Below are 60,948 nucleotides of genomic sequence, written 5' to 3' on the forward strand. Positions count from 1 at the left end.
TAATACAACTGTTACAAAATGGAGACATGGGGGAATATGCTTGGCATCCAGCTTGCCCACTTGGGTGCCTCTTGGTAGTCCCTGCCCTATTTTGATGGTAAAAAGACAAGTGCAGGAGCATGGCTTGAGGAGAGCATGGATAGTGCGGCTCAGACCCCCCAGGGAGAAAGTTTGTATTACACCATCAGGTAAGCCACTGAAATCAGCAGAGATGCTCTCTAAGGGTGAAGGAAAGCTAAAATGAATAAAAGAGGAAAATGATGAGTATCAGTTGCTGTCCTGAGAGAGGCTTCAGAGAGCTATAATTCTTTCCACTATCTTTCTTCTAATTTCCACCATGAAGAGAGAGACTCATTAGTCATTAGTATGCTAGAGGAGCTATTCCAGACTTCTGTGAAATGAATCCAAGTGGCACAAGAGGTAGTCTGTGGTGGACACTGTGATGTGCCACCTGACCTGCCTTCAGGAACAAAGGGCTTATTCCCCCATGTAAACCAAAAATAAAATTCTAAGCTCCCCCAACCACCTGACAGAGTCCCCTCTCTCCCAAAGACATTCCAAACTAAACCAGAAAATCTAGTTCAGGCCATGATTGAAAGTGGGGATTGGACATGCCTCATCATACTCTTCTCTCTCAGAATTGGGAACAAGTGACCAGCATTAACATTTAAAAAGATCTGGCCGGGTGCAGTGGCTTACGCCTGTAATCCCAGCACTTTGGGAGGCCGAGGCAGGTGGATCACGAGGTCAGGAGTTCAAGACCAGCCTGGCCAACATGGTGAAACCCCATCTCTACTAAAAATACAAAAATTAGCTGGGCGTGGGGGCAGGTGCCTGCAATCCCAGCTATTTGGGAGGCTGAGGCAGAGAATTGCTTGAACCTGGGAGGCGAAGGTTGCAGTGAGCCGAGATCGCACCACTGCACTCCAGCCTGGGCGAGAGAGCAAGACTCCGTCTCAAACAATAAAAAATAAAATCATAAATAATAAATAAATAAAAGATCTTAATGGGGAAAACCTACATTCTGTAGACAATCCCTTTTTTTCTCCAGGTCTCTCCTCTGATCCAGGAGAAAATTAAGAGTCTGGCACCTGTTTAGGTCTGATAAGCACTCTGATGCCTGATACATGGAGGTTTCATCTGCATGATAAAATCTTGGTCTCCGGGTCAGGCTTGGTGGCTCACGCCTGTAATCCCAGAACTTTGGAAGGCCGAGGCGGGTGGATCACCTGAGGTCGGGGGTTTGAGACCGGCCTGGCCAACATGGCAAAACCCCATCTCTACTAAATATACAAAAATTAGCCACACATGGTGGCAGGCACCTGTAATCCCAGCTACAAGAGAATCGCTTGAACCCAGGAGGCGGAAGTTGCAGAATCACTTGAACCCGGGAGGCAGAGGTTGCAGTGAGCCAAGATCATGCCACTGCACTCCACCCTGGGTGACAGAGCAAGACGCTGTCTCAAAAAACAAAACAGAACAAAAACAAACTAACAACAAAAATCTTGGTCTCCACAACACCTTCTTATCTTAACCTAGACATTCTTTTTTTTTTTTTTTGAGACAGAGTTTCGCTTTTGCCGCCCAGGCTGGAGTGCAATGGACCCATCTTGGCTCACTGCAACCTCCACCTCCCGGGTTCAAGCGATTCTCCTGCCTCAGCCTCCCGAGTAGCTGGGATTACAGGCACCTGCCACCATGCCTGGCTAATTTTTTGTATTTTTAGTAGAGATGGGGTTTCACCATGTTGGCCAGGCTGGTCTCGAACTCTTGACCTCAGGTGATCCACCTGCCTCGGCCTCCCAAAGTGCTGGGATTACAGGCGTGAGCCACCACGCCCTGCCGACATTCCTTTCTATTGATTCCAGCTCTTTAGATAATAACTCTTTTCAACCAATTGCCAATCAGAAAATCTTTGAATCTATGACCTGGAGGCTCCTCTCCCCAACCCCCCACCCCAGCCTCCACTGCTTCCAGTTGTCTTGCCTTGCTGGACCAAACCAATGTACATTTTACATGTATTGATTGGCCTCTTATGTCTCCCTAAAAGATGTAAAACCAAGCTGTAACCTGACCACCTTGGGCACATGCTCTGCGTGTGCTCTCAGGGTCTCCTGGGGCTGTATCACAGGCCATTGGTCGCTCCTTTTGGGCTCAGAATAAATCTCTTCAAATATTTTACAAAGTTTGACTCTTTTCATCAATACCTAGCTGCAAAACCGCCTTTTCAAAAATTATAACAGGAAATTATGACAGCAAAAGAGATCTGACCTAACTGACTCCACCTTACTTCTAACCTCCAAGCTGTCCATGTTCATTCCTGGGCGTAAACCGAACTAACCTTGGGAAGGAATTTAGTTTACAGCTTAATTTTTTTTTTTTTAAACGGAGTTTTGCCCAGGCTGGAGTGCAATGGCATGATCTTGGCTCACTGCAACCTCCGCCTCCTGGGTTCAAGTGATTCTCCTGCCTCAGCCTCCCGAGTAGCTGGGATTACAGGCACCTGCCACCACGCCCAGCTAATTTTTGTATTTTTAGTAGAGACTGGGTTTCACCATGTTGGCCAGGCTAGTCTCGAACTCCTGACTTCAGGTGATCCAACCGCCTCCGCCTCCCATATAGTGCTGGGATTATAGGCATGAGCCACCGCACGAGGCTTTATAGCTTAACTTTTAAACAAAGATGATAATAGCCCTTTCCTGAAATAAGGCCCCTTCTTGCCTGAACCAGACTGCCTTTGTAGAACTAACAAATTAGCTACAAGATTAGAAATTACAGTTTAGGAGCCATGCAGCATTCAGCTGCAAGAGTCTGACCCTCCCCACCTTGCTCCTAGAAATAATATCACTGTTGTAAAACCTAAGATTAGTGCTTGAGATATTTTCCAGATCCTGCATTCTGATGCACCAGCTGATATCACCCAGGCCAGTAACCTGGCTCAACCAATTCTGCAATCCCAACTAGGAACAGAAGACAGCAAGAAAAACTCACTTTGACGCCCTATGATTTCATCTCCAACCTGACCAATCAGCACTTCCCACTTCATGAGCCCTACCCACCAAATTATCCTAAAAAACTCCGATCCCTGAGTTTTTGGGGAGACTGATTTGAGTAACAATAAAACTCCAGTTCCCGGTACAGCCGGCTCTGCGTGAATTACTCTCTCTATTGCAATTCTTATCTTGATAGGTTGGCTGTCTTGGCAGCAAGCAAGGAGAACCTGATGGACAATTATAGCTGCTCAGAATGGTCTCAACAGAAAGTCCTCAGCCCCCTACAGGGATTTTCCTAAATGAAACAAGCTCTCTCATCCCATTTCAGGACAACTCTGAAGGGTCATCACAGCTTCAGCGCTCCTATGGGGTCCAACGAGACCTCTGACGGCATCACAGATCAACTTGCTCATTTACCCAAGTCTGCTTTCTTCCCTTTCCTTTCACAAGTGTTCATTTCATGAGCACTTTCTAATACATTTCTCTCTCATTAGTCTCTGTCTTAGAACCTGATTCCTAGAGAACAGTGTCATTAATTTTGAGGGAAGAGGGGCTTTTGATCACCTATCCAGAAGGATAAGGGCGTGTGATATGGCAGCAAGTGACGGTTCTATCAAAAACAACATGTATGAAAACACTGCATAAAAGAGGACTCAGCGGGCCGGGCACGGTGGCTCACGCCTGTAATCCCAGCACTTTGGGAGGCCGAGGTGGGCAGATCACGAGGTCAGGAGATCAAGACCATCCTGGCTAACATGGTGAAACCCCATCTCTACTAAAAATACAAAAAATTAGCTGGACGTGGTGGCGGGCGCCTGTAGTCCCAGCTACTCGGGAGGCTGAGGCAGGAGAATGGCGTGAACCCAGGAGACGGAGGTTGCAGTGAGCCGAGATCGTGCCACTGCACTCCAGCCTGGGCGACACAGCGAGACTCCATCTCAAAAAAAAAAAAACAAAAAAAAAGAGGACTCAGCAAATGAGAAAAGAGGATGTGATCAGGAAAGATGTTGTTATTGGGTATGTGCTAAGGCCTTGAAGATCAATAAATTTGGACCCTGGGGTCATCAGTGTCCTCCATAAGGAAGGATAGAGTGAATCTCTGTCCTGAATCTACTGTCCTGAATGGACAGTAACAATTACGGAGAAATGAGGCAACTTGAAATCCCTGACAGGGAAATGGGAGATGACGTTTCATAGCAAATTTACCAGGCTCTTTCATGCCTTGTACTTTGTTCATGACATCCCTCCTCCCTCCTTTTCCTACTGCCAAAATTTGAATCCTTGAAGATTATAGATCCAAGCCTACAGTTACGAAAAAGAAGTAGCTATAAGGAAGGAAAAGCCTTTTCCTCTATCCTCTTAAGTTCAGTGGCTGAGGCCTGTAAATTAAACTGGCAAAAGACAAATTAACAGGAGAAAAGGGTTTATTCATATGCACAGGGAACCACAAAAGAAGTAGCTGGCTCATCAAATGGTTGAAATTAGCCAGGCGTAGTGGCTCACGCCTGTAATCCCAGCTACTCGGAAGGCTGAGGCAGGAGAATCGCTTCAACCCAGGAGGCAGAGGTTGCGGTGAGCTGAGATCACGCCATTGCACTCCAACCTGAACAACAGTGAAACTCTGTCTCAAAAAAAAGGAAGGAAGGAAGGAAAAGGCTTACACATCTAACTTAGTAGGAGAAAGGGAAAGGGGAGAAAAGTTCCAGGGGAGAAAGAGGTTTCTTAAGGAAAGACAAAAGGGTTTTCAAAAGAACAAACGTGAGGCCAGAAAGTGTGTGATGCTGTGGTCTATGCCAGCATGTGTGGTCTTTCTGTCTTCTTCAGAGCCATTAAACTTCCCTGAAAAGGGTATTTATGTTGAGTTTACTCTTGGTCTCCCTCCTCAGAGTGGAAGCCTTGCTGAAGAGGGTATGTATGGCAGTCTTCATTTCTGATAAAAGAAAAATAGCTCAGAGCACTCTGAACTATGTGAGGTACGCAAAATGTATCAGGTCCAGAGAGACATGAGTATGGGACTTCAGTCATACACTCCACCCCTCACCCCCACCCTTGCTCCCACAAAACCAAGAAGTGGGGTGCAATTGTTTGTTCCTAGTCAGACATGCCTCACCCTTTATCTTCACATTCCTGGGATTTATGATACAAAGAACAAGGCATAGCCAATCAATAGCTTATGTTATTTTTATGTAAATTCTTGGTGAGCAACTTAGTGTCTATGAAAAGAGTGAAACTCTGTAAAATATTTGAAGAGATTTATTTTGAGCCAAATGAGTGACCATGGCCCGTGACACAGCCCTCAGGAGGTCCTGAGAACATGTGCCCAAGGTGGTCAGGGTGCAGCTTGGTTTTATACATTTTAGGGATGTATGAGACATCAATCAAATAAATTTGAGAAATACATTGGTTTGGTCAAGAAAGGTGGGACAATCTGAAGCTGGGGGATGGGGAGCTTCCAGGCTATAGGGAAATTTAAACATTTTCTGGTTGACAATTGGTTGAGTTTGTCTAAAGACCTGGGATCAATAGAAAGAAAATGTTCAGGTTAAGATAAAAGATTGTGGAGGCCGGGCACAGTGGCTCACACCTGTAATCCCAGCACTTTGGGAGGCTAAGGCAGGCGGATCACAAGGTCAAGAGATGGAGACCATCCTGGCCAACATCGTGAAGCCCCGTCTCTATTAAAAATATGAAAATTAGCTGGGTGTGGTGGCAGACGCCTGTAGTCCCAGCTGCTCGGGAGGCTGGGGTAGGAGAATTGCTTGAACCCGGGAGGCGGAGGTTGCAGTGAGCCGAGATTACGCTATTGCACTCCAGCCTGGGCGACAGAGTGAGACGCCGTCTTAAAAAAAAAAAAAAAAAGATTGTGGAGACCAAGGTTCTTTGAAGTCTCTTAGTGGCTGCCCTTAGAGACAACAGTTGACAAATGTTTCCTATTCAGACCTTTAAAAGGTGCTAGACTCTCAGTTAATCTCTTCAGGATTAGAGGGCCCAGAAGAAAAAGATCTATCTGTGTTATTAGAGATTCTTTACAGATGTAAATTTTCCCCCATAAGGTACGACTTTGCAGGGCCATTTCAAAATATGGCAAAGTGGCCGGGTGCGGTGGCTTACTCCTGTAATCCCAGCACTTTGGGAGGGCAAGGCAGGAGGATCACCTGAGGTAAGAAGTTCGAGACCAGCCTGGCCAGCATGGCAAAACCCCATCTTTATTAACAATACAAAAATTAGCTGGGCATGGTGGTGGTGGGTGCCTGTAATCCCAGCTACTCGGGAGGCTGAGGCAGGAGAATCCCTTGAATCTGGGTGGGGGAGGTTGCAGTAAGCCAAGATCACCCCATTGCACTCCAGCCCGGGCAATAAGAGTGAAACTCTGTCCCGCTCCCCACCCCCGACCAAAAAACATATATATATATATGGCAAAGAAACATGTTTTGGGGTAAAATATTTTGACTTTCTTCTTTGTCACGTAATTTTATGCCAGAGTATGACTGAAAAGTCAGTCACAATATATAGTGTTAAATAAAACCCAACTGATAAGAATTTCTGGTTTGTAGGGCATGACTCCCCAGACCCTTTCGATAGGAATTTGGGCAAGATAAGAAAAAATCAGAGCTTAGTCCTCATTAGGAACTGCCTCTTCTTCTCCTTTAAAAACCCACTTGTGACTTCTGCTAATTGGGAGCATATACTCAGGGCAACTTCAATCTTCGCTTCACAGTCTTCAAACTTGGCCCAAATAAACTCTCTACTTATATCAAGTTTGCCTTAGATTTTTCCCTTTAGGTTGACATTTCCCAGAAGTTTTAATCAGATGAAGAAAGCTCCCAGAAGGTTTATTTCTGCATCTATTGAATCTGAAATGTCTTCGGCTTAAAATAATTGTTATACCAACTCTGGTGTTCTGAATGGGTCCCCACACAGCAAAGAATAGAGCCAGAATGTTGCATTTGTGAAAGGAAAATAAAAACTCAGGACTCCAGTTGACTATGCCAAAAGGAAAAAAAATAAACTGAAAACTGAGTCATGCAAGAAGCTGCCTTTCCTTTTGTTCCTAAGCAGATAGCTACAGACAAAAGGTTAAATATTTACAAAATTAGCCGGGTGTGGTGGCACATGCCTGTAATCCCAGCTACTCCGTAGGCTGAGGCAGGAGAATCACTTGAACCCGGGAGGCAGAGGTTGTGGTGAGCCGAGATTGCACCATTGCACTCCAGCCTGGTCAACAACAGCGAAAACTCTGTCTCGAAAAAAAAACACAAAAGGTTAAATATCTCCACAGGCATATTTACTTTATCTTATGTAAAGTGCCAGATGAACACATAATTGAGTATCTCCCTACCTGCTCCTTTTCTCTTGCGACATGTGGATTGCCATACCCTTCTTCTTTCCCTCCAGCTCACTTTTCCCCTTTAAATATTGAAGCCCTCAAAATGATCTTTGGAGAAAGCCACAGACCACAGACTGTTTCTGCGATTCCGTGTTTATTTCTTCCAGCCATGTCCTTAACCTTGGCAAAATAAACCTCTAAATCGATTGAGACCTGTCTCAGACATGTTTTGCTTGACACATCCAAATTCCAGTTCCAGCACTTACTAGCTAGCTGTGGGATCTTGAGCCACTTACTTAATCCTACTTTCCTTCTCCGTAAAATGGGGATAATTATAATACCGACTTCCAAATTTGTTGTGAGGATTAACTTAAGGCAGAGTCCTCAGAAAAGTACCTATAGAGGGTTATTCGGGCCAACGGCCAAGGTTGAGGACTGCGACCCAGGACACACTTGCAAGTTGTCTTGGGGGAGCACTCTGGACAACAAAAGAGAGGCTCATATTTTCAAAGAAAGAAAGATGAATTAGGAGAGGAAGTGAATACAAAAGTTGTTCATCAGGAATTCTCATTGTTTACAGAAGTAACACCGGTTATACATTGTTTAGCGCTTGGCTATACATTGTTGAACTATAAGGTGTATGGCATTTAATGGCTACTTGGCATAGCAAGTGGTTTCAAGAGATAATTACTTAGCTCAAAGAAGAGTGAGAGTGACTGTTGCTACATTTTAAATGCCTGTCTGGGCCTGATAATTTAAAGGGGCTCATCTTCCTTAGATAAAAAGGTTTTGTTTTGTTTTGTTTTTCATAGTACATAATCTTTAAAATGCATGCTAATTATTACTGTGAGTACTCTATCTGAGATGATGTCCCCAGAACTGGGGGAAAAAAACACTTGTAAAAAATTATCAAAGGAAAGAACTGACAGGACTTGATAGCTCTGAGGATCCCTCAGAAGCACTCGTCAAACAGCTTAGGGTTTAATTGCTATTCTGCCACTTAACTTCTTTGTGCCTCATCCTATCTGTAAAGGGGGGTAATAATAGTATTTGTAGGGACCAAGGGAAACTTTCCCTTCGCCCTCTGAAATTCTGCTGAAAAATCAACCCACAAAAAACAGATTAATTGAAGAAAAGGCATAGAAATTTTATTAATGTGTCCACGGGGAACCACAGAGTGACTACCCACTTCCCAAACGAGTTCAGAAGCTTATGTGTCATTCAGGCAAAGCGGGTTATGGGAGTGAGGGGAAGAGGAATTCTGCTGAGGGAGAAGGAATGGATCAGGGAACAGATTAACTAGTACATTATCATGTGAAAGGGTCTGTTCAGGTGTGATTATATTCTTGGTTTTATAGGGAGGGGAAGAAAAAAACAGTTGTTCCTTCTGATGGGTCTGGACGCTTGGTAACGGCTTTGGGAGAAAGGGGGCGGGAGTAGGAAGGTCAGACAGACCTTAAGGCTTAACTTAGTAAGTCAAACCACCATATTTTGGGTATGGATTTCTGAGCCCCAATATAATAGGTACTTCTTAGGGTTGTTGTGAGAATTGAAGATTATTAATTATAAAGTGCCTGGGTTGGTGCTTGGCACATCGTAAACAACTCCATAAATGCTCGCTTTTACTGTCGTGGATACACGGAGGTGGGAGACCCAATTGGGTTCCAGCCCATGTTATTGGCCCCCATGGCTATATGGTCTTTACGGCTTCCTAGTCTCTTCACCATCTCTAAGGTTTGTTTCCTCATCTGAATCACAGGTGAGTGATTCTCAGGGTGACTCAAGAGGGCTGGTGCCAGTGGCAGAGCAAGGGAAATCGAGGGAAGGCGCCTTCGTGTCAGAGGCAACACACCCAGTGGGAGGATCCTGCCGGCCCTGCTCTCTCCTACCTTCCCTTCCCGGGCTCAACGCTGGGGTCGGTCTGGCAGCTATTCCGGGAATCTGAGCGCAGATTCTGACAAAGGAGACGTCTTCCACCGACCACATCACGTGGAGCTCCAAAGCACGAGCACGGCCTCCCGCGGCTGTGACCTCAAGGCGGAGCCCCTGGTGACCTCAGGGAGAGTCCCCACCCCCGCAGCCCGTGCGCCCGGGGCAGGGCGGGGGCAGGGAGAGGGGGCGGAATCGGGGCGGTCCCGGGAGCGCCCCGCCCGCTCCGCCTCCGCAGCGTTGACAGCTGCCCGCCACCGAGAGATCAGCTGTTAGAGATCAGAGGAAGAGGAAGGGGCGGAGCTGCTTTGCGGCCGGCAGCGGAGCAGTCAGCCGACTACAGAGAAGGGTAATCGGGTGTCCCCAGCGCCGCCCGGGGCCCTGAGGGCTGGCTAGGGTCCAGGCCGGTGGGGACGGGACAGACGAACCAGCCCCGTGTAGGAAGCCCGACAATGCCCCGCTACGGAGCGTCACTCCGCCAGAGCTGCCCCAGGTCCGGCCGGGAACAGGGACAAGACGGGACCGCCAGAGCCCCCGGACTCCTTTGGATGGGCCTGGTACTGGCGCTGGCGCTGGCGCTGGCTCTGTCTGACTCTCGGGTTCTCTGGGCTCCGGCAGAGGCTCACCCTGTTTCTCCCCAAGGCCATCCTGCCAGGTTACATCGCATAGTGCCCCGGCTCCGAGATGTCTTTGGGTGGGGGAACCTCACCTGCCCAGTCTGCAAAGGTCTATTCACCGCCATCAACCTCGGGCTGAAGGTGAGCACTGAAGGGGCTGCAGTGGAGGAGGCCGAAAGGAGTGCTGGGGCTGGGGGCTGGGTCTGATGCTGGTGCGCTGGGCTCAGAACGCATCCCTGATGGAGAGGGTGGCATCTACAATCCATCACTGAGTTTGCTCCCCTTTGGGGACACCCATGGCTACATGCCACCATCACCCCATTGTGACCTTTGTGAAGTAAGAAAATAATGCAGACAGTGCCTGAGGAAGTCAGCTTGCCAAGCAAAGGCCTCATGCCACAGGCCGCTGAGCTAAAGAAGAAGCGATGGCCTGGCGCTGCCTGAGTTACAGGGCAATATCTGGAAGGCAAAGGTGTGCACTGAGCTTGGTGCACTGAGTCCTGCCCAGCCCCAGTTTGGAAATGGAGGCCCAAGGGGTGGTGGCCAGGGGTTGGCCTTGTTCCTCTGCTCTGCCTCTGATTTCTCACCATGCGCTCCTCCCACTGCAGAAGGAACCCAATGTGGCTCGCGTGGGCTCCGTGGCCATCAAGCTGTGCAATCTGCTGAAGATAGCACCACCTGCCGTGTGCCAATCCATTGTCCACCTCTTTGAGGATGACATGGTGGAGGTGTGGAGACGCTCAGTGCTGAGCCCATCTGAGGCCTGTGGCCTGCTCCTGGGCTCCACCTGTGGGCACTGGGACATTTTCTCATCTTGGAACATCTCTTTGCCTACTGTGCCGAAGCCGCCCCCCAAACCTCCTAGCCCCCCAGCCCCAGGCGCCCCTGTCAGCCGCATCCTCTTCCTCACTGACCTGCACTGGGATCATGACTACCTGGAGGGCATGGACCCTGACTGTGCAGACCCACTGTGTTGCCGCCGGGGTTCTGGCCTGCCGCCCGCGTCCCGGCCAGGTGCCGGATACTGGGGCGAATACAGCAAGTGTGACCTGCCCCTGAGGACCCTGGAGAGCCTGTTGAGTGGGCTGGGCCCAGCCGGCCCTTTTGATATGGTGTACTGGACAGGAGACATCCCCGCACATGATGTCTGGCACCAGACTCGTCAGGACCAACTGCGGGCCCTGACCACTGTCACAGCACTTGTGAGGAAGTTCCTGGGGCCAGTGCCAGTGTACCCTGCTGTGGGTAACCATGAAAGCACACCTGTCAATAGCTTCCCTCCCCCCTTCATTGAGGGCAACCACTCCTCCCGCTGGCTCTATGAAGCGATGGCCAAGGCTTGGGAGCCCTGGCTGCCTGCTGAAGCCCTGCGCACCCTCAGGTACTTATCGTCCATGGAAACCCAGGAAGGGAAAAGAAAGGTGAATGAAAGTGAAGGGAAAAGGGAACCTGGGGCATTGTCTCTGATTGCTCTAGCATGAGTCCTTAGTGCTCTTCATTTGGCTCCCCTAATCTGACTCCTCCTTCCCTTTCTACTCTTTTGCCACACCAGGCTATTTTTTTTTTTTTTTAATTTTAGTTTAGTTTTTGTAGAGAGAAGATCTTGCTATGTTGCCCAGGCTGGTCTCAAACACCTAACCTCAAGCAATCCTCCCGCCTCGGCCTCCCAAAATGCTGGGACCACAGGCATCAGCTACTGCTCCTGGCCCTCTTTTTTTTTTTTTTTTTTGAGATGGAATCTTGCTCTGTTGCCCAGGCTGGAGTGCAGTGGCACCATCTCAGCTCACTACAGCTTCCACCTCCTGGGTTCAAGCAATTCTGCCTCAGCCTCCCAAGTACCTGGGACTACAGGTGCACGCCACCACACCCAGCTAATTTTTGTATTTTTAGTAGAGATGGGGTTTCACCATGTTGGCCAAGATGGTCTTGATCTCCTGACCTCATGATCTGCCCACCTCGGCCTCCCAAAGTGCTGGGATCACAGGCATGAGCCACTGCACCCGGCTTTCCAGCCCTCCCTTTCTACTCTTATCTTCACCACCCTACTTCAAAGGTCTGGCAGCATAACCTCTCTATGCCCCAGCTGTGTCTTTGCTCATGTTGGCCCTCTGGAAATGATTTCCCCCTTTTTTTTAAGTGCTCCAGTTTTTCCCACCTTATCCATCCCATGTCATCTTCCCTCTGTGTGGTCCTTGCTTCCCATTCTAGCTAACTCTTATCCCTCCCATGTCATCTTCCCTCTGTGTGGTCCTTGCTTCCCATTCTAGCTAACTCTTATCCCTCCCCCATACTCCTGGAGCCCTCTGCCCTCGGAGTCTTTTGTGTCACACAGACCCAATAATTAGAACTGTTTGGTCTCTGGCTAGACTGTGAGCTCCTTGCAGGTGGGGAAGATGTCATGTATGCTTTTACCCTCCACCCAAATGCCCAGCACAGGAGGACCAGGATTGGAACAAGTGTTGACCTCTCCTGTTTACTTTGTTTCAGAATTGGGGGGTTCTATGCTCTCTCCCCATACCCCGGTCTCCGCCTCATCTCTCTCAATATGAATTTTTGTTCCCGTGAGAACTTCTGGCTCTTGATCAACTCCACGGATCCCGCAGGACAGCTCCAGTGGCTGGTGGGGGAGCTTCAGGCTGCTGAGGATCGAGGAGACAAAGTGAGGGCCAGTAGTGGGAACACGGTGGTGCTGGGGGACAAGCAGGCTTCTGTTGAGCTGGAGCACCTCTGGGCACAGAAGTTTGATTTTCCTGGCATTCCCAACAAGTGTTCCCTGGGGATTCAGCTCATGGTCACTGTTGAAAGCCTTCATTCAGTCCCCCTTTCTCTAGCCAGGGCTGCCTGGACCCCTGGATGCCCTGATTACCATCCTTAATTCTCCTTACTAGGTGCATATAATTGGCCACATTCCCCCAGGGCACTGTCTGAAGAGCTGGAGCTGGAATTATTACCGAATTGTAGCCAGGTAGGACGGAGATGAGGGTGGGAATAGGGACAGGGTGAGTGTCTGAAGGCTGAAAATTGCCTTGAGCATCTCACCATCCCTGTTGTCCCATGGAGTGGGGAGGCTCCTCACTAGAACAGGTTGGAGAAAGAGGGCATCCTATCTCCCCAGATGTCTTCCTACCCCTCCCTAGAATCTTCTGAATGTAGTACCTTCTGGCCAGGTATGAGAACACCCTGGCTGCTCAGTTCTTTGGCCACACTCATGTGGATGAATTTGAGGTCTTCTATGATGAAGAGACTCTGAGCCGGCCGCTGGCTGTAGCCTTCCTGGCACCCAGTGCAACTACCTACATCGGCCTTAATCCTGGTGAGTGAGGCAGAAGGGAGCCTCCCTTATCCTGGAGTTGGTGGGATAGAGGAAGGAGGTTGGAGCCAGAGCCTGCAAAGCATGGGCAGGATGTGTGGCCCCTCCCTGGAGTTACCCTTGCTCCTTTCCCCTCCAGTCAGCCCCACTTCCTTGCAGGTTACCGTGTGTACCACATAGACGGAAACTACTCTGGGAGCTCTCACGTGGTCCTGGACCATGAGACCTACATCCTGAATCTGACCCAGGCAAACACACCGGGAGCCATACCGCACTGGCAGCTTCTCTACAGGGCTCGAGAAACCTATGGGCTGCCCAACACACTGCCTACCGCCTGGCACAACCTGGTATATCGCATGCGGGGCGACATGCAACTTTTCCAGACCTTCTGGTTTCTCTACCATAAGGGCCACCCACCCTCGGAGCCCTGTGGCACGCCCTGCCGTCTGGCTACTCTTTGTGCCCAGCTCTCTGCCCGTGCTGACAGCCCTGCTCTGTGCCGCCACCTGATGCCAGATGGGAGCCTCCCAGAGGCCCAGAGCCTGTGGCCAAGGCCACTGTTTTGCTAGGGCCCCAGGGCCCACATTTGGGAAAGTTCTTGATGTAGGAAAGGATGAAAAAGCCCAAATGCTGCTGTGGTTCAACCAGGCAAGATCATCCGGTGAAAGAACCAGTCCCTGGGCCCCAAGGATGCCAGGGAAACAGGACCTTCTCCTTTCCTGGAGCTGGTTTAGCTGGATATGGGAGGGGGTTTGGCTGCCTATGCCCAGGAGCTAGACTGCCTTGAGGCTGCTGTCCTTTCACAGCCATGGAGTAGAGGCCTAAGTTGACACTGCCCTGGGCAGACAAGACAGGAGCTGTCGCCCCAGGCCTGTGCTGCCCAGCCAGGAACCCTGTACTGCTGCTGCGACCTGATGCCGCCAGTCTGTTAAAATAAAGATAAGAGACTTGGACTCCAGACCCCTGTGTGACTGTCCCAATTTCTTCTTTCCAAGCAAGCAGGGCAAGGAGATCTTTGGAGCAAGATCATAACTGAGGCACAGGGTAATGGGTCGATGGTGTGGTACAGGCATAAGAAGGCACACAGCAGTGCAGACAGACTTTATTAGTGATATCAATACAGCAGAGGTGCCCATGGAGCAGGGGGAAGGGACCCATGCCTGGACCAGTCCCTTCCTCCTTCTGCCCCTGCTGGGTCCAGGAGGATGAGGCCTGGCCTGGACCAGTTCCTCCTGTTCCACCTGAAACACATGGGGATGGAGAACCAGGGCTGGCCTTGCTTCCTGCTCCTCTTGTTACCACTCCAGTGTTATCACTTCCTTGAAGGGATTAGATCTCTCCCTCCCCAGCTCCTAGGCAGGGAACCGTAGCTACTGGGGAGGGGCATATTTGGGAGGCCTGAGGCCTAGGAATAGCCTCTAGACCCCTCCCTGACCCACACCCTTTAGTTCCCTGGGGCCCAACACAAGCAGGTGGAGGGAAGGTGGGGGCTTCTTCATGGGGTATGGGCCCCCAGCCGTTTGGGCTTCAGGGAGCCCCACAGCGACTGAACACCCCTGCGGACAGTCCACCCTACACGCCGTGCCACAGACTCAGCAGGGGGTGCTGGGAGGCAGGAGGTGGAGGCCTGGGAACGGGCATCCAGACACTTCTGGTAGCGAAGCTGCGGAGGCAAGCAGGGCAGTCACTCTCCAGCCTGCCTCACATGGGGCCACGCCACCACCACACCACCCTACTAGCTTACCATGCACGCAGCCTGCACAGCCTCTGAGAGGCTGGCAGCATTGGGCTCGCACCAGAACATGTGGCAGCAGAAGGAGGCTGGGCCGGCAGCCATGATGAATGCAAACGTGTGGACATCTCTGCCCACGGCCAGGAAGGAGAGGAAACGCACCCGACACTCTCCCAGCACTGCCTCTGTCTGCATGGAGGGAACTCAGTTAAAAAGGAACACCAACCCCACACTGTGTTCCACATCCATCTTAGCAGCTCTTCCCCTCACCCCCAGTCTCCCCTCTATGGCAAGGCACAGCCACGACTTCTACCCCAGCTCTTTACCTGTTGGTGCAAGATGGTGAGGGTAGCAGGGGCCACACTGACATGACTTGGGGTCCATTGTTCACGGCTGCTGGAGGACAGGACTGACTCGAGGGCCCCATTAATCACATCTACCCCTAGAACATATGGACACAAGATACCACTGAGGGTAGACAGAGGATACCCCAGCTCTACCCTGGACCTCTAGTTCCACCCAATCAAACCCAGAGCCTTTGCCCCATCCCCACTTTGCCAGCCTACATTTTGGACAATGCTGTCCAAGTATCCCTTCCCTGGGGCTCTCCTCCCCTGGCTTCAGTAACTGGACATTTTCCTACTTTTTAAAATCTTGGATCCTAGGCTCATTATTTTCACTGGCTCTGCCTATTCCTCCACACTTCTGAACTGACTGACCTCTCAAAGTTCTGATTTCCCCAAATCATGCTCTCTCAGCGCTCATCACACTCAGACACCACATTGCTTCACACCACAATAACTCCCAAATCAGGCCCTACAGGCCAGTCCTCTCCCAAGACCCAATTATTTTTTAAGATATCTATCTGAGGAGTGATTACTCTGTATCACATTGTGCTAAGTCATTACAGTGTATTACCTCATTTGTGCCCACACAACAACATCACAATAGATTACTTTATTTCCATTTTACAAATAAGGAAACGGAAGAGATAGGTAATATGCCTTAGGTCACATCGAGGAATGGGGACCTGAGCTCAGGCAGTCTGATTCCAGAGCCTGGGTTCTTAGCCATGCCTTTCTCCTACCTCTTCTCTATATTACTAGTTTTCAGAACTAGAAGGGCTTTCAAGATCTTAGTTCTACTCAAGAATGTCTATAATGTGCTCAAGAGCCAAGGAACCCAAGGTTCCTGACTTTCAGATCAATCAACTTTCCCTTATAACACATGGCCTCCTCCACCTCAAACTGCTGTTAAACATTTCCCCTCATGGATCCCACGTTTGCTTGCACTCAGCAGAGCACCAAGGCAGGAGCACATGTTGTGGCGAAGGCATCAGTTCTAGTCCCCACACTCATACGCTGGCCGTGTGATCTACTGTCTCTGCACAATGCCAGTGCAAAAGGCACATGCCTCTGTGGTCCACTCCCAGGCCCTCTGCCCCTTTTAGTGGCTCTCAGCTCCCACTAGGAGCAGACCACGTGGACTCTTTTGGGCAGAGGACAAATGTCTTCCTTGCATGTCTTCTCCCATCTTGGCCTTGCTCATCTGACTTCTAGCTGGATCAAGGCCAAACTGCTCCCAAAAGCATACAAGTCTTCCAAAAACTGGCCTCACCAGAGCTGTCAAGCTTCATATTTTACTGCTCCCTGAGCTTCAGATGATTTGTGTAGCATTATTATTAACAACTAATCTTGGCAAATGGCCTGTAAAGCAGATGGGGAATACAAAGCAAGAGAAGAGAATGCCCTTGAGAGACACAGACTGCAACTGAGGGAAAAGCCTCTGTCTTGAGTGCCCTTTCCCTGCTGGACTGAGAAACTCCAGACTGTCATCCTTCAGGGCTCCAACTAGGTGCTGTCTAGGAAGCCATGCCTGCTGCAGGGCAGGGAGAGGACAACTCTGAGACAACTCTTACCATAACGTCTTGTAACTGCTGGAAAACTTTTTTCCACACTGGGCCGTGGCCATCTCAAGAACAGAAATGGAATTTAATTCATCCCTCTGTCCCCAATTCTAACACAGGGCTTATCTGCTGAAGAAATTCCAGATGCATGAGCAAGTCACTCTCAAGGCAACAAGGGCAAATGCATCCGAACTGGTAAAACCAAGTGTCACAGAAGTGGATGGGCCAGGTCAGATTGCAGAGTGCTTCAAAAGCCAGGCAGAGGGGTGTGATGTTTATGACATTTAGGCCAGGGCAATTGGAAATCTCAAAGTTCAGGTGTGTGAAAGGGACATCATAGTCAAACTGCTGAATAGATGGGGCTGTGGGAGATGGAGCCTGGCCTCAGAGTCTTGGGAAGTTTGGCAGGGAAGCAGTGAAAGCAGTGGACCAAGGTATGGAAAAAGGCTGTCAGATTTGATAACTCAGGACTAAAACCTACACTGTGACCTTGACCTCCAGCCCCACATGCAATCCCCCTAATCCTGCTGTGCTTTTCTCTTCTTTTTTTTTTTGTATCAGTTGTTGCCTTCTAACATACTCCATGGTTTACTCATTTTATTGTCTGTCTCTCCTTGCTAGAATGTCAGCTAAATAAAAGCAGGGATCTTTGTCAGTTTTGTTGATTAATGCATGCCAAGAAGCTAGAATAGTGCCTGACATGTATCAGGCATTCATTACCACTTGTTAAATAAATGAATGAATATTGCAGCTTCTGGAGGGGCTAATGTTTAAAAACGAGCATAAGATAAAGCAGGAAGTAAGTTTAGAGACCACTTGTGCAAGCGGAGCAGTCAAGGGTCACAGGCAGTTGATCTGGCATAGGGAGGACCAGAGTCAAGTGGTAGATGGAAAGAAGCACATATGGGAATGGGGGTAACAAATGGAAGAGCCAACAAGGGTTTAGAAGTTGAGGACGAGAAGGAGGAAAGCAAAGGCGTAAGGGTCAGCATGCTTTTCTCACCTCCAGCTCCAAGTCTTTGGCAGTGCCATCGAATCCAAATGAAATACCCACTCCATTCTGCAAATCCAAGCCTTCTTTCAAAACCTCAGTTCAATCCCCACCTTTTCTAAGAAGGGTCCCCTCTTTCAATGTAAGATTTTGGACATGAAAGTCAGCACGGTATAAGGGAAAGTGCAGAGAATTAAAGATGACCGGGGTTTGACTCCCAGGTCTAGCTTTCCTGGCCATGTAATCTGAAGCAAGTCTCATTTATTCATTAATTCATTTTTTACTTCATTCATCAAACATTTGTTGAGTTCTTCCTGTGTGTCTTTTGACATGATACCCTACCACTTCTTCTTCAGGTAGCCTCTTTTCTTCTTCCTGCCTCTCTCCAGTTGTCACTATCCTTGGCAGTTTCATCCTCTACACATCCATTGAATGTTGGAGGGCCTCAAGGCTATGACTAGCTTCATTTCCCTTCTCACTTCAGGATGCCCACTTTCCAGGGCCAAGCTACTCTACATCCATGGCTTTGATTACCTCTACAACCCAATAATGCCAAAACTTCTATTTCCAGCCCAGACCTCTCCTCTCAGCTCCAGATCTGTGAATCTAACTGCCAACCTGACTTTGCCTCTCAGTTTCCCCAAAGGCATCTCAAACCCAGCATGTCCAAAAGTGAGCTCACAATCTCTACACTCAAATTGGCCTCTTCAAGCATCTGCCACCTTGAAAGAAATAATCCACTATCCAGAAGGTCCAACAGCCAGGAACTTAGGAGTCATCCTTGTCCCTCACCCACATCAAACCAATCACTGAGGCCTGTTGACTATACCTGTCTAAACAGCTCTTGAATCCACGCACTCTTCTTCAGCTCCATTGTTGCCCAAGATACTCTCATTACTGGCCAGGACTACAGCAAGAGCCTCCTAACTGAGCTGCTCACATCCACCTCCACCCACTTAACAGTCCCCTCCATGAAATAGCCAAAGTGAGCTTTCAAAATTCAAATCTGATTAAGGCAAGTGCACTCTCGGAGACTTCAATAACTCCTTGCTGCCCTTAGGATGAAGAAAAAATCATTAACATAGCCCCTGAGGTCCCTGACCTGGCAGCCTGACCACTGCGCAGCTGTCGGCCTCATCTTGCATTGGCCTTCTTTCAGTATCTTGGAAATGCCAAAGTGCCTCCCACTGTAGACCCTGATCTTCCCCCATCCCACCCCCACCTCCATTCCACTTGACCGCATTCACTTCTATTTATTTTTTGGATTTCAGTTCAAATGTCACTTTCACAGGGAAGTCTTTTACAACCTCAGACTAGATGAAATTCCTTTGTTATATCTTGCTACTTTCTCTCAATGAATAACTCACACATTTATTTGTGTGATTATTTTATTAATTCCTGGTTTTTTTCTACCATAACCTTCTATAACCTCTATGAAAATGGGACTGTGGCCACTGTTCTCCCTGTGCCTAGTCCAGGGCCTGCCACATGGTAAGCTTCAAAGGTATTTGTTAAGTGAATAAACAAATAAATAGCAGACACTAGGAAAGCACTGAAATATAAGAGTTAACCAGATCAGGCCAGGCACGGTGGCTCACGCCTGTAATCCCGGCACTCTCAGAGGCCGAGGCAGGTGGATCACTTGAGGTCAGGAGTTCAAGACCAGCCCTGGCCAACACAGTGAAACCCCGTCTCCACTAAACATACAAAAATTAACCAGGCGTGGTGGCGGGAGCCTGTAATCCCAGCTATTCAGGAGGCTGAGGCAGGAGAATTGCTTGAACCCAGGAGGCGGAGGTTGCAGTGAGCTAAGATCACGCCACCGCACTCCAGCCTGGGGCACAGAGCGAGACTTGTCTTTAAAAAAAAAAAAAAAAAATTCTTTGCAACAATGAAGTATGTGACAATTATGCTCACTGTTTCCTCCTCCAGATGCTCCCAGCCCACAGCTGGTGCTGTAACACTAAACCCAGCTACAGGCTGCTGTCTGGTGTCTCCAGTCATCTAACATCAGCCTCCCAATCCCACCAAAGCTTTTCCATGGGATGAAGGAGTGGGGTCTCCCTTTGTGCCTGGTTCAGCACCACTCACGTGGCTGATGCTCAGCGAAGGCGTGCTGACTGCTGCTATAGGCAGGACAGGAAACAGAGCTAGGACAGAAGTACAGGGAGGTGGGATGCATTTTAAAGGGTAGGGAGACACCAAGCATGAGGAAGGTCTGGTAGAAGAAGTATTGGAAGGCAGAGGGTAGGGGCAGAGTTTTAGGATCAAGGTAGCAGCCCCTGGGTATAGAAGGACACACATACCAACAGGTTTAGCAACAGGTACATTCCCCAGGTAATAGACTTGGAACTTCTGGACCAACTCATTCTTAGGTGCTGGGAATTCCACTATGGGAAAGAAGAGAAGGTTGATCATGGTGGCAGACCTTGCTCACCCCCAGCCCCACCAGCAGGGCATAAGCTGGACACTTGCCCAGCCGAGGCCCTACTTCCATCTCGTCCCCTGCCTCCCTTTAACCGGAGTCCCTCCACGTATTGGAGTATTCAGTCTTCATGTGTTCATTTTTCTATCAGCACTGTCCAGGAGCTCATGCCTTTCCTTGGGTCACCCACCTTTGCCAACAAAGCTGAGCTGGACCTGGAGGGGTTTTGACACTGACCTTGGAAAGGGACATCCACAAGTTTAGAGTGGTCCAGGGAGAGTCCATTTACCAAGCAGCGGGCATTACGCCGTTCGGCCATGATCTGAGGAAGGAAGGGAGGCGAGGAGCCAGGGAGAATCTATTAGAGCCTCATTGCCCTGGGGCCCCCCTACCCCACTCAGTGACCCCACCCAGACCCTTGTAGAGCAAAGGTGGCAACTAGTCCAGGGAGTGGAGGGGGCCGTGCCTTAGAGCAGATCTCATGCAGGCTGGTGGCGATGTTCTTGGCGGGTGCCTCACAGCGAAACACGTGGCACTTGAGCATCTGGGTCAGCTTATCACGAGCTACGTAGGCAAAGTCCCTGTTGGGGAAGGGGCACCTCAGTGTCTCCCAGTACCATCCAGTGCCGAGCCTGGTCCCCACCCCACCCACGTCCTCCCTGCCCATCACAGCTCCTCCAGGGCTTCTGCCCACTGCTGGTCCCCCATAGGTGCTGCCTTCTTGGAGGGGGGGTAGACAGGCAAGCATGCTGAGGTGGAGGGTAATGGTGGAGCATAGCGGGTGGGAAGGGGCAGGGCAGAAGAGGGGAGCTTGGGTGCTTCCAGGCATCTGGTCCAGGTGTAGGAGGGGGAAAATAGGCATAGTACCTCTCTCTGGGTCCAGCAGCACAAGAGAGGCAAATAACAGAGTTAGAGAGCAGGACTCTGATGCTGGGTGAACTCCCACCCTGGAATCCCAAGCCCTATTCCCACCTTCCACTGTCCCGCCCGACGCCCCACACGCGGATGCTGATGATGGGTTGGGCGTGCAGCAGTGCCTGGCTCTGTGGCTCCACTAGCTTTAGTGTCTCATCCTCCAGCTGCAGTAGCAGATCCTTTCCCTGCAGGACCAGAAGCAGGCACTCAGTGGGACTCCAGCCAGGATGGTGGCTGATCTCTGACCCCTGCAGCTCAGGGGATGTTAGCCACAGCTCTGGGGCCCCTGCTTTGGTGTCAGACCACCCGCCCTGCAGGCCTCACTCTAGTGGAGGTCACGTGTCATCTCTCACATTGACTCCACTGTTGTTAGGCTACTATCTCCCAAGGTCCTAGCCTGGGGTCACTCATCCATCCCACAGGGCTGCCACTTAGGATGGGCCAATATCCCCCTTTCCCAGCCTGCTTGTGGGCAGGTCAGACCTCCCATCTCTCATAATTCCCTTCACACTCTCATAGTACCACCCCCTACCCCCGGCTCAGGTCCTTACTTCCCCCCAGCCCCCAGACATGGGGTCATGCAGGTTGTTTTTGTGGTAAGAGAGCTGACGGATGCAATTGTTGACTGCCACACTGCTGCGTCCAGGGGCCAGCTCCTCCTCGGTCATCTCTACCCAGCCTAGGGAGCGCACGGCGAAACACTGCCAGACACAGAAGAGGGGCAGGAGGTAGAGGATCTGAGTCAAAACTGGAGAGTTCCTGACTACAGAGTGTGGCAGGAGGCAGGGTGTTCTGAACTAAGATGGAGAAGCTCCCCAAGCAGGATGTGGTTAGGGAGAGGGGGATGTGGTTAGGGTGAGGGAGATGTCAGAGGAGACCCCAGCTAGTAGAAAAAAGCACCTGAACTAAGACTACAAGGGCCCCCAACCTGGCTGTTGGGCTGGTTGATTTAAAAACTGAAGTGCCTCCAGCTCAGACACAGGGCTCTGTGCTGAGACTGGAAGAACTCCTAACTCAGGACCTGGGGAGCTGCGCTGAGGCCCCTCAGAGCACAACATTAGGGGCTGTCTGACAAATAAGAGGGCCCCACACTCAGAAGGGCTGTCAGTCTTGAACAAACCTTGATCCCTGGGTTGGTATTCCGTGGGGGAAGCTTCTCCTCCTCTTGGGGCAACGGCTCTGGGCTGAAGGCAGATGGTAATACTTGGCACAGGGCTCCCATAAATGGAGCTGTCCCAAGGCCCCTTCCAGACAGATCCATCCCACTGCCAGCTCACTGCATCTGGCAGCTCACCTGAGGCTCTGAGCTGGGAAGGTCAATGTCCCCTCCTCAGGTTCCTTCAGTCCCAGCTCCATTGGGGCCTCATCACTGGGTTCATCCTTGGGAAGGGGATTGAGGAATCAGTATCAAAATGATGCCCCTCCTCCAGCTATCCCGTGGTAAAGCAGGTCCCCTTACCCACCTTCCAAAATTCTCCATCCTCAAAGCCTTCTCCATGAGCAAAACCTGTCCAGGTGAGCTAGGAGGAGGGATGGGAGTAGTGAGTGAGTGTCCTATCCTACTCCAGCAGCACACACTCCCTCCACCCCTGGCCCAAACTCAACAGGCCTGTGAGCCTCACCTGGGACTCCTCTTGGGGGCTGCTCCCCTGTGAGGGGGAGGCCCGGCCGGGGGGTTCCCACTGGGTGGTCCCTGTTGGGATGTGCCAGTAATAGGTCCCTGAGGTGTCCTGGACCCTCATCCATCCAGCCGGCAGGTCGGAATCCGTCTCGAAGGCGTTGGGGTTCCAGAAGGAATCTGCCAGGTGGGAGGCTTGGTGAGGGTCAGCCTACCCAAAGAGCAGACAGCCGGTGCCTATGCCCGGTCCTCTCTGAGACCCCATGGTTGAGAAGGGGTGAAGGAAGAGCTATACCACAACACAGTTCCTGCTTCTGCCTAGAGCCTATAGTCTGGAGTCACCACATGTGGGGCCACCAGTAGGGGACATGGCTCAGGTCTCCTCCTGGGCCCTGTTGGTGGCTAATGTGGCCACACTGTGGAAAGGAGGAAGGCAGGGAGGGGAGAAGGAAGGGAGCAATGAATGTTGGGTGACCCCAATTAACCTCCTTTCATACATATCTATTATCTCAGTTAACACGAAGGTGAACACTTTCTAGCTCCTGCACACGTACATGTATACACAGACACACAACACATACAAGCCCTACCACACACCTGTGCAGCCACAAACACCAGGGTATGCAACACAGAAAATGCCAGCACAGATGGCAGGTATCACACACAGGTGCACATGTATGTGCAGGGGCAAACACACACAAACTTTAGCCATACACTTATGCAGACACCACAGAGATGTGTGTGCATGCAGCTAAACATACGAGCCCCTGCCACACAGGTGTGCAGATACCACACCACAATGGCCCCTAACACACGTGTGGGTACCAAACACACAGGCGGACCCACACTCAGACACACGACATACGTCAAACCCTGCCAAATGTGTGCAGACACCACAGACGCTCACTTCCTGACCCTTGCTGCACACAGTTGCAAGCAAACATGTCATGCACATACACACATACCTCGCATCTGTGTCATACACCCTTGTCTGCCGGCAGAGCCACACCACTCCAACCCTGTAACCCGCTCATGCGTCCTCTAACTCTTCTCTCCCTGTCAGCCCCACCCCACACGATGCCCAACCTCATGCTGCCCCTCACCTGCGCTGCTGTCCTGCAGGATAATGGCCAGGAAAAAGTCCTGGGAGAACATGGCGCTCATTCCCGGCCCCTCCTGCCTCCACCCTCCCTCCTCACAGCCCCTCCAGCCCAGCCAGCTGGGCTCACAGCCTGGTGCTGGGCTGCAGAGAAAAGCTCATCCCGCCCCCTTCTCACCAGGGCAGAGCGTCTGCCAGGCAAGATCCTCCCCCGCTTGGAGCTTGCTAGGGAGGGGCCAGGACCACCATGCTAGGGAATCTCCTTGGGGGGTGGGGAAGGGAGGAGAAAGGGAGGTTCATGAGACCCCAGCCCCTTCTGCTCACACCTCTTCTTCCTCGCCCTGGCTCCCCTCCCCCAATCCTGAATCTCCATCCCACCCTCCAGTGGTTACCTCAGTGCCTAAGCCAAGCCCAGTCTTAGGGATACCAGGAGACTCAGCCCCTAAGGAATACCCCAGCTGCCTGGGGCCCTGCAGAGCCTATAGCTGTCAGCATAAATAGGGTGTGGTTTCAAGGCCTTCAGGGATCCCGCCCCTGTCCAGGACCTGCACAGCAGTTTGAACCCAAGGGTGGGCTTTGAGGTCCTGAGCCCCAGCAAGCTTGAGGCTGGGCTTGGGGCTTCCCAGCACCACCCCCCACCCCTCACCTGCCAGGGCCCAGCTAGGCTGCAGCGTCTCCTCGGCAACCGCAGCACCAGGACCGGCTGGGAGCGCCCAGACTGCTGACGTGCTTCCCGTTACCAGGGAAACCAGGAATCCTGACTGGTCCAAGAGGCAGTACTAAGGGACAGGCAGTCCCAAGACCCCGGCTGCTGGGCAACCAGACACAGCAGGGCTGGGAGTGGGCGTGGTTACTCCAAGGTGGCTGCACACCTGATGAGAGTTATTCAGGCAGGGTGCTTCACCATCCTCAGCTTCCAAATGACGTGGGCCCACAGACACCCAAAGAGGAGGGGCTCTTGCCCATCCACCTTCTAGGCAGCCATCACCGCCTCTCCTCACCCCCACTTCCCCCTAACTCACACTCTATGGAATAAGGTTTTCAATAGGCACCTGAAACTTAGCTGAGGCTCAGGGAATACCTGCTGTTCCCTAGAGACCCTCCATTGCCTCAGGACTCTCCTGCTAAAACCTTCCAGGAACACCACCCTAGGGCCTCCATGCCCTCCACAGCCACAGCCTGCTTCATGAGGGCTGGACACTTCTGGAATCTGGGGACCAGTTCACCATCTCCTGACTGAGTCACACACACCAATCCATCTGCCATCCCTGTCAGCCTGTACCTTCCTGCTTCAAAGAGCTTCATCCTTCCGATCTGTCCTGGAAGGGCAGTTTCTCCCTCCTTGGCCATCTGGGAGGCCCTTCTGGAGCTTGGCACATCTCCCTCCAAGCGCAGCCGACCCAGGCCTTTGCTTTCACACACATGCATTTATTCCAGAATGCACACCTTCACTCCTGCATCGATTCATGCAGACACTTACACATAAAATACATTAAATGTTCACGTATCATTCCTTCCTTCCTTCATTCATTCATCCACAAATGCCTTAGTGGTGAAGCCAGGTGTACTCACTTGCTCAGGAATCAGTGATTGACTTAACGCTTTCCCCTTCTCTCCACCCCACATAACTAACATAGCCCAGGCTACTAGCTTTTTTTTTTTTTAACCTGCATCATTGCAAAAACATCATAACTGGTCTTTCTCTTCCTATCTGGTCTCCTCCAATCTCAGCTGCACAGTACAGCCCAAATGATTCTTCTGAGATGCTAAACTAATCAAGTAATTTTCCAACGGAATCCTCTTAATTGTTTTGTCACTGCCCTCAGGATAAAGTCCAAATTCCTCCCCAGGTTTTATGTGCTGTCATGAACCCCTGTCTGCCTCTCAGCCTTACCTCTGGCCACTCCCCTTCTCTCTCTTTGCTTGGGACATGCCCCCTTGTCCTCTCCCAGCCCACCTCCCTTTCTCTCGATTTTCACCTGGCTATCACCTACCTCTCCTTCAGACATCAGTATACAGGCCCCTTCTTAAAGCTGACCCATTGCCCTCTCCCCCACCACTCTCACAGGCAGGGTCAGGGGCCCCTCCTGTACTTCCCCAGCCCCAGAGAGCTCATCGCACTGATCATAACCACCTGTTTCTTTCTTTATCTGCTCACCAGGCTGTGAAGGCCAGCAGGTAAGAACATCTTTGCCCCATGGTATACATTTCCAGCATTTACGATAAGGCCTGGAGCAGAGTATGAATTCAATACAGGTAGTAAAGTTTATTCATTCATCATTCATTTAATTCATGAATTCATGCATTTATGCATTCAATCCATAGCTCTATGAATATCCTACAATAGGAAGGAGAATATAATTTTTGCTCAATTCTAGCCTCATTTCTGCAGGAGCACAAACCTTCTCTGCAGCCCTCATGGTCATAGCAACACAGTTGTAAAACAGTGACTTGGCCCCTTTCCTGGGCTGGCCCCCACCTCTATCCTCAATTCACAAAGTCTCCACCAGTGCACGATCCTTGAGAATCCTCTTGCCACTCCCACATCCTTGCTGAGGTCACTGCCCAGCAAACCCGCCCCAGCTCTTCAGCAGTACTATCCCCCTACTCCTAGAAGCTTCATAGGTAGTTCAGAGTTGCAGCCCCCACAGTGACCATCCCAGGGGCAACTGAGCAACTAGGCCTCTATTTGGTCACTGACTCACACCCCCTAGTCTTGCAAACTTCCAACCTACAACCTGCAGACTGATGCAAGCCTCAGATAGATTGTGTGTGGCCTGCACAGTGCTTTTTAAAAAATAGAATTTGTTGTTAACGTTTAGAAATTGGGCTATTTTACACCAATATCTAGTTTTCAGTTTCCCTTTAACTGGCTGCATTGAGACTATATTTTTCCTCACCCCAATCCCAAAAATAATCAGCTGGAGTGCAGGAGGGGCTGTTCCTTTTAAAAGGAGTTGAGACAATGACCACCAAAGGCCACTAACATCACAAAAAAAGAGAGGCAATCAGACTTTGCCTTTAGTAGAAGTATTTAATACCACCTATGAAATATTCTTGCAAAAGCAAAACACAAAAATGCTCAAATCTGAATCTGATCAAGGCTCTAGAACTAACTACCAATTTACAGGAAATCCAGGGGAAGAGGAGCATGGTAAATATGACCACAGGAGAGAGTCTGAAAAATCCAAACCATAGAAAACTCAGGACAAGCAACATGATTCTCCAGTTAAAAAACAAAAGCAAAACTGCAAACAACAACAACAAAAAAAATAGAAGGGGAACTTGATCAAACATAACTTTAAGAGATAGATCAGGCCAGACATGGTTGCTCACGCCTGTAAGCCTAGTGCTTTGGGAAGGCAAGGTAGGAGGATTGTTTGAGAACAGGAGTTCAAGACCAGCCTGGGCAACATGGTGAGACACTGTCTCTACATTTTTTTTTCCCTTCTTTTTTTTTTTTTTGAGAAGGAGTCTCGCTCTTATTGCCCAGGCTGGAGTACAATAGCTCTATCTCAGCTCACCACAACCTCTGTCTCCTGGGTTCAAGTGATTCTCCTGCCTCAACCTCCCGAGTAGCTGGGATTACAGGCGTTTGCAACCACGCCCAGCTAATTTTGTATTTTTAGTAGAGACAAGGTTTCACCATGTTGGCCAGGCTGATCTCGAACTCCCGACCTCACGTGATCCACCCGCCTCGGCCTCCCAAAGTGCTGGGATTACAGGCATAAACCACCATGCCCAGCCAATGTTTGTATTTTTTGTAGAGACAGGGTTTCACCATGTTAACCAGGCTGTTTCTGAACTCCTGGCCTCAAGCAATCCACCCACCTTAGCCTTTCAAAATGCTGGGATTACAGGCGTGAGCCACTGTGCCCAGGCTCAATCCAGCCTTTTTAAAAACATATGTCAACTGGATATTTAATGATATTAAAGAATTATTATTAAATTTTTGTAGGTACAATAATGATATTGTGGTGGGTTTTTTTTAAAGAGTTTTATCTTTCAGAAATGCAAAAGTAAACTGTTGTTGTTGTTGTTGTTGAGAAAGGGTCTCTCTCTGCCATCCAGGCTGGAATGCAGTGGCTCAATCATGGTTCACTGTAGTCTCGACTTTCTTGGGCTCGGATGATCCTCTCAGGTCAGTCGCCTGAGTAGCTGAGACCACAGTGGCTGATGCCTCCACTCCCGGCTAATTTTTTTGTCTTTTTTATAGAGGAGAGGTTTTGCCATGTTGCTCAGGCTGGTCTTGAACTCTTGGGCTCAAGCAATCTACCCATTTTAGCCTTCTAAAATGCTGGGATTACAGGTGTGAGCCACTGCACCCAGCTGTAAACATTTATAGATAAAAGTATTTGCTTCAGAATAACCTACGCTGGGCCTAGGAATGGAAGAGAGCATGCAGGTAGCAAGATTAGTTATGTATTGATAATTGGTAAAACTGGGTCGTGGGTAAATCAGGCTCATTATTCTTTTCTCTCTATTTTTGCATATGTTTGAAAATGTCCAGAACGAGTTTTTCGAAAGGGGATGGTGTGCAGCCCTAGGCTCATCTGAACTGCATGTTCTCCACAAAGATTGCACAGTCTGGGGTATGGGTATTGTGTCCGCCACCTGGTAAGGATAGGGGACTTTCCTAATCTTTCTTAGACCTCCATCTACAAAACTCCAGGGTTTTGGTTGTAACTATAGCCCATTATCTCCACTCTTTGTTCCTCAGCTTTTCCTGTATTCGCTACACGACATTAGAAAATGTGGAGACTCAGCTTAATTTAAATGGACATATTTAATGATTAAGCCCTGGAGTCCTGGTATCTATTCTCCTCCCCCTACCCAAAGGGTTTTCTTTTGTAACTTTTAGTCAATATCCTACTCCTGACAAAACTGTATCCTTGCAATGGTGCTGGAGCATGTGGATTATAAGCACACAACATTCCCAGTCTTTCCAAACAGACCTCTGTGGGGAGCTGCTGGCTGCTCCCAGCAGGCGTGACCTGTTAAAACGGGGCAGACTGGCGACAGAGCGAGACTGTCTCCAAAAAAAAAAAAAAAGGGGCCGACTGTCCCAAGTGCACCTGAGTGCATTCTGCTCTATGCATTGGCGGTAGCATAACACGGGGCCAAGAGCTCAGGCCTGGACTGAAACCTGGTTTAGATTTCAGCTCTATTGTAATCTCGGCCTGTCTGTGGTCTCCAGAAAGCTACTAAACCTCTCTGGATCTCTTTTTTGTTATCTGTAATATGGGAATCATCATAGTTATTTACCTCACAGCTTTATTGTAAGGATAAAGCCTGAAAATGCTGAGCAGAGGGCCAGTTACCTAGTCAGTGCCCAGTAAACTAGTCCACTTATCGACCATGGTGGCATGCATAATGAATAGATCCATCCATCCGGGCATGCATGATGGTCAGATCTACCAGAATGTCCAAGCACTCTCTGAATGAAAAAGCCTGGACATGGCCTGCTGTGGCCTCAGGGTATGGGCTCTCAGCTCACATCAGGCTGGCACTGGCCTCTGTATGAGAGTCCTAACCTCTGCCCTCACACCCTCCCACATGCCCATGTCAAGCTCCACAAGGTACCTGTGTCCTCTGGGGAGCCATAGGAGGGGCTGCCCTGGGATAAGGTAGCCCAGCTTGAGTCCTCATCACTGGCTGCACTGTTCCGCATGCCAAACAGGAGGCTGGCACTCTTGCTGTGTTCCCGGGGGCCATCTGTAAGGGCTTGGGGCCTGGGAGGGGCCTCCACACTCTCCAGGGGCTCAGGCAGCCCTGGGGGAGAAGATAAGTCCTCCTCCTCCTCTTCATCATCATCCTCCTCCTCCTCCTCCTCGGCCTCCCCGGCCGCCTTCTCCTCTCCCTCATCGGGCCCCTGCTCTTGAGTGCTGATGATCAGGCCAGGTCCTCGTAGGCCTCGGTTGGCTGCGTTGTGAGCTGAGAGCTCCAGCTCAGAGTACAGGTGTATCAGGCCTTTGGGGCCCAAGGGTGCCATCTCAGGTTCCTGGCTGGCCTCCTCCGCCAAGGTCAAGGTCACATTGCGATTCTGGTCACGGTGGGCCGTGGCGGCCCGCCGGAGCTGGTTCTGGCCCTCTTTTAGCCACTTGGCATTGGCAGGGCCTGGCTCAGGCCCACCACCCTCCCCCATGGCGCTGCGCAGGTCCTTGGGTCCCACAGCTGTGGCCTGCAGCTTGGCGTTGAGCAGCTGGTTGTGGGCAGCGTGCAGAGGCAGGGGTAGGCTCAGCGCGGGGCCTCCGTGGCTGTTGGCATTAATGGCCGACTGGCTCAGTGATGATGGAACAGACATGGCCTTGGCAGCTCCTGTGGGGTGCGGAGGGGAGATGCTGTTGAGCCTCTGGTCCAGAACAGCAGCATCACTGCTTCTGCCCCAGGGCTATGCCCTGTGCCTCCTCATCTCCCTGCACTAAGCAGGCTAGCACCCATGGCTCTCTATCCTATGAGAATGACTGGGTTCAACTTCTGTCCCAGCACTATCATCCCCATCACAGTCCAGGCCCAGGTCTGAGGCCCACCCCATCCCTATATCCCCTGCCCTGAGCTTTCTGGGATGGCACAGCTGGTGCCTGCCCTCGGTCCCACCAGCAAGGCCTCCACACAATGGCTCTCTGTGCCTCCCCACCCCCCAGCTCATCCAGCCGGGGCTTACTGTGCCAGGAACACCACTAGAGTGGGACCGGCTCGTGTGTTTTGGACACTGATCACTGACTGCCCCTCTCCGGCCGCACTTCCATCCCAAGCCCCATCACTGTAAGCTCCTCCGGCTGTGTTCCTATTCCCATAAATCACTCAGCTCAACCAGCCCCCAAGCCCACCCCATACTAGGGACTGTGAGGACAGGAGCAAATAAGCTGCAGAACCAGCCCTACAGGGCATGGCACTGGAAGGGAGGTCACAGAGGGAGGGCGCTCGGCTGCAATTCATGGCTCCTCTGGCCAGATGAAGCTACATCTTGGTGACAATTTCCATGAAGTAGCTCCCCTTGGGCACCGGTCCCTCTGCCAGCCCTCATAATGCCCTGTCCTGGATCACTATGGGAGCCTTTCCCCTGGGCCCCTCAGCCTTTCAGATCTTTGTTTTTTGGGGGTTGTTTGTCTGTTTGTTTGTTTTTGAGACAGAATCTTGCTCTTGTTGCCCAGGCTGGAGTGCAATGGCACAATCTTGGCTCACTGCAACCTCTGCCTCTCTTGGGTTCAAGTGATTCTCCTGCCTCAGCTTCCTGAGTAGCTGTGATTACAGGTGCCCACCACCACGCCCAGGTAATTTTTGTATTTTTAGTAGAGACGGGGTTTCACCATGTTGGTCAGGCTGATCTCAAACTCCTGACCTCGTGATCCGCCCACTTCGGCCTCCCAAAGTGCTGGGATTACAGGCATGAGCCACTGCGTCCGGCCCAGCCTTTCAGATCTTTGACCAAATGTCACAGCCTCAGTGAAGCCTTCCCTGAACACCCATTTTAAAACTACAGGCTACCTCCGCCCCTCCTCAGCAATCCCTAAACTCTTCCCCAGCGCCTGTCACCATCTGACAAGCCAATTTATTATTTACTTTGTCTAATGATTGTCTCCTCATGACTATAATTTATAATTTCCATGTTGGTGAGGATTTTGCCTTTTTGGTTAAATACAGTATGCCTAGTGCCTAGTGTAGTCCTGGCACAGAGCAGGAACTCCATTAATATTTGCTGAATGAATGTATGAATCAGTCCCCATTTCCTCCAGGCTTCGCTTTGGCATCTCCTCTGCCAGTGTCAGAACACGCTTTGGTTACGTTACTATGCTTCATGGTGCCCCAAACAAACTCCACCTGCCTTTCAGGTAAGGGGACGTTCTGTTCCACAAGGACAGCTCCCCCTCCAGACCCCTCCCTCTGCCTCCTCACAGCCCTTCGTGGGTCAGTTTCTCCGCAACCATTTGAGTCCCAACTATCCTTCCAGCCCGCCACCCAGGGACCCACCCTCGGCCCCATTCCATCCTCCCCACTCTCCCTGACCTTCCAGTTGCTCTGCTGCTCTCCTTCCCGGACCCCCATGAGAAAGTGCTCTCTCCCTGGACCCTCACCAGCCCCCGATTTCAGTTATTTCTCCCTGACCAACCACTGCCCACTTCTCTCTCAACGTGAGCCCTCCATGCAAGCCCTCCTTCAGACAGCCCCTACCACATTACTCTCTCCTCCCTCGATGGCCTCACTGATTCTCTCGCCCTACCCGACCCTTCCCCCAACAGACAATTCTCCCTCACTGACCATCCCAACAAACACTGCACTGCGCTCTTTCTAATTCCCACTGTACAGACCTTTCTCCTTGATGTCTTATCTGAGAGTTCCCTATCTCCCTGTTCCTCTACTAAGGAGTTCTTTCTTTCCCTGACTCACCACTACCCCCCTTCCCTCTGTGTTCTCAGCGCTGAGCACAGGTGTTGCAGCTGCCTGAGCAGGGCTTGCCCATCTCTCCAGGTGCGGTGCGCCCAGGCTGGAGTGCAATGGCACGATCTCAGCTCACTGCAACCTCCTGCAGCCTCCTGAGTAGCTGGGATTATAGGTGCCCACCACCACGCCCAGCTAATTTTTGTAATTCTTTTTTTTTTTTTTTCTTTTAAGTAGAGATAGGGTTTCACCATGTTGGCCAGGCTGGTCTCAAACTCCTGACCTCAGGTAATCCACCCGCCTCAGCCTCCCAAAGTGCTGGGATTACAGGCTTGAGCCACCGCGCCCAGCCCCATAGCTCACCTTTCTACGTCTCTAGTTCCTCAGACACTAGTGCTATGCTGCTCATACATCTCTAAAATGAAAAAGGTTTCTGTGCACGCGCCTGCCTCACGTGGAGCTGTTGATCTGCTCAGTGTGACTCCTCCTGGCCAACGAGAAAACTCACGGCCACTGGAATAAATGAAGAAAAAAATAGCTCTACCTCCTCCCAGAACCACAGTAATCTTCCAAAAATGGAAACCAGATTGTGTCACTCCCTGGTTCAGAAAATGAGAGGGCTCACCACTGCCTTTAGGATAACGCCTGCACTCGTCAGCAGACACCCAAGAGCCCTCTTAAGCCAGCCTCTATAACCTGTCAGTCCTCTCCCCACCTCCCGCCTCCTTTATACCTTATACTCTAGCCACATGAAGCGTGGCAGATTCTGAAACATGTCGCACACTCTTAAAGCCCTGGGTCTTTGTTTATACTGCTCCCTCGGCCTGGAATTCTGTCTCCCCTTGTGAGAACCTCTGCTTGTATTTCAAAACTAACCTCAGCAGTTACAGCTCCTAAGCAGTCTTTCCTGTTCTCTCCCCACCATCAAGTGACTGTTCCCTCCTTCGTGTCTCACAACAGCCAGAACCACATGCTATCAGAATATCCGAGACGGTGTCTTATTCAATTTCACATTCCCATTACCAAAGAGAGTGTGCCGTGTGCCGACACAGACTGGGCTGTTGCAGAAGGAAAGGACGGATGAACGGGACAGACACAGGGGGTGGGAGGATCTAGGAAGCTCAGAACTGGCTGGGAATAAATACCAAGAAAGGCTGTGTGGCCCAATGGGCTGGGGAGGAGCAAAGGGAGTGTTTGGGAGGGTGTCAGAGAATGCCAAAGGGTCCCTGAGTGGGAAATAAGATGGGACAGGAATCCTGGAGAGGTGAGGGCTGAGATCTAGGAAAAGGGAGCGAGGGAGGTAGCTTAAACCAACATCTTGGCACAGACACTGTTCAAGAGTGGCATCTCCATGGGTGTCAGGAAGCAGAAGACTCCACGACTCTGCCATGCTCAGAGGACCTTAAGGATGGCAAACCCTTCTCTGAAGCAGTAGTGTACAGAGCCAGGTTTCTCAAAGGTCAGGCAGAGACCAACCTCCTTGGCACTAGGAGATATGATCTGAGAAGGGTGCATGCACTGTGAGGCTGAAACAGTGAAGAGCCAAGTTGACTTCAGGGCAGCCCCGCCAATCTGGTCACCAGGGCAGGAAGTATTAGAGGAAGAATGGTGAAACTGTTTGAGTGCTGAAGCCTGAGCATCTAGCCTGAGGTGGTGTGGTCACCAACACCCCACTGCTCGAGGTCAAAAAGATGATCTCAGTCCAATTTTTTAAAGAAGGAACACAACCTAATCTCTCCCCTCTCATTGGAGTTACCAAAGGATGCAAAGAGCCAAATGGGTTCTGGCTCAAGGCAGGGAGCTGGGCAGGGGCCTCGGGGCAGGAAGTGAAAGAAGTAGTCACTAAGCCTGAAGATCCTGGCATCAGACCACAGGGGTTGGGGTTGAGTCTTGCTCAAAGTCAGGAGTTGTCTAATCTGACAGCTTCCCATATGCCAGGCACTGTGCTAGACACAGTGATGAATACAAAAGAAACGGTTCTTCCTCTGGAGGAGTTCTCAGTTCAGCGGGAAACAGTCATTGAACAACTTGTTACAATGCAGTGTAACGGCAACATCTAGAACAGTGCCTGGCACCCATAGCATTCCCTATTTGTTGACTGAATATCATGAAGGAGGAAGAGGAGGGCATTACAGGAACCTGGGGCTTACTACAGCCAAGACATCAGCAAAGGCCTGCCTGAGACTAGGACATAACTCTCCATTGGCCACCCCTCTCAGAGGCTGATCTCCCCTCCTGATTCACAGAGGAAAGGGAAGCCATCCAACTGGGGAACAACCTCAAACATAAAAACCTAACCAAACTTCAGCACCTATCCCTTTCTCTCCTTCCCAAAACCAACTGCTTCACCTATGATTTGGATTCTTCCTATGATGCCTTTCCAGGAATTTTATACCACTGTTTATCTATTTTCTCCTCTATATGATCAACCTCTCCTTCTCAATAGGATCCACGGTCTCCCAACTTGACCTGACGCTCCTCCAGATCTACTCCCTGCTCTCTTTCCTCCCCCATACAGGCAAACTTCCTGAGAGAGTTGTCTCCACTCACTGTTGCCACTTCCTCACCTCCCACTCACTCCTCAACCCTTTCCAAACCTGCTTCCACTCCCAACACGACTCAGTAACAGCTCCTAGCAAGGTCAACATGACCCCTGTGTCATTCAATCCAACAGACACAGTGCTCATCTTGGTTGTCCTCCCAGCAGCATCTGACCCCATGAATCTCTCATCCAGCCTCTATCCGGGGCCTCCACACTCTCATCTCCACACTCCTCATCTCATCTCATCTTTTACACTTCTTGTTACTGTTAGCTGGGTTCCTAGACTCCTCTGCTGGCTCATCTTCCTCTATTAGCCATTACCTGCTGGAGTTTCTTATGGCTTATTCTCATGCCCCTTCCTCTTTCTCATCCTATAATCAGTATAAGTATTCATCAATGCCCACAGCTTCAGTTATACACTGATGATTTCCCAATTCAAATCTCCATTTCAGACCCCTCACCTGAGCTCCAGACAAGTACATTCAACTTTCTACTCAACATCTCCACTTGGATGTCTCAAGCTAATAGACCCACTCGTGTTTCCCACTCCCACACACTAACTGGTCCTCTTTCAGGATCCTGGCTCATGGAATGATAGAATCCATCCTATTCTGTGAATCTGAAGCAGGGGTACATCTTGACATGTCCTTCTCCTGCACTTGCTATGTTCAATCCATCTCTAGGTACTGATGATTTCCTCTCTGAGAAAAATTTCTGGACCTCATCTACCCTCCACATCCACTACCATCAAGGACAAAGACCTTAAGACAAAATTCCCTTTTTTTTTTTTTTTGAGATGGAGTCCTGCTGTGTCACCCAGGCTACAGTGCAGTGGCAAGATCTCAGCTCACTGCAACCTCTGCCTCCCGGGTTCAAGCGATTCTTCTGCCTCAGCCTCCTGAGTAGCTGGGATTACAGGCATACACCACCATGCCCGGCTAATTTTTGTGTACTTTTAGTAGAGATGGGGTTTCGCCATGTTGGCCAGGCTGGTCCTGAACTCCTGACCTCAGGTGATCCGCCCGCCTTGGCCTCCTAAAGTGCTGGGATTACAGGCGTGAGCCATCACACCTGGCCCTTAAGACCAAATTCTTAACATGGCCTAAATTTCCTGCTCAGTCTGGCGCCTGCCTTCCTCCTCCCTGCCCCTGGCTTTGGTCACACTGCTCTGCAGCCTCAGTAGCCTTCTTCTGATTCCTCGAAGACATGTGTTTTCCTTCTACAAGGTGTTTGCATGTGATTTCCATGCTTCCTGGGACCTCTTCTCCTACTCTCTGAGCTGAATTAACTTCTACTCATCCACTATATTTTAGTTCAAACGTCATGTTCTCAGAGAAGCTGTCCTCCGACCCTCTCTCCCTATCCCCGAGACCAGTTTAGCTACTGCTATTCTGCGTTCTCAAGGCACCATACAGCTTTTCTTCATGGTACATATTACATTTGTAATGTTATTCTTATTTGATTTTTCTCCTAGATTGTCAGCTCCAAGGACTCAGTCTCTTTTGCTCACAATTATATCTTCAGGACATAACACAGTGCCTGGCATATATTAGGTGCTGAAATCATATTTATTGCATGAATAAGTGATTGGAAGCATTTTTCAAAGGATCACTCTGGGTACTGTGTTGAGAACAGTTAAAGGGAGGCAGGCAAGAGGGTATGCTATTAAAGTAGTCAAGGAAAAAAAAAGGTAGTGGCCCAGATTAACTTTGGTGGCAGTGAGGACAGAGCGAAATGAATGGATTTGAGAAATATTTAGGCAGTGGATGTGACAGAACTTGGTGAAATGAGATGCAGAGAGTGAGAGAGGGGTTAATCTCAAGTCTTGCTCATGACTCCAGATTGGCAAAGAGCCATTTTTGAGATTCGAAGGAAGAACAGATTTGGAAGTAGGGTACAGAGAAAACCACAGAAGATAATTTAGCTTGGAATCTATAGGTTTGGAACTCCTGTTTGTCTTTCAAGGAGATGTCAAGAGAGCAGCTGGACATATGAGTCTGGATTTCAGGAAAGAAGTCTGGGCTGGATATATAAAATTGGGAATCATTAGCATATATATGAAATTTGAAGCTTTGGGAGTAGATAAAATATCTGGGGAGAAAGAACAGATAATGAGAGAAGACAGCTCGGGACAGAGCCAAGAGCCTCACCAGCATCTAAAGAGAGGAGGAGAGGAAGCAAATGAGATTGAGAAGAGCAGACAATGCTGTAGGGCAGAAAGCAGGAAAATGCTTCAAGGAGAGTGAGTTGACATACCCCACCGAATACTACTCAAAGGTAAAGGAGATAACAGTGTCCACTGGAGTTCTCCACAAGGAGGTCTCCGGTGACCTTGGCCTAGACAGTTTCAGTGGGTGTCAGGGACACAGAGTGGAGTGATTTTAAGAATGAATGGGAAGTAAGGAAATGAAGACAGCAAGCGTTGACTCTGAAGGGTGGAGAGAGCTGGGACTATAGCTAGAGGGGCTCAGAATGCAAGAGATACACAAAACAAAACAAAACATACAAAACAGGTTAGGAATTGGCAGTGGGAAAACTGCTCCTAATCAGTGTTCTTGCCAGTGCTAGGCCTCCTGGCTGAGCTGGGGACACAGCCGCCCCAGGGCACACCCCTCGGTCGCTGAGGGCAACAGAATGCGGCTTGACAGATCCAGGGCCTGGGACCCCTGCTGGAATCGGCGCGGCCTGCCAGCCCACCCCACCCCACGTCCCCTTCCCGGACCTGGGCCTCCCCTCCCCCAACACCCACTGCCCCTCGCTTCGCGTCCTCCATACCCGCCCCTAGTCACCCCGAGGGGCAGGAGGTAAAGGGCAGCGGAAGGGACGGTGTGAGGGCCCGAGTGGACCCTGCGATGGTGGGTATGAGAGGACGGTCTGCAGGCGCGCGGTGGAAGGGCGACCCGGGGATGGGGGATGGGGCCGGCCGGGGGACCCGGGCTGCCGCAGGGTAGGGGCTACAGGGTCCGCCGGCCGCTGGGGATCGGGACGCAGCCACCGGGGCTGGGCCGGGGCAGGGACACCTCCTACCTGCGCGGTGAGGCCCCGGGCCCAGATGACGGAGGTGGCTCAGGCTGCGGGGTTCGGGCTCCGCCGCGGCTTCTCCATCACAACATCCCCCGCCCAGGAGCGCGCGGGCCGCGGGGCCGCGCCCCGAGCGGCGGAGGCGCGCGCAAGGGGAGGGGGAGGGCCGCCATCTTGGGGCGGGCGCGGGAGCGAGCTCGGCGGGCGCGGTACTTGCCGCAGCTTCTTGGGGGCCTCACCCTGCGGGCGACCGTCGGACCTCGGTGAGCCCCGCGGTCCAGCCCTCCCAGCAGACACCCCTGCAGCCGACTCCCTGGGACCCCCGCCTAGCGTGGCGCCGTCCTCCACCACTATTCCACAGACTCACCCTGCGCGCCCCGCAGGGCCCTGGTCCCGCACCCACGCCGGGAGACGCGCGGACGGGGCTGGAGCCCGAATGGCGGCGGCTGTGCGGCGCCGCGGCCGCGCGGGGAAGGATTCCCGGGAGGCACTCTGCTCCGCTCCTGCTGCACCGCTCCCTGACGTCCTGGTGGGGAGGCTCTGAGGACACAGCGTTGCTCATAATAATAGCTCGTGTTTATTGACCACTTACACCGTGCCGGGCTCTGTATTAAACCGTTAACGCGCATTAATCTTCGCATCAGCTCTGTAAAATCACCAGAATTATTATCCTCATTTTTCAGAGGCTGATGCTAAGATTAAGAGAGGTAAAGCGACTTTCCCGCAGTCACAGTTAGTGATGAATTTAGACTGGAACTCCGATGTTTCTTGACACTGAAATACCTCTGCTGCTGAGCATAAAGCTGACATCAAGGCCTGGAAAATGTCAAGAATGCATTGCTCCCCGGTAGAAATTCACAAGGAAGGGGATATTGTGAATTGTAAAATTGAAAAGTGTAAAGATGTAAGGAAGATGGGGAGGTGCAATACTTACTACAGACCCTCCCTGGATAATGGGATACATCCCAATGGTCAGATCAGTGACCCAGAGGCCATCAAGGATAATGAGAGGTTATATTACCATCCAGAAAGCCTCTACATGCTAATCCCTCTCAGGTGCCTAAAACTAAAGATATGCAAATCTGAGTTCGTTCTTTCTTTTTCTTTCTTTCAAGGCAGGGTCTCACTCTGTCACCCAGGGGCAAGATCATGGCTCTCTGAAGCCTCAACCTCCAGGGCTCAGATTCCTCCCGCCTCAGCCCCCGGAGTACCTGGACCACAGACATGTGCCACCGCGCCTGGGTTTTTGTATTTTAGTAGAGAGGGGGTCTCACTGTGTTCCCCAGGCTGGTCTGGAACTCCTGGGTTCAAGCGATCCTCCCACCTCGGCCTCCCAAAGTGCTGAGATTACAGGCGTCAGACACAGTGTCCAGCCTCAATTTATTGTTTCATCCCCCTTTATTAGTCTTTTTTTTTTTAATTTATTTATTTTTATTGATCATTCTTGGGTGTTTCTCACAGAGGGGGATTTGGCAGGGTCATAGGACAATAGTGGAGGGAGGGTCAGCAGATAAACAAGTGAACAAAGGTCTCTGGTTTTCCTATGCAGAGGACCCTGCGGCCTTCCGTAGTGTCTGTGTCCCTGGGTACTTGAGATTAGGGAGTGGTGATGACTCTTAACGAGCATGCTGCCTTCAAGCATCTGTCCAACAAAGCACATCTTGCACCACCCTTAATCCATTTAACCCTGAGTGGACACAGCACATCTTTCAGAGAGCACAGAGTTGGGGGTAAGGTCACCGATCAACAGGATCACAAGGCAGAAGAATTTTTCCTAGTACAGAACAAAATGAAAAGTCTCCCGTGTCTACCTCCCTCTACACAGACATGGCAACCATCCGATCTCTCAATCCCTTCCCCACCTTTCCCCCGCTTCTATTCCACAAAACCGCCATTGTCATCATGGCCCATTCCCAATGAGCTGCCGGGTACACCTCCCAGACGGGGCGGTGGCCGGGCAGAGGGGCTCCTCACTTACCAGTAGGGGCGGCCGGGCAGAGGTGCCCCTCATCTCCCGGACCGGGCGGCTGGCCGGGCGGGGGGCTGACCCCCCCACCTCCCTCTATTAGTCTTCTAAGGAGTTTCACTGGGGTGAAAAAGAACCCTCTTCAACACACACAACACAACACACATCCCACACTGGACACAACTCCATTCCATCCATTGCAATGAATGACACCAACTACTGGCTTCCCAAGCCAGAAGCTTCAAAGTCATCTTTGAATATACTTTTATTTTACTTGTGGTAAATATAAATGTTTTAACTTTTTATTATGGCAAATTTCCAATATATACTAAAGTAAACAGAACAATATAATGAACCCTCATATACCTATCATTCAGTTTCAACAATTATGGATTCACAACCAATAGTTTATAATGATTTGACAAATGCCTATGATATATGAACCATGTATCAGGTCCCAAGCCAGGCCCTAGGGATCTAAAGACGAGTCAGATTTGACTGCATCTCACCTGGAGGAGATGACATCTGACCTGGGTTCTTGAAAGATGAAGAAGAATTACCCAGAAGAACAAAAGTGTCCTCATTCATTCATTGATTCATTTTCTTTCATCAAATAATTACTATGTATGAGGTACTGTCCTTGGTGCTAGCAACAGGTCAAGAAACAAGATACAGTTCCGTCTCTCATACAGCTTGAAATTTAACAGGGGAAAGAGACATTAAATATGTAATTAGGAATGTGATGAGTGTCTTGAAGGAGATGTACCGGGAGCTATGTGAGTGGGCTTAATTTGGCCTGGGAAGTTTAGGAGGCTTTCATAGGAAGTGACAATTCAGTGAGGGAAAGGGATGAAGGAGCTAGAGGTCAGCCAGGAGAAGAGAAAAGTATTCCAAGTAGCAGGAGAAATACAGGAAGGTCAGTATGGGTGTTGATATAGTTTGGATATTTGTCCCTGATCAAATCTCATGTTGAATTGTAATCCCCAGTGCTGGAGGTGGGGTCTGGTGGGAGGTGTTCAGGTCATAGGGGTGGATCTCTCATGGCTTGGTGCTGTCTTCCCCATGATGAGTGAGTTCTTGTGAGATCCGGTTATTTAAAAGTGTGTGGCATGGCCAGGCGTGGCGGCTCAGGCCTGTAATCCCAGCACTTTGGGAGGCCAAGGTGGGCAGATCAACTTGAGGCCAGGAGTTCGAGACCAGCCTGATCCACATGGTGAAATCCCATCTCTATTAAAAACACAAAAAAATTAGCTAGGCATGGTGGCGGGCACCTGTAGTCCCAGCTACTTGGAAGGCTGAGGCAGGAGAATTACTTGAACCCAGGAGGCGGAGGCTGCAGTGAACTGAGATCACGCCACTGCACTCCAGCCTGGGCAGCAGAGTGAAACTCCATCTCAAATAAATAAATAAATAAATAAATAGTGTATGGCACCTCTCCCCCCACACTCTCTTGCTTCTGATCAGCCATGTGGGATGCCTGCTCCCACTTTGCTTTCTGCCATGAGTAAAAGCTTCCTGAGGACCCCCTGGAAGCCAAGCAGATGCTGGTGCTATGTTTCCTGTATAGCCTGCAGAACTGTGAGCCGATTAAACCTCTTTTCTTTTTTTTTTTTTTTTTTTTTTTTTTTTTTGAGACAGAGTCTCGCTCTGTCCCCCAGGCTGGAGTGCAGTGGCGCAATCTCAGCTCACTGCAACCTCCGCCTCCCGGGTTCACACCATTCTCCTGCCTCAGCCTCCCGAGTAGCTGGGACTACAGGCACCCACTGCCATGCCCAGCTCATTTTTTGTATTTTTAGTAGAGACGGGGTTTCACCGTGTTAGCCAGGATGGTCTCGATCTCCTGACCTCGTGATCCACCCGCCTTGGCCTCCCAAAGTGCTGGGATAACAGGCATAAGCCACCACACCTGGCCCTAAACCTCTTTTCTTTATAAATTACCCAGTCTCAAGTATTTATTTAAGCAACACAAGAACAGCCTAACAGGTGTGATAGTGGAGAATGGCATAAGATGAAATAGGAAGGTGGGAAAGTGCCAGATCAAGGAGGGCCTTATATGCTGAGCTAAGGGTTTGACCTTTATTTTAAGGGCAATGGAAAATCATGGAAGGGTTTGAAGCAGGAGAGGGGCATGTTCACACTCGCATTTTAGAAGATCGCCTTCAGCTCCTGAGGAAGAATAGATAGGAGGAAAGCAAAATTGGAAGAATGTAGACCAGTTAGGAAGCAAGAGACCAGGTTAAAGATGATGATGGCTTGGACTCTGGTGGTGGGACTAGGGATGGAGAAAATTGCATAGGTTTAATAAATATTCAAGAGGTAGAATTCCCAGAAATCAGTGATCAATTGGTTGATTAGCTATGGAATTGTAGATTTAAAAAATGACATCTAGATTTATTTTTGAGAAAATGAAAAAAAAAATCCAGAAGTATCACCCATTTACAGATAGCCCACCAAAATATTTGTCTTCCCAATCTCATTGAGCAGGAAGGCTGCAGTATTCAGGGAAATCTCTTCAGGTAAGAAGGACATAGATTGCATGATGAGGTTGAAGGGAGGACTCTTAATTAGCTAGGGATGCCCATGTGCAGTTCACATGGGCATCTTTTTCCTTATGTATTTGACCCGCAGGTGATCTTCCTGAATTCCTGATCTCCTCTGAGGTCTGCAAAGTCTCCTGACCAATGGGGAATCAACCTGTGCCTTTCACCCATCCTTTCCCTACTGTAATCTCTTCCCTCTTCTGATGCTTTCTATGGTGTAGGAGCAACCAATGAATAGCCTATGAGCCACCTCAAATGCTGCATTTGGTTCTGACCAATGTGGGTTCCTCTGAGGCAGCAGACTTTGAAAATTATTACCTTGGACCTATCAGGAAAAAATTGAATTATAAGCAAATCCATCTAGAGTCATTTACCAAGAGTAGTGGCTTTATGCTATTTGGTTTGGTAGTCTAGCTAATTAGAATTACTAGGCAGTTGGCACCCAAGTCACCTATATGAAAGTATAGAGCTTTCATCTCTATTAAAAGTAAAGACACTTCTGGAATGAAGGCAGCTTTATCCTCCACTATATATAAGTACTGCTTTGGTATTGTAATTTTTCTTATGATTGATCTGACACACCTCTTTTCTTCTTGATGGCGGTTTTCATTTGGAAAATCTATAAGGAATAAAGTCTTCCCACATGCTACATGAAGTGGAATTCCTAAGTCAAATTCAAGACCTGGCAAAAACTTTCTCAATCCAATACCCTTCTTCAACAGAACTATTCTTTTGTTTGTTTATTATGAAGAGATGGGGGTCTCACTATGTTGCCCCAGCAGGTCAGGAACTCCTGCACTCAAGCAATCTTCCCACTTTGGTCTCACAAAGTGCTGGGATTACAGGGGTGAGCAACAAAGCCTGGTTCAACAGGACTATTCCAACAACTACCTAGAAGAGTATAGAGTGAGAAGAGAAAAGGACTGAGAACTGAACTCTGGAATGCCAGTGTTTAGGAGCCAGCACAGAAAAAGACAGTCAAGAAGAAAGCTGAGAATTAGCAGAAGGGTAAGAGAAGGATCAGGAGAGAGTAATGTCATGGAAGAAATCCAAGAGAGGAAAGACTTTCAAGGGGGAAGAAGTGGTCAACAACATCAAATGCAGAAAAGATTTCCAATAAGGTCAAGGCAAAAAAAAAAAAAATGTATCCTTTGAATTTGGCAACATGGAGGTTATGGATCCCCATGATTTGATCTGTATTAGCAGAAAATGAAGGCAGAAGCCACAATGCAATGAATTGAGCAAATGGAAAATGAAGAAGTAGAACAAATAAGTGCAGAGCCCCCTTTTGAGAAATTTGGAAGAAAGAATAGACAGTAGCTGCAAAGGTATGTGAGATTCTCCTACGTGAATCCTTGAAACAAAAAAAGATTCAGTTTTTGCAGTATGGAGGTGCCCCAAAAAACTAAAAATAGAGCTACTATGTGATCCAGCAATCCCACTGGTGGGTATATATCCAAAGGAACTGAAATCAGTATGTTGAAGGGATAGCTACATGCTCATGTTTATTGTAGCATTATTTACAATATCCAAGACATGGAATCAACTTAAGTGTCCATCAATGGATGAATGGATAAAGAAAATGTGGTTATAGACACAATGGAATAGTGTTTCATCCTTTAAAAGTGGAGATATCCTGTATTTGTGACAACATGGATGAACCTGGAGGACCCTATGTTAAATGAAATAATCTAGACACAGAAAGACAAATGCTACATGATCTCATTTATATGTGGAATCTAATAAAGCTGAGCTCATAGAAGTAGACAGCAGAATGGTGGTTGCCAGGGGCATGGGGGTATGGGAGGGGCAGGGATGGAAGGGAATGGGGAGTTGTTGATCAAAGGGTACAGTGTTCCAGGTAGACAGGAGGAATAAGTTTCGAGATCTATTGAATAGCAAAAAGGCTAAAGTCAATAGCAATGTATTGTATATTTCAAAATAAGGAGAATAAATTTCAAATGTCTCACCATAAAAAATTATAGGTAGGGGAGGTGAGGGATATGTTAATTAGCTTAATTAATCTTTCCACATTGCATGCATATATCAAAACATCACATTGTACCCCATAAACGTATATTGTGATTTCCAATCAAAAATAGTATTACTAATAAAAAAGGAAATTGAAAAATAAAATGAAATTCTCTGGTAAAATGAATCAGGTAAAAGAAAATATTCTGTTTTGTCTTTTTAATAAAAAGATGGTAGAGACTTGAACATTGGGTGTAAACTACTAAAAGATATCAGTAGATATGATGAATTTGAAAAAAAAGAAAAAAGATGAGAGATCAGGAGATCCTGGAGGTGATGAGAGAGGGTTGGATCAAAGGCTCACGTAGGAAAATTGGACACCTTACCTTTACAGACTGAAGGGAGAGGGGTGAGGAGAGGGGTGCATGTAGGGCAAAAGGTGGGAGTAGTGTAGAGGTTGAGGTATTTAATACCTAGTGATATAAATTTTTTTTTTGAGATGGAGTCTTGCTCTGTTGCCCAGGCTGGAGTGCAGTGGTGCGGTCTTGGCTCACTGCAACCTCTGCCTCCCAGGTTCAAACGATTCTCCTGCCTCAGCCTCCTGAGTAGCTGGGATTAAAGGCGCCTGCCATCATGCCTGGCTAATTTTTGTATTTTTAGTGGAGACGGGGTTTCACCATGTTGGCCAGGCTGGTCTCGAACTGCTGAACTCGTGATTTGCCCACCAAAGTGATCTGGCCTCCCAAAGTGCTGGGATTACAGGAATGAGCCACCACGCCTGGCCAATATCAATACTTTTAAACTCTTTAGCTGAGGAAGAGAAGGAGGGTTGGATGGGGAACAAGAAAACCTTCACAAGATAAGTATTATCCCATCATGAACATCTGTTGTTGCCATTGTTATCTGCCCAGTAACCCTTCCACCTTTTATTGGTAATAGCACATCTGTTTTCTTGGGAGACCCATCCTCTCCCCACTCTTTGTCCATGTGGTTCAGATGGGAATCATCGTAGTCCCACAACCCACTTCAGTGGTACGTTCCTAACCCAGGACTGGCCTATCTAAGTTAAAGTGATCAATTCAGAGGTAGGCACATGACAAAATTTGAGCCAGTGAAAAATCAGATCCAGGAATTTTCCTGGAACTATTGGGCAAGAGGTGCTGATAGAACATAAGCCTGAGGGACAAGGTGCCACAAGGAAGGATGAACCTTCCTAAGAATGACGCTAACTCAAAGAAAGCAAAGCAAGGGATGGAGACAGGTGCCTAACAATATCAACTTAACCTGTAGATTTACCTTTTCCATGAAGTTGAAATCTGCCCATAGATTTTTTTAGCTCTTTAAATCAATAAATTCCCTTTTTGTTTACATCACTTTAAGTTGGAATTTTTTTTTTTTTTTCCCCACAGCATCTTGCTCTGTCGCCCAGGCTGGAGTACAGTGGCGCGATCTAGGCTCACTGCAACCTCTGCCTCCCAGGTTCAACTGATTCTCCTGCCTCAGTCTCCCAAGTAGCTGGGATTACAGATGCCTGCCACTACACCTGGCTAGTTTTTTGTATTTTTAGTAGAGACAGGTTTCATCGTGTTGGCCAGGCTGGTCTCAAACTCCTGACGTCAAGTGATACACCCGCCTCGGCCTCCCAAAGTGCAGGGATTACAGGCATGAGCCACTGTGCCAGCCTAAGTTGGGTTTTATTACATGCAACCAAGAGTTACAATGCATGTGAATACACGTAGCAGATATTGTCTATTGGTGCTCATTCCCACATCCACTTTTCTATATCTTCTCTGCACCGCCAGGGCTGGAAATCTGAAAACCACATTTCTCAGACTCCCTTGTCAGCTTGGCTCCAATTAGGTCTGAAGGGAAGAGAAAGGAAAAAGCCCTTTTGTTTCTGGCAGTGCCTCTGGCACCATCAGCAGCAGTGGTTCCTGCCTAGTGAAAGTGGAGGTGGTTGCATAGCATCAGCAATACAAACCCCAATAGCATCAGTAGCTAGTGCAGATTCATGGGCTCCAGCTTCTTGATCTTTGGGTGATAACTTTCCTCCTATTTGTTCCTCTAAATCCAGATTAGTAGTAGCTTCCTGATTTTTGGGTAACTGCTTTCCCTGGTTATGTGTCTCCAAACCTTCTTGCAACTTTGTAACAAACTCCTTGCATTAAATCTCTCTCTACTTGGATATCTAGAGTGGTTTCTGTATTCTTATTGAACACTGATTGATACAACACACATTCTTATTTGCATATCATATATATCCACACACATAAGAAGCTGAGAGGTTAAATTTCTCAAATCTAAGCAGAAAGTGGCTTGCCTGGGTTTGGAGCTCAGACATGTCTGATTTTAAAGTTCTCAAACTTTCTCTGACCTACAGTTGGTTTTTGTTGTTGATTTTTTTTTTAATAGCTAGATGAAATAGAGGTTAAAGGGGGAAAAGAAATAAAAGTATTGTCAAGAAAGTTGTTCAAATAATTATTTTTTTAAAAAATAGAGACAGTTTTCCTTTGTCACCCAGGCTAGAATGCAGTGATGCAATTATATCTCACTGTGACCTCAAACTTTTGGGTTCAAGTGATCCTCCTGCCTCAGCCTCCTAAGTAGCTGGGACTACAGGCACATGCCACAACACCTTGCTAATTATTTTTATTGTTTGCAGAGACCAGAGTCTTGCTTTGTTTCCCAGGCTGGTCTCGAACTCCTGGCCTCAAGTGATCCTCCCAATTTGGCCTCCCAAAGCACTGGGATTTAGGCATAAGCCACTGCACCTGGCCCAGATAATCAATGTTGATGTTTAATCTGGGTGGGAGAAAAATAGCTTTTAGGGAATGGAAGACTGTGACAGTAACAAAGTCAAAGAGCAGGAATGTGGGAGTGAAGTGAGGAGGCAGAAGGATAAGGGGCTGCACTCACAAGAGAGATACTGGAATTTGAGGAATTTCTTCAACAGGTGGAGCAATTGTGAGTGATGAATAGGGTTAAAGTTTGGCCATAGTAATTGGGTAGCTGGTGTGGGGACATCAGTCTGCAAAGCCTTCAGCAACTGAGAGAACATAGGAGGCTGGTAGATGATGGCCATTGGAATAGTAGGGAGAATGATATGGCTTACATCCATGATGCTGAAGGAGAAGGCATTTAACAGCATGAAAAGGGGGAAAATGGTGCAGATGTGCTGATACAGCTTCCCATCCACTGGGGAAGCTACAGGGGAAGAAAGAGGGGCCCTGGGGTAGAGCCTGTTCTCAAGGCTGGAGGTAAAGAGGTAAAGACATAGAGATGTTTATACATGTAAACGATGTACGTGTACATGTTTGTACATGTAAAAGACATAGGGAAGCTTGTTAGCCATGGAGTATGACTCTGAAAAGGTACCATGGAAAATCAAGGAAGAAGAAGCATGATGACGAACCAGGAAAAGGGGCCATAGAGCAGTTTGGAAGTGAGATTCCTCTTTCTCTCACCTTCAGATCCAATCCATCAGCGAGTCCTATAGACCGTGTCTTCTCAATACTTTTTATCAGCCCACTACTCCACCATTGCCATGTGTCCAGGCGCCATGATCTACCAGATTAGCCACAGCATCAACCTCCACAATGGTCTGCCCACATCTGCTGGGGTTTTCTTTCACCTGGTATCCACCTGCAGCAATCAGAGAAATCTTTCTCAAATGTAAATCTCATCACCTCACTTTCTTCCTGTCTAAAATCCCTCAGTAGGTCTCTATTGCTCCCAAAATAGACAATATCCATGCTTCCTAGACTGCCATGGAAGGCCTCCTGTGAACTGGTATGTTCCTGTCTCCCTCTCCAGTCTCATCTCACCAGCCCCTCACACATCCCCTGTACTCCAGCCCTGTGGGGCTGGTTGCAGTTTGCACCCCTTGTTGTCCCTTCTCTCCTTTCCTCTGCTCATAATGCTCCCTGGTATGGTAATGTATAGTTGGCAGTGAATATATATTTACTAAAGGAATTGCATAAATTTTACTCATCTTTAAAAATTGAACTAAGTGTTTATTATATACGAAGCCTTTCCTAACCCCTTCTTCATCCTAAGTATTGCTGGCTCCACTGTCCTTTGTATATTGAGTCTTCCGTCTTAGTATCTATCTCACTGTATTGCATTTACTTGATGCTTTTTCTGTGTTCCCCTCCTGACTGTGATAGAGCGGCAGATTCTTGAGGGTAGAATGGCATGCTGCTCTGCACATAGGTGATGCTAAGTGAATGAATGAAAGAAGTATAAGTTGGACCTTTTTATGGTCTGAATATTGGCATCTCCCCCAAATTCATATGTTGGAACCAAATGTCACTAATGTGATAGCATTAGGAGGGGGAGACTTTTGGAAGTGATTAAGTCACATGGGTTTCAACCTCATGGAAGGGATTAGTGTCCTTATAAAAGAGCCCAAAGGGAGCTGCTTGTCCCTTTTTCACCATGTGAGAACACAGCAAAAAGGTGCCATCTTTGAAGCAGAACAAGCACTCAGCAGACACTGAACCTGCTGGAGCCTTGATCTTGGACTTTCCAGCCTCCAGAATTGTGAACAATAAATTCCTATTGCTGATAGATTACCCACTCTAAGATATTCTCTTATAGCAGCCTAAATTGACTGAAACAAACCATTTCTGGGAGTTCCCTGGAGACAAGCTAGAGGATTCCCTGCAAGAGAACACGTGGGAGGAAAGGAGAAAGGGGAGACTTAGTACTCCCTGCCTCCGAAAACAAGAGAAAGTTAACCTTGGGTATCAGAGATGTTGGATAACTGTTTAGACACCTCTAGGCTCCCTGGCATGATGCAGCAGTGGTCCCAAGTGTAGTGCATGAACTTGATAAGGACCAGACCTGAAACTCTGTCCTTGTCTCCACCCCTTAGACTAGCAGCCAACCCTGTGAGGGTAGCCATCCAAGACACCATTAGGAATGAAAAGTAAAGCTCAAGGTGCTCCTAAGGAGTAGACCCACAACCCTGCTGCTTGGCCCCTAACCTCTGTTCTCAGCTCCAGTCAACTTCCTAGTTAGACCCTAATCTGAGACACTGTCCCCCAGCTCCCAGCCCTTTAGGCTGGAGCCACACTATAGCCTGGCCTCCCAGTACAAAGCCTTGTGTGACAGTCAGAGCTTGTTAGCTACTACTCTACCCATCAAAGTCCTACGGAGCAAATGGCTGACAGGTTGGGAGGGGCTGACTCCAGATCACATGAGGCCATGAGCCACAGTCTGGGTCTACGTCCAGAGCCCCTTCCCAAGACAGTTCAAGGGATGGGTTTGAGTCTATATTCATTGTCACTGGAAGGTGGGTGGCATTGTGTCTATTTTACAGGAAAGGAAAATGAGGCTAGGACATGGAAGCTCAGAATAAGGGCCCTCTGCTGGAAACTCAGGCTATTTTTTGAGCCTGAAACAAGCCAGCCTCCAACCTCAGCTGGGTTGTAAAGGCAGTGGAGGAATAGGGCCTTGTCTGAGACATAGCTACCTATAGTCTAGGCCCAATTCCCAGTTAAACAGCCGTCAGCAAATTTGGAACCCAAAGCCTTCACCAGTTTATGACCAGAAAATAACCAAGCACTGCAACCTCCTTGCCAGTGACATTTGCTGGTCTAGATGGTGCAGATACCCAGGAGGCTAATTGGGTAGGCCAGATCCTCTGTGCCAGCAAAGCTCCTGAGGCTCCAGCAAGACTCCCAGGGACTGTGTTCTGCAAATGTGCTTCATGGTGCCAGGTCCCTAAATCATTCTTTCTTCTCTCTCTCCAGCTTGCCTCTGACACACAGCTGGTGTATTTCTGTTTCCCCACTTCAACTTCATTCCACTTGTCATGCCTAACTCATGGCAACACAAGCCATGAGTGGTGTTACTTGAATCACCCAGAACCATAATTTGAGGTCCCCCAGATTGGACCTCCTACCCCACAACTCTGAGCCAATCCTCTTTGCACATGCATAGTTGCCCCAGGCCCTGTTGTTTCTGATGCCTTGCGGCTGGGTTGTGGCCATCTACCAGCAAGTTGAATCAGAGTCCTAGCTCCACCTCTTACTTGCTGTATAAACTCAGCTGTTCCTCTTCCGACTCTGGTTCTCTTTCCCCCCACTATGTGTAGATAGTCTGCAAAGAGCTAGTTTATGATCTGGACCTAAGAATCATCTGCGCAGAGATAGGTTTGCCCCTTAGTGCTCCCCTCCCTTGTTTCTCACAGCTTTGTTTGAGCTCGACACCCTCAAAGGAGAAGTGCTAACTTTTCAACTCAAAGAAAGAAGATTGTTTCACGACCAAGGTCCCTTGATTCAAGTGAAGAAGCAATCTGTCTTTATTATGAGAAACTGGGGAGGTGGGGCCAGGCCAGAGTCATGTCAGAAGGCCCCTCAGTGAGAAGCGAAGAAGCAATCTGTCTTTATTATGAGGAACTAGGAGGTGGGGCCAGGCCAGACTCATGTCAGAAGGCCCCTCAGTGAGTGCAGCCCAGGAGACTGGTCACATTCTGGGGTTGCGGAAGGGCCTTGGCTGCATTCAGTTTCTCCACATCACTGTAGCAGTACAAATTGGGACCATGGATGAGGTACAAGCCGGGACCATTGGCGGAACATGAGTTAGGGCCAAGGGACTTTTCCATACACAAGGCTCCGTCCACCTTCTCATGGGGCCAAGGAAGCTCTGTCCACGTGGCTTGGGCTCCTGACTTCAGGTCCAGCCACCACAGCCGCCGTCCTGGGGAGAAGGCACCAAACATAGCATGGCTTCCATGTCATGGGGATCCTGACCTAGGCCTTCTCATGCCCTGGGGATCCTGACCTAGGCCTTCTCATGCCCTGGTGGGGATCTATGCCACAGACAGGTAGCAGAACAAGCTGCCCTTTAAGCACCCAGAAGCCCCTCACCTGCCATGATATGGAGCCGAGAAGACCCAGGGCAGATAAAGGCCGCATCCACAGAGTCCAGGATAATCCCATGAGGGGTCCCGACTTCCTTCTCCAGCCGCTTCGGATAACCGCTTACTAGGGTATAGCCTCCCTTTGTCAGGAAGACATATACCTGGGTGCCCTGGAGGACAAAGGATGGTAATAAATACAGAGTTGGATATGCTTGTCCCAGTCTCTACCTCAAGCCTCTCCCCCAATACACACCTGGACCAGATAGAGTTTTTCTTCCCAGGAAAAGGCAGCATCCACTGCTGAAGGACCCTGGGGCCACTGATGAGCAATGGGCCAGCTATGCCAGCCATCCCGGCTGGTGTCCAGACGCCAGTAGTGGGTCCCTGTGGAATACCATAGGTTGCTCTAGGGCCGCTGGCAGAAGCCCAGGCAGAGAAGAGGCTAGTGATGAATGCAGAAATGAGTCATGAGAGGGACAGAATGCATCCAGAGGCCAAGATGGAAGAGGCCAGGTGAGAAGGAGAAATAGAGCAAGACTTGGTCAGCAATGTTGGGCACTGTGCCCTGGTTGAAACTGGAATCAGCAGGTGCCTGAAAGAAAGGCAAGTGTGGAAAACAGTGGCTAAGTTTCCAGGTAAGGCCAACATCATGGGGTTGGCGGGCACTCCCTAAGGATTTCAGGTGTTCATGTACAGAGATGCGGTTATAGATAATGAAATACAGTGTCCAGAACTTAAATAGGAAGCACCACTTCTACTGAATGTTCTCACTCTGGCTGTGTTCTCCAGTCTCTCCCTATGAGGTGGTGGAAGAGTGAGGGAGTAGCTGGGCTAGCACCCCATTTTTCTTCTCCTCTTTTCACAACAACTTATTAAGGAATTATCTAGGCTCCCATTTATCTTTTTTCCTCAGTCCTCTTCAATTACACTTCTGTTTCCCTCAACCATTGAAATTGTTCTTATCCAGGTTGCTAGTATTCTCCAGTTTGCCAAATCTCATGGTCAATTCTCTGTTCTCATCTGACCCTACCTCTCAGGAGCACTTGACTGCTCACTACTTCCTTCTCCTTTAAATGTCTTTTTTTGGAACTTGGCTTCTGTGACACCTGACTCTCCCAGTATTCCTCTTATCTTTTTTGACTACTCTTTTCTTCAACCTGATATCTAAATATTGGAATCCCCTACTTTGGGCCTCTTCTATTCTCTCTCTACCTTCACTTCCTTGGTAATCTCACCTAGTCCAGGGGCTTTAAATGCCATCTATATGCTGATGACTTCCAATCTGTTCTCGTCAGCTCTGACTGACCTCTCCTTTGAGGTTTAGGCTCCAAATCAGCTGCCTACGTGACATGCTTATGGGGTGCCAATAGGCACCCAAAACCTAATATGCCCAAACTGATTTCTGCCCCCCACCAACACACACACTCCCTAGTCTTTCCCAATTTTAGAAAACAAAACCACCAGCCACTCAGTTGCTGAGTCCACAAAAGCTGAGTCATTCTTGAAGCCTCTTTTCCCTTCCCTACTCTGACTGATATCATTCATTCATTCATTTATTTAGAGACGGAGTTTCACTCTTGTTCCCCAGGCTGGAGTGCAATGGTGCAATCTCGGCTCACTGCAACCTTCACCTCCCAGGTTCAAGCGATTCTCCTGCCTCAGCCTCCCAAGTAGGCTGAGATTACAGGCATGTGCCACCATTCCCAGCTAATTTTGTATTTTTAGTAGAGACGAGGTTTCACCATATTGTTCAAGCTGGTCTCGAACTCCTGACCTCAGGTGATCCACTCGCCTTGGCCTCCCAAAGTGCTAGGATTACAGGCGTGAGCCACCACACCCGGCCTATCTTAGCTATTAGTTAATGCTGTCAGCTCTACCTCCAAAATATATCATGGTGATTCCTCACCACCTCTGCTGCTATCATCCTAGTCCAAGCGGTCACCACCTCTAATTTGGACAACTGCACGAATTGCTAGCTGGATTCCTTGCTTACATGCTTGTACCTTTATAACTTACGTTCCGCAAAAAGTCAGAGTGATCTTTTATAAAAAATGAGTTAGAATCTATCACAGCCCTGCTCAAGACTTTCTGATGACTCCCTTTTATGGTTGAAAACCCTTACCAGGTCTAGGTAACCTGGCCACTGCCGTCCCTGCCCTTTCAAGTCACCCACCTGCTCTTTCTCTGTGTTCCAGCCTCACCAGGCTTCCTTCTTGATTCCTTGAAGTATGTGCTGCTCACCCTCCCTAAAATGCTTTTCCTCCAGCACATCGTGTGGTTAATTCCTTCTCATCACTGAAGTCTCAGCTCAAAAATCATTTCTTCAGAAGACAGCCCTCATTCTCCTCACCTCCATCCCACTATCCTGTCTTATTTTCTTTACAACCCTTAATATTACCTAAAATTATTCTCTTTCTTCCTTTCTCTTTCTTATTGTCCTCTCTCACTTTAGCAGAGCCTGTCAGGGCAGGCATCTTGTCTGCCATGTTGACTACTGTATCTCAGTGCCTAGGACAATGCCCACTTCTTATCAGATGCTCAACAAATATTTGTTGAGTAAATACCTAGTGTTCTTGCTGCTACCACAAGTTCTCTTATTAGCCGTGTACTGAGTATACAGCGGTGACTGACATATCCACCTCCCCTGGGAGGTTTCCCACTGAAATTACCCTGCTCAGGAACCATATTTATTTTATTTTATTTATTTATTTTTTGAGACAGGGTCTCAATCTGTCACCCAGGCTGGATTGCAGAGGCACAGTCACGATTCACTGCAATCTCTGCCTCCCACACTCGAGCAATCCTCCCACCTCAGCCTCCTGAACAGCTGGGACTACCGGTGCATGCCACCACACCTGGCTAATTTTTTGTATTTTTAGTAGAGATGAGATTTCCCCATGTTGCCCAGGCTGGTCTAGAACTCCTGGACTCAAGTGATCTGCCCCCCTCGGCCTCCCACAGTGCTGGGATTATAGGCATGAGCCACCACACCTGGCCCAGGGGCCCTATTTTGAGAACCAGAGCTATGCTGCTTTGTGCAATGAAGTAAATGATGAGTTCCCAACCCATTAATGTAGCCAATACATAGGCTGGCAATCAACCACTTTAATGTGGTGTGGTCTGAAAATATGGACTGGGCCATTCAGATTCCCTCTCTGGAAATCTTACTAGGAAAAAAGAGCAACTGAGGGAGGTATCAGTTGGAACTGAGACTGAAAGATCATGAAGTAGTGAGAAAGTGGAGAGAACATGATGGTCCACGTGCAAGCCAAAGTTGTGAAGAAGCAAAGAGAATAGATAAAAACCTATGAGGGGCCAGGCGTGGTTGCTCATGCCTGTAATCCTAGCACTTTGGGAGGCCGAGGCAGGCGGATCACCTGAGGTCAGGAGTTCGAGACCAGCCTGGCCAACATGGTGAAACCCTATCTCTACTAAAAATACAAAAATTAAATTAATAAATAGTACATTGTCACCCCCCCCAAAAAATACAAAAATTAGCCAGGCATGGTGGTATGCGCCTGTAGTCCCAGCTATACGGGAGGCTGAGGCAGGAGGATCGCTTGAACCCAGGAGGCAGAGGTTGCAGTGAACCAAGATTGCGCCATTGCACTCCAGCCTGGGTGACAGAGTGAGACTCCATCTCAAACAACAGCAACAACAACAAAACTATGAGTCAGAGAAAGAAAAATTTACCAGTGAGAGGGGAGGGACTGCCCCATGCTGTAGCTGGGTCATGTTGGTGTTTTTACCAAAATAGTGCATTCTCACCTCAGCTAGGTATATATATATATATATGGGTTTTTGTTTGTTTTTTTGTTTGTTTGTTTGTTTCTTTTTTTTGTTGTTGTTGTTGTTGTTGTTGTTGTTTTTGAGACATGGTCTCACTCTGTCACCCAGGCTGGAGTGCAGTAGCATGATCATGGCTCACTGAAGCCTCGACCTTCCGGGCTCAGCCTCTGAAGTAGATGGGACTATAGGAACGCACTACCACACCCGACTAATTTTTATATTTTTTGTAGAGATGAGGTTTTGCCATGTTGCCCAGGCTGGTCTCAAACTCCTAGGCTCAAGCCGCTCAAGCAATCCACCTGCCTCAGCCTCCCAAAGTACTAGGATTACAGGCGTGAGTCACCACACCCGGCCTGGTTATTTTTAATATAAGGTGTTCTCTCCATGCTGTGTGCTCTCTCAACAGCTATGGAACATATATGACATTTTTCATTTAGGAGTTCGGTAGCATTCTCATTATGGCCACATGGCCTTGAAGTTCTGTGATCTCTAGATGGCTTGGTGTCTCTCTCTATTTCTGTGTGTTTCCTGTGGCCCTGTTTTCACAATCTCTCACTCACTCTCTCTCTCTTTCTGAATTCCACTTTGTCTGTGTGTCCTCCCAATGGGCTCCCACCATGGCTGTGTGTTCTCTTGATACTTATGTGTTCTTACTATGGCATATGTTCTCAGTTTAATGTTGTATTTTCACTACAGGTGTGTGTTTCATCTTAGCTGTATGTTCTTATTATAGTGTGCAATCCTGCTGTGGAGATTTGCTCTCCATGTGGTGATGTATTTTTCAACAGAACTTGATAGTCATAACTGGTCAAATTTGTCCAAGGGTCAGGAGCCAAAAAAATTTTGTGTGAAAAAAATATTTTCACGATTTTATATTCTTACCACTGTCCTAATTATACATATATCTCAGGTTGGATGTGATGTGGTTGCTCACTCCTCTTGGGGATATTCTCAACTGTGCAGCATGACTATTTACTGCCTGACTGAACTCAGAACAGCCCTAGGTATTATTAGATGGCTTTTACCAATTGATGCCACGGGTCAAGGGAGGGGTATCTCCATTGGCTACTCAGAGGAGAAACCTCCAGAGGCTAGTGAAGCCAGCCTCTAAAGGTCTAAAGTACCCAACACTTCTCAGCTGGTTCTCGGCAATGAGAACATCTCATCCCCAGGCAGTGCTATGCCCAGGGGTCTGGACATAGGAACCAGGAACCTGAAACAAGATGGAGTTCTGAGGATAAATCGGGGGGAGCCAGAGGACTCAGAAAGATATGCAAGAACAAAGGGAGGCAAGGAGGTACAGAGACACATAGAGGTCCAGGGAGCAAGGGAGAGCCAGAGGGCTCAGCAGGGCATTGAGCAAGGAGAACACAAGGAGTCATAGGGGCCCAGAGAGGTCCACAGGGGGCACAGCCATGGGAGTAGATAGTAGACAGGTAGATGAAGTTAGGGGCTTGGGCCATGACAGACAAGATTGAGAAATATGCCTCAGAGATGAGGGATGCAGAAGGGCATGCAGAAGGATGGGAACAGAGGGGACAAAATAAGTGACACAGTGATGACAATGGAGAAATGTGTCAAGGATGGGAGATACAAGTAAAAGAGATGTGAGAGCACATTGGGGGAGTTGGGGGCATCTCTCACCACTGAAGGCATAGGTGGCACCATGGTTGTCAGACGTCAGTGCAGACAAGACTAGATGTGGGCTACAGCGCATATACTCAGGGCCATGGTGGGTACTGTTCCCATGGCCAGTCCCATTCCTGTGTCCATGGCCTGGAGAGAGAAATGGGTGAGGAGAACACAGAAGGAGGCCAGAGGTCAGAGTGAGGTCCAAGGTAGAAGAGATGGCTGGGGTTAGTGGGGTGTGGGTTTCCCCATATGAGGGCAATGGGAAAATCCAGAATGGAAATGGGGCTAGATTAAGGGCCAAGGTGTCGCAACACAGAGTTAAAGTGAGAGCTAGGACACGTGAGATCCACAAGCTCAGGGAAAGTGGATGAATTCTGACAGGTCTCAAGTGCTAGGGCTTTCTCACCTCTGCCAGGGCAGGGCATGAAGTAGTCTCGGACATCCCGCGGGTACCTGGGAGGCACCTCTCCCCTGACAGGGTCGAAGCGCAGGAATTGGTTACCCTGGAAGCAGTAGTAGCGGCCCAGCCATCTCAGGGCAGAGGAGCAGTTCCCAACAGCTGGCCAGGAACGCTCCTTCATGGTTCCCGTAGCCAAGTCCCAGAACCACTCGCGGTCACCTTTGTCCAATCAATCAACAGGTATTTGGTGAGACCGGGTTATGCCCTCCTTTGTGCTTTCTCTGGGTCCCAGGATGGGCCAGATAATGGTACTGACCACATGGAGCTCACTGCCATCAGAGAGATGGCTAAAGGAGGGTGATCATACACCAAAATTCAGCAGCAAAACACACAGGATCAGCTCAGCAAAGGCAGTGGGGAGAGTCTGGGAAAACTTCCCAGGGAAGATGATACTTAAAGTGAAATCTGAAGTAGGAATTAAAAGGCACACAAGGAGAGATGGAACCCCAGAGAGAGGAAAGATTCCAAAGCATGGAGCAAACTGAGTGTACAGAGAATAGCATAGGGTTTCTGGAGCTTAGTGTTAAGGTAAAGGTATAATAAAAGTCAAAGCTGAAGGGCCAATAGGGATTTGGCCATGGAGAGACTTGTATGTAAGACTAAAGAGGGTAGATTTGTCCTAAGGGTCATGGGGAACAATGAGGGACTATTCACACAGAATTACACACAGTTGCCTTCACCAGAATGACTTCCTCTCCTTCCCTCACGTGACCTCTAGACCATACGTGGCTTCTCTATTTCCCTTCCTTAAAAAGCCACATAGTGGCTCCACCACCACCATCACTACCACTATCACCATCACTACTGGCATCACTACCAACCCACCACTACTCCAGGTTCTTGGATTCCAGCCTGGACTGACCTTGGAAGAAGAGGACGCCTTCAGCTTGACATTCTCCACGATGACATTCCACAGCTGCATCCAGTGGGGATGGGATTCCAGGAAATTCATCTTGGAGCAACTTTGGGTATCCTTTCTCCTTCTTTTCAGGAGGGTATACCCAGACTTTGTCCCCCTGCATTCAAAAGTACTCTCTTTTTGACTGTGCATCCCCAGATACTGCCACTCTGCATTTACACACATTTTTTATCTACTGTGCTTATACGATATCCTCCTGTGGCCCTACACATTCTCAGTCCATCTGTGGACAACAATGTGCTGTCCTTTTGCACATTACACACTCTCAGTTTGTGCAAATCCAGTCACTATTACTATAACACACACACCTCTAGCTCTGTACCCAGACACTCCTGTGGCACATTTATCTGCAACACTATCAGTGTTGACAAACATATCCACAAATGTTCATCCTGCAATCATCCATACGTTATTTCTTCATTCATTTCTTCATTTATTTATTCATTCATTCATTCAAGAAACAGTCACTGAATAACTACTATATGCCAGGCATTGTGAGAGGCACTGAGGATGACAAGACTCTGTCTTTCACTTCAGGAAGTTCACTGTACAAAAGCAGAAAGGACTCCTACAATCCTAGCCATGCAACTACCAAGGTGTAGTGTAAAGAGTGCACTGAGAATATAGACAGAGTGCCTAAGTCTGCCTAGAGAAGTTGTGGAAGGTTTCACACCAAAGAGGAAGCATTGGGCCCAAGAGCTGAAAAATCAGCAGGAATTTTCTAGGTTGACAAGTGAGGAAAGGGTGTTACCAGCAGAGGGAGCAGCATGCAGAGCCCAAACATGAGGAAGCAGTGTGCTCCAACCTCATGTAGATTCGTATGGCTGGCACACAGTGAATGTGGCAGGGGAGGAGATAAACCTGAGAAGATAACCAAGGCCCAGATCATGAGACCCTGGGTGCACTTGGTTTGTAGTAATCAGGCACATTTTGGGGTCATTTACTGAAACAGGAAACACAGGAGGAAAGGTTGGTTTGTAAAGAAGATGCAAAGCTTAGTTTGGGGGATGCTGAATTTTAGGTGCCTGTAGAACATATAATTGGAAAGAGATGTCTGGAGCTCAGAAAGTAGATCTAGATCCAGTGTCCACAGCATAGATATTCCTCAGAGCCAAGGTGATGGTTGAGATCACTGAGGGAAGGTATATGGAAAGGCTAGGATGGATCCCCAAGGAACATTAGGGAACTGGTTGAGATAGAATGAGACATTTGAGAAGAGAGAGAAAAGAGGCAGGAGGGAAAACAAAGCCGACAGTCAGGACTTCCCCAACCACACAGCACCTTTGGCAAGGTAGGAAAAGGCACCCCTTCCTCTGAGCAGACATAGCCTGGGTCACATGGGACTTGGTGAGCACAGCAGACTGGATTTCATGCTCCACATGCTCTTCTAGCCAGGTGCCATTGTGTTGGGAACAACTTGCCTTGCCCTATGAAGAGGACTTGATACAGGGTCATGGAAGGCGAGGGAAGAAATTGCCAGAGAAAAAAAGCATGGCCAGCAGTGTGAGGTACAGAAGAGTGGTGTAGAACTAAGACTAGGACTGAAGAACAGCCACTGGATGGTGCACCTGCCAGGCCCACATGCATGCACACTCCCTTAGCCCAAGCTTTTACAGGAAAGGAGGGCACATGGGAAAGAAATCTGCTACCTATTGCTATGGGCTCCATGCCAAGGCCATTTGGGGGAAGGGTCCCCAGTGTCGATTCCAGCCCTTTCCAGCCTGGCCCTGATTTTGGCCCAGCAGTACCTTGATCAGAAAGACACTGTTGTGACCTTGACGGAATGCAGCATCCACAGGGCTGGGGAAATTCTTCCATCTCTCCGAGATTAACTCCCGGTCCCATTTGTGACTCTTCCACACAAACTCCCCTGAAAAAACCCACACTCACTGAGGGGCCCAGTGAGAAACCTTTGACCTACTGAGATAGCTTGAGAGAAGCTGTCAATGATACCATCAGATAATTCCTAAGACCTCCCACAGACAGGGACACCCTTTGTGAAGGAGAGTAAGTCTAAGGTCCTAAACGCCCTAACCTCAGTCCCTCCTACCTTTAAAAAACAGCATGGTTCCATTGTCATCCAGGGTGGTAGCATCAAAGCTCCAGCCATCTGAGCAGCGTTCTGGGGTGGAGGTAGGGAGATGGCAAAGTAAAAAACAAAACAAAACAAAAAAAAAACAGAAGGTGATAAAATGCAGAGACACAACCAGACAGATAGACAGACTTAGGGAGTCAGGGCCTCACCAGTCACATCTGGGTCTGGCTTGGTCTCGCCTTCAGCAACATTCCCATGGGCACTAGTCCTAGGGAGAACAAAATAGTTATCTTGATCCATTGGGACCGATCCCTTTCCCATAGCCCCTGACCCCAAATTTGACCAAGGCCTAAAAACTGGCCCTACCTTACCCTAGCCCAGAACTCAATCCTTCACTTCTAGTCCCAGCTTTACTCACGGAGGAAGAGGGTTGGCAATGGCCAGAGACCAGCATAGGCTCCACAACCCCAGTGCAACGGGTGCTCCCAGTACCCTAGCCATGCTGAGCTGCAGAGGCCACAGGACAGCTCTGGGTGACCAGTTGAACTCCCTATATAGAGTTGGCAGCAGCACCACCCCCACCTCCAACTCTACTGGGAATGTGCTGTCTCCCAGGACTAAGCCAATATTGGCTGATTACATCACTGCAAATAAGGTCAGGGTCTGGACAGAAATCTGAATCCAAGACTCCTTTTTCCCGGCAGCTGCCCCCCAACCCCCTTCAGCAATTTTCAAGCAGTAACTGGGCTACACTGCTGACGTCCAGCTGTGACTCTCACACTGGCAATGGGTCCAGGCGTCCATAAGTCAGGGAAGTGAGTAGACTGAGGATCACCTTTTGTGATTGAGTTTATCTCTACAGTGGGGCAGGTGAGAAAAGGAGGGAACTAATATTGCTGTGTACTGTGTCAAGCCCTGCTCTAAGGCAGCTAGAGACAGCAATACTTACTACTTTTAGTAACCA

At 49.1% G+C, this 60,948-nt stretch overlaps 3 protein-coding genes and 2 long non-coding RNA genes across 17 annotated transcripts; 1 reads left to right on the forward strand and 4 right to left on the reverse strand.

Annotated features, from left to right (window-relative positions):
• Nucleotides 1-4,399: 4,399 nt before the first annotated feature.
• Nucleotides 4,400-9,432, reverse strand: LOC129136402 (uncharacterized). The gene is made up of 3 exons (XR_010147121.1): nucleotides 9,210-9,432; nucleotides 7,111-7,230; nucleotides 4,400-4,596 (listed from the first exon to the last, which is right to left on the reverse strand). It is a non-coding gene; the product is annotated as an uncharacterized LOC129136402 (long non-coding RNA).
• Nucleotides 9,404-14,134, forward strand: SMPD1 (sphingomyelin phosphodiesterase 1). Of its 3 annotated transcripts, none has more exons than XM_001164317.8 (6): nucleotides 9,404-10,007; nucleotides 10,475-11,247; nucleotides 12,354-12,525; nucleotides 12,755-12,831; nucleotides 13,034-13,179; nucleotides 13,316-14,134. In XM_001164317.8, the coding sequence occupies exons 1-6, from the start codon at nucleotides 9,702-9,704 to the stop codon at nucleotides 13,354-13,356; spliced, it is 1,515 nt and encodes a 504-aa protein (XP_001164317.3). In that variant the 5' UTR covers nucleotides 9,404-9,701; the 3' UTR covers nucleotides 13,357-14,134. The 3 variants fall into 3 exon arrangements, with proteins under 3 accessions (XP_001164317.3, XP_508253.4, XP_063638761.1); XM_508253.9 differs by having other exon boundaries at nucleotides 13,336-14,134; XM_063782691.1 differs by having other exon boundaries at nucleotides 9,517-10,007; nucleotides 10,475-11,287; nucleotides 13,336-14,134.
• Nucleotides 14,135-14,262: 128 nt separating this feature from the next.
• APBB1 (amyloid beta precursor protein binding family B member 1) lies at nucleotides 14,263-38,411 on the reverse strand. Of its 11 annotated transcripts, none has more exons than XM_016920262.3 (14): nucleotides 38,172-38,411; nucleotides 29,446-30,180; nucleotides 22,768-22,943; nucleotides 22,609-22,665; nucleotides 22,440-22,525; nucleotides 22,266-22,329; nucleotides 21,697-21,846; nucleotides 21,203-21,330; nucleotides 20,697-20,811; nucleotides 20,468-20,552; nucleotides 20,112-20,195; nucleotides 15,235-15,350; nucleotides 14,921-15,097; nucleotides 14,263-14,839 (listed from the first exon to the last, which is right to left on the reverse strand). In XM_016920262.3, exons 2-14 carry the CDS (start codon nucleotides 30,164-30,166, stop codon nucleotides 14,672-14,674), a joined length of 2,127 nt encoding a protein of 708 aa, XP_016775751.1. In that variant the 5' UTR covers nucleotides 30,167-30,180; nucleotides 38,172-38,411; the 3' UTR covers nucleotides 14,263-14,671. The 11 variants fall into 11 exon arrangements, with proteins under 11 accessions (XP_016775751.1, XP_016775749.1, XP_024202702.1 ...); XM_016920260.3 differs by having other exon boundaries at nucleotides 22,768-22,958; nucleotides 38,172-38,330; XM_024346934.3 differs by having other exon boundaries at nucleotides 37,811-38,206.
• Nucleotides 38,412-45,956: 7,545 nt separating this feature from the next.
• On the reverse strand, nucleotides 45,957-47,858 carry LOC134807231 (uncharacterized). The gene is made up of 2 exons (XR_010147122.1): nucleotides 47,746-47,858; nucleotides 45,957-46,143 (listed from the first exon to the last, which is right to left on the reverse strand). It is a non-coding gene; the product is annotated as an uncharacterized LOC134807231 (long non-coding RNA).
• A 2,706-nt stretch (nucleotides 47,859-50,564) lies between these two features.
• Nucleotides 50,565-60,536, reverse strand: HPX (hemopexin). The gene is made up of 10 exons (XM_508255.8): nucleotides 60,403-60,536; nucleotides 60,194-60,252; nucleotides 60,000-60,071; nucleotides 59,698-59,819; nucleotides 57,893-58,046; nucleotides 56,977-57,189; nucleotides 56,583-56,714; nucleotides 51,403-51,533; nucleotides 51,157-51,319; nucleotides 50,565-50,986 (listed from the first exon to the last, which is right to left on the reverse strand). Exons 1-10 carry the CDS (start codon nucleotides 60,483-60,485, stop codon nucleotides 50,727-50,729), a joined length of 1,389 nt encoding a protein of 462 aa, XP_508255.3. The 5' UTR covers nucleotides 60,486-60,536; the 3' UTR covers nucleotides 50,565-50,726.
• Nucleotides 60,537-60,948: the final 412 nt, after the last annotated feature.

Source organism: Pan troglodytes, chromosome 9 (assembly GCF_028858775.2).
Source record: "Pan troglodytes isolate AG18354 chromosome 9, NHGRI_mPanTro3-v2.0_pri, whole genome shotgun sequence".
Classification (NCBI taxonomy): domain Eukaryota; kingdom Metazoa; phylum Chordata; class Mammalia; order Primates; family Hominidae; genus Pan; species Pan troglodytes.

Coding starts and splice junctions, on each gene's coding strand:
- SMPD1 (XM_508253.9), top strand. CDS start 9,702: ATGCCCCGCTACGGAGCGTCACTCCGCCAGAGCTGCCCCAGGTCCGGC. Junction 11,248..12,353: donor GAAGCCCTGCGCACCCTCAG/GTACTTATCGTC, acceptor ACTTTGTTTCAG/AATTGGGGGGTTCTATGCTC. Junction 12,526..12,754: donor CTGAGGATCGAGGAGACAAA/GTGAGGGCCAGT, acceptor TCTCCTTACTAG/GTGCATATAATTGGCCACAT.
- APBB1 (XM_016920260.3), bottom strand. CDS start 30,166: ATGTCTGTTCCATCATCACTGAGCCAGTCGGCCATTAATGCCAACAGC. Junction 15,351..20,111: donor ACCTGTTGCTAAACCTGTTG/GTATGTGTGTCC, acceptor CATATGTTCTAG/GGGTAGATGTGATTAATGGG. Junction 14,840..14,920: donor CTGTGCAGGCTGCGTGCATG/GTAAGCTAGTAG, acceptor TTGCCTCCGCAG/CTTCGCTACCAGAAGTGTCT.
- HPX (XM_508255.8), bottom strand. CDS start 60,485: ATGGCTAGGGTACTGGGAGCACCCGTTGCACTGGGGTTGTGGAGCCTA. Junction 59,820..59,999: donor AACCATGCTGTTTTTTAAAG/GTAGGAGGGACT, acceptor GGGTTTTTTCAG/GGGAGTTTGTGTGGAAGAGT. Junction 51,320..51,402: donor AAAAACTCTATCTGGTCCAG/GTGTGTATTGGG, acceptor TTTGTCCTCCAG/GGCACCCAGGTATATGTCTT.